Source organism: Papaver somniferum, chromosome 10 (genome assembly GCF_003573695.1).
Source record: "Papaver somniferum cultivar HN1 chromosome 10, ASM357369v1, whole genome shotgun sequence".
In the NCBI taxonomy this organism is placed as follows: Eukaryota; Viridiplantae; Streptophyta; class Magnoliopsida; order Ranunculales; family Papaveraceae; genus Papaver; species Papaver somniferum.
Genome location: NC_039367.1, coordinates 154,302,858 through 154,374,946, shown reverse-complemented (window position 1 = coordinate 154,374,946; position 72,089 = coordinate 154,302,858). Strand labels below are relative to the sequence as shown.

The 72,089-nt window shown below is 37.4% G+C and overlaps 1 protein-coding gene, 1 long non-coding RNA gene and 1 pseudogene across 2 annotated transcripts in view; all 3 read right to left on the bottom strand.

The window, feature by feature from the left end:
- LOC113317023 overlaps positions 1-562 on the bottom strand; it is a 1,441-nt gene extending 879 nt beyond the window's left edge. The window contains exons 1-2 of the long non-coding RNA XR_003343183.1: positions 289-562; positions 1-77 (exon numbers count right to left, since the gene is read on the bottom strand). The exon at positions 1-77 is cut by the window's left edge and continues 16 nt beyond it. This is a non-coding gene — a long non-coding RNA (uncharacterized LOC113317023). The remainder of the gene's footprint in view (positions 78-288) is intronic.
- Positions 563-47,448: 46,886 nt separating this feature from the next.
- LOC113316590 (probable E3 ubiquitin-protein ligase ARI8) lies at positions 47,449-48,453 on the bottom strand. The gene has a single exon (XM_026564752.1). The coding sequence runs from the start codon at positions 48,451-48,453 to the stop codon at positions 47,449-47,451; it is 1,005 nt and encodes a 334-aa protein (XP_026420537.1).
- Positions 48,454-55,288: 6,835 nt separating this feature from the next.
- On the bottom strand, positions 55,289-62,808 carry LOC113316589 (annotated as a pseudogene).
- Between the last annotated feature and the right edge of the window lie 9,281 nt (positions 62,809-72,089).

Sequence of the window (72,089 nt, the reverse complement as noted above, 5' to 3'; positions counted from 1 at the left end):
TCCTTCCCTTAACTCAAACTGAATGATAATAGCTTTCAGACTCCTTCTTGAGTTCCTCCCCTCAACTCAACCAAAACCTAAAATAAAAAACCCATGACTGTAATCAGAAAAATAAGATTTGACAAAAGAAATTGATTGATAAACACAAAACAACAAGCAAACCATTTCGAAGAAAGAAACTCTAAGTCCTAACAGAAGAATAATTAAAAAAAAAACCCTAGAAATTGAAAAACAAACAAATCAATCGAAACGAGAATGAGAAATAGAACAGGGGATCTATTTACTTACTAGATAGAGCCAAGGAGGTGGTGGTGCTCTTGATGGAGGTGGTTTAAAAGATCAAAGTGGTGGTTCTACTGGTGGTGGAGGCGACTGGGGTTTCAGACTGAAGAGCGAGAGCCGAGAAGAAGAGAAACGAGATGAAAACTTCTGAAAAAATTAGGGTTCCGAAATATATATGGTGTAGGCTTTAATCTAGACGGCTAGGATTAATCAAGATAAAAACTAATCGACGGTCCCTATTAATCGGTTTTTCGGTGCGGTTATCTTGCGGTTATGGGTAAAACCGTATGCCGAACCGTAAATCTAACGGTTATTAAAATGAAAACCGTCACCGACCGTTGGATTATCGGTGCGGTTACGGTTCGGTTATGCGGTTATCGGTGCGGTTACGGTTATCGGTTCGGTTTCTGTTCAGCACTACATACGAGTATTATTCGGATTTGTAAAAGGTACGGTATGTCCAAAATCTGGTTAGCTGTTCGGGATTCGGTAATAATTCGAAATTGTGTATCTACGTGTGTAATTCGTTTCAGTCATATAAATTTGGTATTGAAAACTCGCCACATATTAAACAATGAAAATAGATCTTTCTGTTATAAACGGAAATTTAATTGGTAAATGTCTATTTCAGTGGGACCCCGTTATTTGGGCATCAAGTACATAAACTCTTTAAATAAAGTCTCAAGCCTTTATAAACATACACACGTGAATGAGGAACCTCTCTGTTCTTCCCCTCTATTTTATGTCCCTTGTTCTTTGTCTTTCATATCACAACACGTTATCGGGACGATGCTCTACTAGCTGATAACAGAAGTATTAAAGTGGAAGCCAAAAGAATCCTAGCGACCTAAGATGTCGAATACAATAGGCAGGAAAAATCTAAACCTAAACAAATCTATAAATATACTTTCTGATCTTTTTTTAATTAAATATATATTTATATATGATTCATATACTGGTCGGTTCATATTGATTTCTATCTTAACTGTACGGCTATTCTGTTTTCTCTTTAAGGGTTAAGATGGACTAATGTCTCATGACACCCGCAGATTGATGGATTAAGATGCGTAAGCTTAGCACCGTCTCACGGAACTCCCAGTAAGTGAGTTACAGTAACAAGGAGTCTTTTAGTTTAATACAATCTTCAGTACTGTTGATGGAATTGTTATCCATTTTTTTTTCTATTAATTATTTTTCTTTTAATGGTATACCAAGTGATTCATCAGATATGGATCCTATCTCTAACTATTGTCCCAAGAATCGAAATCCATTGGGTTATCTTTAAAAGACCTAATCTATACGATGGGGTGCCCGTGATTAACTTTGTTGAATGTTTGATTTTTCTTTCTCTCTATTTTTTTTCATAGACTCTCTAAAAAAAAAAAAAATCCATCGAAGGATGATTTTATAGTTTCTATCTCTCTAATGAAATTGTAATCACTAAAAATTGATGTAGTCGCAAATATTATTATCTTTTACAGCAAAAATCACATGCATGGTTGAAAAACCTCTGACCAGTTAATATTGGTATCTTTGTCCATTTGACGAAGATCATGTGATTTATCATATCCTGCGGTTTCTATATTTTTTTTAGAAACCCATTGATGAGTGCCAAATATTGTATATATTTATCCCTTTTTGTTGGCATTTAACTCATCTTTTATGCATTAATTCTACATTTTATCCCATATTCTGTATTTTCATTGTTTTCAAGAATAAATATTTTTATTAATTAATTTTGCATTTTTAGGTAATAAATAAAGTCTGGATGACTTGCGGAGCAAAAAGAGCAGAAAAGTAGTGAAAAGCCGGGAGAAATCACGCAAGGAAGCCGCGAAGAATGGTGCGCACAACCTCATTTTCTACACACAAAAACGCATCCGTTCTCAGCCATCAGATCAGTTCTCAGAAGCATCCGATGGTCGCTCCTTCATAGAGCATCAAAATCTGAAGTCTCTGCCAAGCACCACAGCGCTGAAATTCCAAGCCTTCAGATTAGATGGTAGTTGAATCCAACGGTTGCTCCCTTGCTGTTCATCAAAGTTTGATATCTCCGCCTTACACTACAGCACCTAACCTAATCTAGCACCGTTCGTTTCGTTGTATCCCTTCGTCCGACGGTCGCTCCTCGCTTGCCTCCGCATCACCGTCCAATCTACCTACCAGCTCCACATCTCACGGCTTAGTCTCGCTGAACATCAAAAATCGATGAACTCGCCTCACACCAAAACAACCCTAGGGTATATTAGCAAAAATTGAAGAAACCCTAATCATCTTCATTCCCCTCTTCTCTTTCCTTCCACCCGCACCACCTTCTCCTTCACCTGCAACTGCCGAACCACCACCACCAACTCCACTGTCTGCAACCACCTCTTTCACCTGCAACTGTACCACCTTCTCCACCTACCCTAGACGATATTTTTCCTCTCCAACTTCTACCAACCCCTTTCTCTGACTTACCCTACTTTTAGGGTTCTAAGTTGAGAACGTGTTTGATAGATGTGGTAGAGAAACGGCATGGAGAAGAGCAAGGAAGCAAGGAAGAAGGCATGGGCTCGGATTGTCCAATCAAGTTAGGTAAAAACAAAAACCCTAATTTCGACTGTTTTTGGGGAAGAACCATGAACCCTGATTTGGGGATTTAGGGTATAAATAGGAGGGTTTGTAGAACTAGTGAGGGTGTTCTTGGGCTAGCCGAGATTCCCCCAAAATTGGGTTAGTTTAGGTTTAATTTCATTTCTTAAATTTCAATTAAATTTCAATTTAGGGTTTCAATTTTAATTTCAAGTTCTGTTAAATTCTGTCACTTTTTATTGCAATTTGTGTTTTAATTTTAATTTCCTGTTAGTATTAAATTTTAATTCCCTGTTAATGTTAAATTTTAATTCCCTGTTGTGTTTTAAATTTTAATTTTTTACCTCAATTTTTGTTTCCTGTTTAGCAATGATTCTTGTTTTTTTAATGTTTGTTCCTTGTTAATTTTTGTTCCCTGTTTTGATAAATTTTTGTTTCCTGTTTGATACATTATACATATTTAGTTTAATTTTTAGTAGCATGTTTAAGTGTCACTGTTAGTATTGTGTTAGTGTGACTGTTAATTCTCTAGGTTCATTGTTAATGTTAGTATTTTATCCCTCTTTAGTTCACTGTTAGTTGTTGTTCACTGTTGAGTAAGGGAATGATAAGTTAAAACCTTTGAAGCATAGTGTTGATTGAGTAGTGGGGAGAAACTAGTGCTCACTAGTGACTGTGAGCAAACTGGTTCTCTTCCCACTCTAGTGTATGCCTAGGTTCTCATCATTGTTTTATCTTATAACTGTATTGTCTTCACACTCTTGCCTTTGGCTCACAGCCATTGTTTAGCTCTAGTATCACTGTTTTTCTTCACATTTTCACACACTGTTTTCCACCATTTTTCTCACTGTCTTTCTTTTGCTGTTTAGTTTTTAGTCTGTTTAATCTTTGCTGTTTTTGCCATTCTTTTGTTCTCTGGTTTGCTTCCAATTTGGCCTAGAGCCACTGTTTACACTCCTCTTTTGCTACTAAGCCAGAAGCCCATAAGTCCAAAGCCTGGGTTTTTAATCATTGGCCCTTTACAAACCAAAGCCCAGGTCTAATCAAAAGCCCACAGTCCACTGTTAGCTCAATCCCATTGAGCCCAAAATCCCAGAGCACAACTTGAGCTCACCAGAAGACCAAAACAAACCCCCTAAGCCCAAAACCCAAAAAGGCTTCATAAGTTAACCAACAACAATTTAGAGCCCAAATAGCTAAACACTACAAAACACTCCCAATCTCTGTGGATCGACCCGTACTTGCACGAGCTACAACTGACGACCGTGCACTTGCGGTATTACTGTAGGCCCGCGTGTCATTTCGCTCAATTTTATACGCTTTCCCGGGCCTGCCAAGTTTTTGGCGCCGCTGCCGGGGATTGGTGCTGTGTTTTTCTTGTTGTTTTATTAGCTATTTTTGCATTTCACTGCATAGCATTTGCATCTGCATCTGCTTCACTTCATTTGCTGTTGGACCTGCTGTTTTGAACCTGTTTTTCCTCTGCTGGGACGCCACCAAGGAAAAGAACCAAAGCCCAACTGGGTTTTTGCAACAATATCAGAGCAGCTGGGCTGTGCTTAAAAGGTAACCCATTTAAGAGAACCCGAATTGTGGGCTTGTAATATTAAAGCCAATTTTTGGGCTTCTCTTATTTTCTGTTGGGTTTGTAATAATTTATTTGTGGGCTTGTTTGTTTAATTTGTGGGCTTGTTTGTTTAATTTGTGGGCTTGTTTGTTTAATTTGTGGGTTTGTAATTAATTTTTGTGAGCTTGTTTAATTTGGACTTGTATTTTGTATTCTGGGTTTTTAAACCCAGCTGAGCTTGTAACCGATCACGCTAGTTGAACTCGTTAGTGGGCCGAGTACCCAAATTCTAGGCCGAGATTTTGGACTCAGTTCCACCAAAAGTTTTCAACCAAGCGGAGCCAAAGCAAACGCAAAACAAACTGTGGGCTTGCTCCCATTCAAAAAACCAAATTTTATTTTCTTTTTCTAAAAAAAAAAAAAAAAAAAAAAATTACTTTTCTCCCATTTAAAAAAAAAAAAAAAAAAAAAAAAAAAAAAAAACAAATTTTCTTTTGCTCCTTATTTTAAAACCAAATTTTTACTTGCTCCCATTTTAAACCAAATTTTTTCTTCTTTATCCCATTTTAAACCAAAAGTTTTATTTTACTCCCATTTCAAAACCAAATTTTCAAATGTCTCCCACCAAAACCAAATTTTTCCCAAAAATCCAAACCCTTTAAAAAACCAAATTTTGGGCTTTGTAACATAGCTACTTAGCTTTTGAGCCAATCATGTCTGGATTTTGGTCTGCTCCTGGGATGGAAATAAACTCTTAGAGAACTTGCTTATGGGCATGTACCACGTTATGAACCTTCCACGAACCATGATGTCAATAGTCATAGGAATTATTATGGACAAAAGTGAGCCGCAATACATGAACCCTAATGACTATTCATACATGCATCATTCATCGCAACGTGAAAATGAACCTTTTGTTAGTGCCTCACTCACACAATCATCACTTATGGATCAAATAGAAGCTCGAATCAGCTTTAGAAATGCAATCACATGAGGAATCTGTCACATCTAATTTTCTTAGGAAACCTGAAATCTATGCATGTCCCGCATGTGGTAGTTTAGACCACCCTGTTGAGCATTGTCATATTTTGCATAATTTTAGGCAATCTAGAGAAAATCCAATGTATGAAATGCCCATAAATTGTGAGAATGGTAGTCATTGGGACCATAATCAATCCTTTGAGGGTTGCGATCAATATTTTGTAAACCCTAATGACCATGCACACATGTACCATTCACCACAATTTGAACATGAAGAATTTTGTACTCCCATGAATTTAGACTCCACCACAGAAGCTTTAAGACTTGTAAGCAAGACTCTGATAGATCTACATCACGAATTCAGCACATTTAGATCAGATTTTGCTTCACCGACAAAGGAGGAAATTCATGAGGAAATGTATGTTGTCCCTAATGAAGTGTCTAGTCCCATTCATGTAAATAATGTTGAATATGAACCTAATTTAGAGGAACATGAATCGACTAATGACACCACCACTGTTAATGAGGACCAATATGCATGCTACCATGATGATGATTATGATGATTATGATGATATGTTAGAAGAACATGAAAATATTGTGGAACCTGTTGGTTCAATAACATATGGCTTCTCGCCCTCGACCTTCATGAATGTTGTTCTTTCTAATACTCATTGTAATTAATATGATTTTGATAGTGACATGGGATTCGTACAATTATTCTGTGAAGATGAGCATGACATAGGAATAGTTGAATCTTCTGTAGACACTAATATGCATGAAAATATATTAGATGTGTCTGATTCTCTACCTAGATCACATTGTGATATTTCTCCTGATTTGCCGATGCATGAGAATAAATTTGTTGATGATGATTCTGAGTGTGAACTTGCTAAACTGATTGATGATTGTGAGCATGATGTGACATGTGTAGATGATTTAGGAGATTTTGATTTGACTAATAATGACGCACCTATTCTCCTACATGAGTCACAATCTGTTGGCCTTCCACTCAACCTAGATTTGGTTTGTACCAATATTGTAAAACCAATTTTTCTGAAAATTCCTAATCTAGGATTGGAACTGTATGCTTCCCAAGTCCTTTTGGACTATTTTGCTTCTAAGTATAATATCTTTGAGGAACCACAGTTGGAAATTGCATGTTTGCCCGTCCCTAGCACAGTTCATTTCGAGCTAGACCTTGTGCATGATGAACCCCCAAAACTGCGCGATTTTGTTTTCAAAACTATATCTTCTGTAAAATCCAGGTTTGGGGGTAGCTCATTTTGTTTCACAGTTTCACTTGCGTTTCTTTCCTATTATTATTGTGTGAAGCTGTTGAAACCTTTACACTTTGTCTTTTGGGTTGATCCTCAACTCTTTAGATTGTTAGTGTATGGTGAATTTTTGTATATAATCCAGTAGCTAAAATTTCTTAAAAACTCTTTTGTTGGTTTTGTATATATTTTGATAATCCAATATGATCTCGGCTGAAATATGTTGGATTTTTGCCTTGAATAACGGAGTTTTAATTCTGCTTTCGCCGAAATCGGGTATTCTCTCTCCTTTTACTCTACTCAGCATGTCCCTTTCCATATGTTGCATTTTAATTCTTTCCATATTTTGAAACATTGAGGACAATGTTTAGTTTAGGTTTGGGGGTATAGAGTAGATACCATGATAATTTTCCATAATTGAAAACAAACTCCATCTTTTTGAAAAAATTGAAAAATTCCAAAAAAAAATTGAAAAATCAAAATTCAAAAAAATTAAAAAAATTGAAAAAATCATAAAAATGGAGCTCATTTACCTTGAAATGTTGACTCTTGTGCAAATATGTATTTTTATTAGGAGTCTTAGTCTAGATATTTAGGCACCCTGATTCTAGCACAATTCACATAGTGATAAGAAATTTGCACGCGCACGATCTACCAATACATGTATGGCCTCGATCTTCAAGGTGTTTGATAGGAAGTTACGATTGCCAATCACTTTAGAATACTGAACGAAACTTGACTAGCTTGTTCTTTGGTTGGTTGGGATAGAAGGTGGAGGTTACATTAAGAAAGACAACCATCGAATTTAACTGGGTGCATCAAAAAGGGCTACCTCTTGCAAAGTGTCATGTAATTTTTTTGTTTCCTTTTGTATATGTATCAAAAGTGTTTCCTTAAAAAAAAAAAAAAAAAAAAAAAAAAAAAACGATGTATATATTAAAAAAAAAAAAAGAAAAAAATATCAGAAAAATACAAAAAAATCAAGTATTATCAATTCCATCTCTCTTGTTCCAAAAATAAAAGAGAGTAGTCAATGTAAATAAGAGTCATGTAAATAGTCATTTTGTTGTTTCATTGTAATAAGCAAGGAGGGTGTATGCCATTGATGTACAACGCGAGTAATTGTGAAATACCTCCAACTCATTCACAATTCTCGTAAAGTCCGGACAGCTAGCTAGATTTCGACCTCAGTTCTTAGCCTGAGAAACTATCTCTTGGTGATTAGTAGTCATAACTTCAGATCTTTCTTTACACATGTGTAGATACACTTTACACTCTTATCACATGTCTTTTTTTGTTATCAGTGCTAGGATTGTGCCTTCGATAGCTAGATTGACATCTCCATTTTGCTGTGAGCTTAACTGTTTTGCACATGTCACATTTGATGGAATCTGAGCTTATATTTTGACCTAGAACTTTGTAGGTACGTTCTAAGCAAACCTTCACGAGACTTCAACTCGTCCACTAGGGACACTTAGTGGTTTAAAAGGCTTAGTGCATACGCTAAATGCATTCGAGAGACCAGCGACAGTGGTATAGTTAGGATTTCCTTAGTTTTGTTTTACTTGAGGACAAGTAAAATTCAGGTTTGGGGGTATTTGATGAGTGCCAAATATTGTATATATTTATCCCTTTTTGTTGGCATTTAACTCATCTTTTATGCATTAATTCTACATTTTATCCCATATTCTGTATTTTCATTGTTTTCAAGAATAAATATTTTATTAATTAATTTTGCATTTTTAGGTAATAAATAAAGTTGGATGACTTGCGGAGCAAAAAGAGCAGAAAAGTAGTGAAAAGCCGGGAGAAATCACGCAAGGAAGCCGCGAAGAATGGTGCGCACAACCTCATTTTCTACACAAAAACGCCTCCGTTCTCAGCCATCAGATCAGTTCTCAGAAGCATCCGATGGTCGCTCCTTCATAGAGCATCAAAATCTGAAGTCTCTGCCAAGCACCACAGCGCTGAAATTCCAAGCCTTCAGATTAGATGGTAGTTGAATCCAACGGTTGCTCCCTTGCTGTTCATCAAAGTTTGATATCTCCGCCTTACACTACAGAACCTAACCTAATCTAGCACCGTTCGTTTCGTTGTATCCCTTCGTCCGACGGTCGCTCCTCGCTTGCCTCCGCATCACCGTCCGATCTACCTACCAGCTCCACATCTCACGGCTTAGTCTCGCTGAACATCAAAAATCGATGAACTCGCCTCACACCAAAACAACCCTAGGGTATATTAGCAAAAATTGAAGAAACCCTAATCATCTTCATTCCCCTTCTCTTTCCTTCCACCCGCACCACCTTCTCCTTCACCTGCAACTGCCGAACCACCACCACCAACTCCACTGTCTGCAACCACCTCTTTCACCTGCAACTGTACCACCTTCTCCACCTACCCTAGACGATATTTTTCCTCTCCAACTTCTACCAACCCCTTTCTCTGACTTACCCTACTTTTAGGGTTCTAAGTTGAGAACGTGTTTGATAGATGTGGTAGAGAAACGGCATGGAGAAGAGCAAGGAAGCAAGGAAGAAGGCATGGGCTCGGATTGTCCAATCAAGTTAGGTAAAAACAAAAACCCTAATTTCGACTGTTTTTGGGGAAGAACCATGAACCCTGATTTGGGGATTTAGGGTATAAATAGGAGGGTTTGTAGAACTAGTGAGGGTGTTCTTGGGCTAGCCGAGATTCCCCAAAATTGGGTTAGTTTAGGTTTAATTTCAGTTCTTAAATTTCAATTAAATTTCAATTTAGGGTTTCAATTTTAATTTCAAGTTCTGTTAAATTCTGTCACTTTTTATTGCAATTTGTGTTTTAATTTTAATTTCCTGTTAGTATTAAATTTTAATTCCCTGTTAATGTTAAATTTTAATTCCCTGTTGTGTTTTAAATTTTAATTTTTTTACCTCAATTTTTGTTTCCTGTTTAGCAATGATTCTTGTTTTGTTAATGTTTGTTCCTTGTTAATTTTTGTTCCCTGTTTTGATAAATTTTTGTTTCCTGTTTGATACATTATACATATTTAGTTTAATTTTTAGTAGCATGTTTAAGTGTCACTGTTAGTATTGTGTTAGTGTGACTGTTAATTCTCTAGGTTCATTGTTAATGTTAGTATTTTATCCCTCTTTAGTTCACTGTTAGTTGTTGTTCACTGTTGAGTAAGGGAATGATAAGTTAAAACCTTTGAAGCATAGTGTTGATTGAGTAGTGGGGAGAAACTAGTGCTCACTAGTGACTGTGAGCAAACTGGTTCTCTTCCCACTCTAGTGTATGCCTAGGTTCTCATCATTGTTTTATCTTATAACTGTATTGTTTTCACACTCTTGCCTTTGGCTCACAGCCATTGTTTAGCTCTAGTATCACTGTTTTTCTTCACATTTTCACACACTGTTTTCCACCATTTTTCTCACTGTCTTTCTTTTGCTGTTTAGTTTTTAGTCTGTTTAATCTTTGCTGTTTTTGCCATTCTTTTGTTCTCTGGTTTGCTTCCAATTTGGCCTAGAGCCACTGTTTACACTCCTCTTTTGCTACTAATCCAGAAGCCCATAAGTCCAAAGCCTGGGTTTTTAACCATTGGCCCTTTACAAACCAAAGCCCAGGTCTAATCAAAAGCCCACAGTCCACTGTTAGCTCAATCCCATTGAGCCCAAAATCCCAGAGCACAACTTGAGCTCACCAGAAGACCAAAACAAACCCCCTAAGCCCAAAACCCAAAAAGGCTTCATAAGTTAACCAACAACAATTTAGAGCCCAAATAGCTAAACACTACAAAACACTCCCAATCTCTGTGGATCGACCCGTACTTGCACGAGCTACAACTGACGACCGTGCACTTGCAGTATTACTGTAGGCCCACGCGTTTCATTTCGCTTAATTATTATACACATCTCCGGGCCTGCCACCCATCGACTACAAAGTTGCATGTGCGATGAAAACGACAATATCTTTTATTTGTCGATACAATTTTGTTAATCGTACAAACCAATTGATTTTGGTTTTTCTCCATTAGTTCTCTTTAATGAAATGTAAAAATTGGCATTCTAAAAACTTTTAGCCAATTTTGGTTATTGATTTCTATTCCTTTAAAGAAATCTTTATCAACCAAAAAGTTGATTTCTTTATTTTTCTCAAAAGAATCGTTTACACTAATTGGATTCGATACTGTTATTACGGTATAAGCCAATTGCAAACACCAATTGCTGAGTTCTCGAGGGATGTTGTGCAAATTTTCTTCTTCCTTACTAATCTCCTAACCGTTCAACTTGTTGTTGGAATGGCTGGACACTCAAGATTAATGGGTGCGCACTCGACTTGTTATGCCATATAATTAGTCCTTGTGTGACTATATCGATCTTGATACAATTTTCTTTGACAAAGAATGTGTCCAAAAATTTATTCTTAATAATTATCTCATTGTCCATAGAGGTGATGGTTATTTGGAGATTTATTTGCATATTTTATATGTTTTGGTTGTAACCAATAAAACCAACGTTTGATGTTAAATTTGTTTGTCAAAGACTACAATTTTATTTTATTTTAGTACATTTATGACTCTAGATATCATTATCTACAGTCCAACTAGTGATGTTAATATCCAGAAATTATATGTCCTCGAATTAATCGGATAATACACTACGAATTTTTTTTTCGCATACCAGATGAAATGTTTCCGCCATAATCGGGGGAGAATATACACTGTCGAACGTTAGTGTTCATTAACTTAAAAGTTATATTAATTTCTCTCCCAACACAATAAAATCGATCAAGGCTGTCATAAATGATTGGCGTGAAATTTGTCATTTTTCTTTTATATTAAGCTTTTGCCTCTTAAGAGGAAATCCAGTAACATCTAGTAAATACGTAGCGTTCTATAAAATGCTACAGGTAGTGCTCCAATTGAGTGTACCAAAAACACGATTCACATTCTCAAAGTTATTATCTCCTCGTTTGAAGAGAAGGAGATTATATTGCCTGCTGGCGCTGGTACCAGTAACTGATTAAATTTTTCAAAACATGCACAAATTTGAGAATCGTGTGGGATCGTAGTAAGCCAATTATTGTCGAAAATTCATTTATGCTAGCTACCGAAATAAATTATGTTGGTTGTGAACCCTTTGGTAGAGAAATATCGACATATGTGATTGGTTGGCATACAATCCAAGTTAGGTTGGATTAATTTCTCAATTAATGCAATTTTTTTTGGATCCAAAACATAACACTTTAAAAATGCCAAGCCAATTAATTACAGGCTAGTGTAGTCATAATGCGTTATACGAGAAATTTTTCGTTTTAAAAACGATTTAAGGGTTTCATTTTTTCTCAGACCCTAGGATTGGTTCATTAACATTTTGTTCTTCTTATATGATGCATTTGCGTGGTAGTATTGAAGGACTGTATTGCATTCACACGATATGTGGTTGGAGAACATTATCGAATTTGTAATCCTTGGTGGATTAAAGTTATATTCAGGCAGCCAACTGACTCGCTTACGTCAGATTTAACAATCCTTTGCGTTTTTTAGAAATTTGGTACACAACTAAAAATACAGATTAATTAGTTGATGATTTCAACGTTATAGGTCTCTTGAGGAGTCCTTAAAAACATAAAAATCCACGCTTTTGCAGCATAAATTCTATTTTCTTTTCTTTCTCAAATCTGCAGTTAGAATTATGCTAGCATAAACTCGACTTTGAGGTAGACTAGAGTTATAATTTTGATGCTCTTTTTGTGTAATACTCATATAGTTGAATTAGCATCCATAAAGTGTCAAAGTTGTACTCTTTTTCCTTCGTTTCAGGTTTTGTCCCATGTGGTTTTCCTGACAAGGTTTTAACGAGGCAACATTTTATTGACATTTACTTATTTTATAAACTGTTGATATTTGTGCTTTTTTCCTTCGTCCAATTTTTTTTCCTATTGGGTTTTATTGGCAAGATTTTAGTAAGGTAATTTAATTCAACATGATGGTCATCCAAGGGGGAGTTGTATCAATTTGGTTGTTTAGTGGATGTCCACATTTGATTAAACCAAATCAACTTAATCATCTCCTAAGAATTTGGATTTCCTTCTCAGAAATTCGATTTTTGTTCAAGTATGATAAGGTATTCATATCTTGGCACTTTATTGAAGAAACTACATCAACTATTTCTGCAAATCATCTCCAAGAAATTAGCAATCCAAGACACAAGTACTTAATGTATAGAAAGAAACATAAAGACTCGAGAACACTACTATTAGAAGACTAACACAAAAGAAGACTTCATCAACTGGCAGATTTCTCACGAAAGCATTGTTGTCTCCAGCATTCAAGAATTCCGTTTATCTAAATTGGGAAGTGTCGACTCGAAGATTTGCAAGCAAGATTTAAATGAAGTAATTATCAGGGGGAGCATCATAGTAAAAGGTATTTTACTAGACAATCACGTTGTACTCTTTTTCCTTCGTCAAGTTTTTGTCCCACTGGGTTTTCCCTGTCAAGGTTTTAACGAGGCAACATATGCATGTCCAACTCTGTCCTAAGTTTTCTCATAATTGTACTCTTTTCCCTTCAGTCAGATTTTGTCCCTTCGGATTTTCTTGATAAGGTTTTAATGAGGCAATTAGCTTAGATACCGCGGTCATGTAGGGGGAGTGTTATAAACGGAAGTTTAATTGGTAGACGCCCACTTTAGTGGGACCCCATTACTTGGACATCAAGTATGTAAACTCTATAAATAAAGTCTCAAGCCTTTGTAAACATACACACATGAATAAGGAATCTCTCTGTTCTTCCCCTCTATTTTGTGTCTCTTGTTCTTTGTCTTTCATATCACAACACTTTCAATATTGTCATTAGTATAAAACGAAGCTCGGATAAGTTTGCATTTGTTAGTTGTCAGGATTTGTCGTCACAAAGATAAATCAAGGGTTGTGGTTTTTCTGACCACCCCCTACATCTCGCATGTGTGGTGTCAATTCCAATATTATGAATGAAAAATGAATACTCAAGTTAAGATATAGATTTTCAAAAAATATAACAGGGAGGTTCGAACTCATGACCTATTGTGTCATAAGAGTGGCCTCTAACCAGTGTTCCACCTTGGTTGGAATTAATAGAAAAGGTATACAATGGTGGTGGTTTGTTCAACTTAAATATCATAATTGTTTTATTAATTAGTGTTTCACTAATTGCACATAATAAATAATCTATTCATTATAAAGTGTTTTATTAATTAGTGTTTCACTAATTTCTCATAATAAATGATTAATCATTTTTTAATTAATTTTTTTTCTATTAATAAGTAATTTTGATAAATAATATCAATTCAAATTTTTGGCGACAACGAGTAGTGGAAGGGGTGGAGGCCGAAATATTAGTGGTGGTTAAGGTCGGAGCCAAGCACAATTGTATTTATTTTTGTTCTTTTATCATAAAATGGGATAGAAAGTCCAATTTTCACATGTATCCAACTTGCCAAGAATTTTTTCTCCCTCTTTCCTCAAAATCCTACCTCCACCCCTGGTTTGTGATGGAAGAAGTAGTGACGATGAGTGCTGGTGAGTAGTGATGGAAAATATTAATTTTATGTTGTCGTTACAACATCGATAACATCGCAGTGTGGAAGATGTGGTTGGTTTTTTTTAACACTTTTAATAAATGAAGGTACCATATCAGGGATGATATCATACAAGACAACATTTTCATGATCGTAGTTGGATCACCCAAATGGTAACCCTTTTATCTTTGGTACTATATCGTATAAATCAAGATTTTTTAATGTTAAAATAAAATTGATTGCAACACAAAAGAGAATATATACACGGAAAAAAAACAATGAAACTAATCAATTGACGACATTTTGTTCAATCTAAACATCATACATGGCATTTGTGATTGAGAATTAAAATTGCGTCCAACAACCTACATGGGGTGGGCGGCGGTGATGGTGGCAGTGGTGGAGTCAAAAATCGATGTTGAGGAGGCCTTTTTTTTTTTTAAAAGAAACATGGAAACTTTGGTGGACTAAACCATAAATATATATTGACAAAGTACGATTTATAAAATAAACTAAAAAATTTATGTAGTTATTAAAAATTTAAGGGGTTAGAGCCAGGTTAGTCAACCCTTGGCTCTAACCCCCTTAAATTTATGTGGTGGTGGATAAAAAAAAAGGATTCATATGGTTTTATGGTGGTGACGGTTATTGGTGAACAAAAACATATTATGCTAATTTTGTAACACCATAAAATATATAACGTTATATTATAAAGTATAAAACGTGGTTGATCATTCTAATGTTAAAATAAACTCGATAAAACACATGTCCATTTTAAAAAAAATTGGCGCAATCAATTGCCATTTTATGTAATAACTAAGAGAACGACACAAATCAAGATCAGAAAATATGAAATTATTTATTATCTATTTGTCTATGTAAAGAGTGGTCAGGATTTGTCCTTGGCAAAGATAAATTTACCGCTGGGGTTCGTTCAACTTAACCATTTTTAAATGTTTTATTAATTTGTGTCTCATTGATTGTTCATAATGATTAATTAAATTTCTATTATAAATGTCCCTTTAATAATCTAACATAAATACATAATTTTATTAAGAAATAATTTTACTAAAACTATATTAATTCTAATGATGGCAGTGAAAGTATGGTTAGTACAAATGGAGCGGTGTTTATGAATGATGGAGGCGGTAACATTACTATTGATGGAAGAAATAGTGGCGGTGGATGGTTTTTATGGCGGTGGGTGTTGGTAATAGTAGTGGATAATAAAAGTTTTTGCTTTTTAGTGAGTTTCATTGACCAAGTAAAAAAATCTTCATAAAACATGCAACATTGTATTGTGAAACATGTAATTGGTTGTTTTTAGCACGATTGATAAGGACAAAAACCAAATATTTCGAGGATGATACCGGAACGTATAAGAAAATATGATTATGACTGTTGGATCACCGAAACGGTATCCGTATTATATATAGGAAATTGGTGTACCCGCGTAAGAGAACATTATCGCTCTCTCAAGTACTATTACATTCCTTTTTCTGAAAGACCATCAATGTCGAGTTGTTTCGCGACAACTACCTATAAAGACAACAACTTTCACTCAATTCCCGATATAAAACCTTATTAACCGGGAAAATGTATTTGCATTCTAAAATATTTGTTTGAAAATTATGTTTGTTCATCAAAATCATCATAAAAAACTTTAAATCATAAATCTAAATTTCGTCTCCGATGTTTATCGAATATTTTTTATATTTTACGTTCTCAAATCATGCGATCTCTTGATTACAAATCAACAATATCAAATTACGGATCAATATGTATAGGTTTCATTCACTGGGTTAGAAGGTATAGTAGATACAGATGGGTAGATCACATAAAGCAGAACATGACTGAGAATACTTCAATAATTTGATCAAGAAATAAGGTCAAAAATTTAAGATTAACTTCTTATAGGACTAAGCAGATAGGCTTTGATACGAGCCGACTAAAATATGGATTAATAATAATTTCCACGTAAGGCAATTAAAAAACATAGTTTGGCTAACTCTTCCTATGTAAAGAGTGGTCAAGATTTGTCCTCCCTAAATTTTTGTGTTATGTGAGAAGAAGGTGATATATGAGATTGAGGTAAAATTCAAATCTATTAATTCATACCATTTACAACTGGACGCCTTGAAAAAAATTGACGTATTGTTGTTATTATTACAGGTAAGGGATAAATTGACCACACTTGCGCAAATAGCTCACTTCGAAAATGATTGGTGTTGCATGTACTGTCTAGAACACAACGAGGAATTTGAGGAAACAAGACACCAAAAGCAGTATACGGAGTATTTTGGATATAGTAACTTAGACCCGATGTAATACTTATGTTCTTTTTTTTTTAGTTTTTCCACAATCTATGTATTTAAGAAAGATGAACATGGCAAATACATAACATCAACAAAATTTAGACAGATTGTGTTTGGCAATAATGGCTACTGATGGTCCGGAAACGACAAAACAAAGGAATTTCTGTAGAAGAATTGTTGGGATATACAACGGATTACTTGATACGAATGAAAGAGGTATAACTATATTGATTCTGAAATCACATAAAGTTCACAGTAGAAGATGACATCAAGTTTAAAGTTAGTAACAAACATAATATGGCTAACTAAAATGTTAGAAACAAACAGGATGTATAAACTTAGAAAGTCGTGGGACTTGAAGAGGTCAATTTTGAAAAATAAAATCTTAGAAAGGAACGATCCACAATACCATTTTTTTTATAAATATTCAACGTAAAAGATGTAAACTTTTGGTAAAGGATCTATTGACAACCTATTAATTAGAAATAGGATCGGGGAGTACAATATGTGTTCAAGGTTTTTTATGAGGTAATGTGTCGCCAGATTGTATTTCAAGTGAAGGTAGAAACATATGGAAGTGAAAAAATTTCCAAGACATTTGAAGTTACCAAAGCCTTCGTTAAGACGAACTGCTGGGCACAATACTTTGTTGAAGATTTAATGGCAGAGGTTCGCATATATACAATCCATTCGAAAATGTAAGGGGTACACATTTTAAACATTGTCATCTAATGGGTGTTGAAAAATTACAGGAAAATCATGTCACATTCGAGAGTTTGTAGCATCCGTTCGATGCAAAGAAATAGTATTCTCTGCCTATTTGGAGGATCGACAACATGACCATGATAGATGAGTCAGCTAGAGCGAAATAGGAGCATGGGGAGACTTTTATGGACGATATTGATTAGTTGATTTCTATGTTATAAGCGCTGCTGACGACATATTTCCAAAAAATATTTAAACTTCCATGTTGATGTAGAGCATTATCTCATTATAAGCAATGAACCTAAATAAAAAAGTGTCTGGAAGTTAAGATTATATTTCTTTCGTTTGAGCAAATCTCCGACGGTAAATTATTAAAGGGAAAAAAACAAAAAATGAAGAGAGGAAAATCTCAACTATTTTTATGACAAACCCATATTAAATCATAAGGAGTTGATAAGTATTATTGACACAAATTATACGATATATTAAAAATGAACCGACATCATAAGGTCTAGTCTTATATAAAAAAGCCTTGATTTTACAACGTAATTGCGGTTATATCTATAACATACTAGTTGCACGCCCGTGCGCTGCAGGGGCTCAAATTGGTTGTCCCAAAATTTAGGTTATTTTTTTTTTGTTCTTATTTTGGGCCCCAGATCCCACCCTGGTAAGCATCCCAGGCCACGCAAGTCGAACCGGTTCAGGTTTTGGTACTCTCGAAGTTATGTAAGAATTGATTTAAAGTTATGTTTAGAATTTGGAGACCGAATAAACTTTAGTTTAAAACAATCTTAAGTAATAAATGTTAGAAATGGATAATGGAAATGAAAGTAAGTATTTTAGTCATATAACCAAAACAAACAACAATTTATTTTAATGTGGAACTAAAAATCTTGAGGAAGTTCAAATAGATACCAGGACGGATTGTTTTTAGGTAGTGAAAACTACAGGGAGACCCATTTTAAAGATTCTTCCCACTATGAAACCCACGCTCAGAAATTCTCAGGCGCGCGCCCATTTTCTAGGGTAAAATATCTCTCACACCCAGAATTTCTAAAATTAGGTTTCGGTCTTTTCTGTTCTTCTAACCTGCAATCTCTCGTATCCCATTATCACTGCCCCCCCCCCCCCCCTTCCTCTCCTCTGAACTATTTTTTCTGACTTCGTATGGTAATGGTGGTGGTGGTAATGGAGATTGGGTGGTAGTGATTGAGATTGAGGAGGAAAAGATGAAGAATCAGATGGGAAAATCATTACGGTGGTGTCTTGATTGGGTCTGAATTTTGAGAACAAATCAATTAGGTGAAGAATGGTGTTGCGTTGATGCTATGGAATTGAATCATGGGTTGTTGATTGTTTGAATCATGGGTTTTAGTGTGAATCTGTATTTTGAAGTTTGGTCAAGGAAGTGGAGATTTATACTGGCTGAATTGGTTAGTCGTTTAGTTATGGTCTTAAATTGGGATTCGCTGGTATTAGCTCCGTGAGCGTTACAACTAATTGAAGAAGAAATTCGAATGTGTTGGTTCAATTGGTTTCACCTATGACCAGCAAAATTGGTGAAATTAATTATGCTAAACAAGGGAGTTTTCACGGGTTTTGACAGTGGAATGTATCAAGTCCATACAAGATGTAGTCGTAATTGGAGGTTTAGGGGGAACTTTTTAGACAATAAGAGAAGAAGATTGTTGCTGTGATGATTTTGATGCGTCTATATATTTCGGTTTTTGTTGGAATTGATGTGCAGTTCCTCTCCATTGCAGTGACGTACATCAAGTGTTCGAGAAAAAGCATGACCGACCAATTATTGAAGAATGGGGGTCAGCAATAACACAAGGTAAGGTCGTAGGAACACTATGCATACGTATATTGAAGAATGGTTTATTGGCTTGTGTTCTCATGACATAATTATGTTTTCTAAAATGAAACCAACCAATCTTTATGTTGTGTATGTTAATTAAACGGGATGGCAGAGGCCCCATTACATAACATGTTTGTTTAATTCTTTATTTGCTTACCGAATGTTGTAATTGTTTATATGGATAAAATGTTGCTTATGTTTAAATCTTGTATGAACGTACTTAGAATTTGGATTAGAGGGAGTTTTGATTAATTTGATTGAATTGGTTAGTCGGTTAGTTATGGTCTTAATGCTGGAAGATGTTGGGAAGGAAGTTGACATGTTGTTAACAGTGGTTGGAGATCGACAAAAAGTTGTGCTGCAGGTGTTATGCATCTAAAAGAATATGTTGCATAATTTGTTATGCAGTCCCGAAAATGGTTGCATAACACGTAATGCAGCTATTATTGTAGGTGGATGACAAGTTATGCAACCTTTTTTTTTTTGCATAACTTGTTATGCAGTACATAGAATGGTTGCATAACACGTTATGCAGCTACTTTTTGTTAGTATTGAAACCAACAAAAAAAAAGGTTGCATAACACGTTATGCACTTATAATAATACCTGCATAACATGTTATGCATTCGAGAAAATGGATGCATAACCTGTTGTGCATCCGAAAATATGATTGTATAATGCGTTAGGCATCGAGAAAATTGTTGTACAATCTTTTATGCATCGAGAAAATAGATGCATAACCTGATATGCATTCGTAAATATGGATGCATACTGCATTATGCATCAATCTTTTTTATGTACGCACTAAAATCAACCAAAACAATGGTTAGATAACTTGTTATAGATGCATAACTTTGTTATCCAAATGCATAATTTGTTATGCAGTGGAGAAAATGGTTGCGTAATTCGTTATGCGTCTGCAGAATGTGTTATGCATCTTTTTTTGTGGCTGCATAATGTTTATGTATCAAGTTTTCGAAAATTTTGCATAAAATAATGATCACCTCCGATTTTTTCGTGAAAAACAAAAATTTTATACTCTTGTTTGTACTCGTTGCGTAGCTCTCTTAAAAAGATTTCCAACGATATAAAATTTGTAAAATTCCAAGGCGCGAATTTTTAGATATGTTATATCCAAGTTACGTTTCCAATTATACCCCCGATGCATAACCTGTCATGCGCATGCATAATCCGTCGTGCATACATTTTTAATGATTTCATATAATTATGAGTGTCACGGAAATAATTATGGGTATCATGGTACCTAAAATTAATTGTGGGCTTGACAATGAGAATATTATTGTTTTTGGGTCTCCCCCTAATTCTCCCTTTTAGGTACCAAGCTAGGCAATTTAATTTTAGAGAAAGCTCGAACCCTTCCATGTAAGATCCAGTCCAGGTCAAACGCCCCATAAAAAGCTATCACAAGCTTTGGGCTCATACACATACATACAAGTCTGGGCAGGTACTGTAGATGGAGTATTTTCGGGTGTTATTTACGGTCCTACTAGCCACCATTGTAAAGTAAACTCTGATGTTTTTTTTTTAAAGATGCGAACACAAAGTTGTATCTGTAGTGGTTAATTGGTAGGAGAATTGTGTCAAAACAATTATGGGACTCACTTTTTCTTTTTTTATTTTCTAAGAAATTTTCATTTAATAATATGCGTATATATAGAGAGAAAACGATTTCAACAGTAACCTAAATGCACTGGTAAAAACAAATGCCTCAAACCATTTTACCAAATAGCTAATGGTTAGTTGAGTTTAATTGATCGACGCGGATACCACAATGCTTTTCAGAACTTTATTTTCTTAACTTGATTTTTTTTGTGCAAAAAATTGATCGATAGTTTATAGATATTTTTGTTCAAGGTCGTTTCTGACGTTAACTTGATTTTTTCTTGTGGAAAAGAACGATCAATAGTTTATAGATATTTTTATTCATGTTCGTTTTTGACCTTGTGCGTAAGAGTTCGGAACGCCTTTTTATCCAAATTTTTATCACCCATATAAGTCATATGTTTTCCCAATAAAATCTATTGTAACAACTTCAGAAGATTGTACGCTAAACAAATATTAAGAAGTGGTTAACTTTCCATCAGAAATGAAGTCAAGCACATTCTAATAATTATTTGAGGATTAAACTACATCGATTAGTAGATTGAAGTAGAAATAAAATTTGAAGACTAAATTGCGTACGTCCAAAAACAGATTGAATGAGATAGCTACTAGGCAATTACTCTTTTACTTTAGAATCTGCAATGTTGTGTTCTCATTCTAAGTAGTTCTAGACATACCCGCATTAAAGAATAAAAAAGCAATATTCTAATCGATAAGTTAACTACTACCTTCGTCCCTAATTAGATGACCTATATCATAAATAAGTAGAGTAATAGATTAGTATTATTATAAAAAATATGTAAAATTTGATAGCCATATTTATATTCATTAGGCAGGTGTTTTAAAATGCTTTCCAACGATACAAAATTTACGAAAATCCGTTGTATAGTTTGAGAAATAAATCATTTCTAAATTTATTAGAAATTTTTAATTAGGTCATCTAATTAGGGACGGAGGTAGGGAGTATAACTTAGTGGAAGTCTCGTAAAGATGTAATGTAATCGGTCTATTAACTGTAAACAAAATTAAAATTTGTATGAAATGAACTACATATATATACACTCGAAGTATAAAGATCAAACAAACGTCTCCAACAACAGTGATTAGGTGCAGCAGGGGACATACATATGAATGGATGTAAAAGTTCCCCTTTCACCGTCTGATACATCACAATCATTTGTCATTACAATTACAACTAGTTAGCTAATAAAACATGTGGGCTCTTTTTTTTAACTAAATATATAAACCGCCTAGTGCCCAAATTTCTTTAAAGTGAAGTGCGTTAAACGTCCCATGAAAAAGTAACGAATTAGTTGAGTGCAATATGTACTACATAAAAAATGTTGGGCCACTAAAACAATAGCCTACCACAACTCAACCAAGAAAATAAACACCCATACAGAAAATAAAACACCCATACACCCACAGTAAAAAAAGGTATAGTGAACATGCATAAAAAAACTTGACGTAGATCCAAACTGTCAATCCCAAAACAACAACAGCTCTGACTTGAAATGCGTGCAGAGTAACAAAAAACTGTTTCTCCTCAAGCTCCCTGAGCTAGCAGCACCGGATCTAAGGTAACCACTTTCTCGTCTCTTTGTGCTAATACTTTTGCTTTTCTTGCAGGGTATTCAACTGAAGTGGCCATTGCTTCTCCAGTCTTTATCAAAAAAGAAAAAAAAAAAACATAAACATCAGTGAAAAAGCCCTTAACCCTTTTCCATAACCCCCTCTCCTTCTTTGATCTCTACAGTAGTTGTAGTGTATTTATGAATCGTACCTTCTATACACTATTCAACTCAACTGCTTTGATGCCTGCGGAGTTAAAACCGAATCCTACAGATTTTGTACCTCTCTCCCCCCTCAGACCTGTCCCCTGCCCTCACCCTTTCGAGATCCTAAACCCCACCAGCATTGAATTATTGTCATTCAACATTCTAATTCCCTCCCCCGGATTATTAGTAACCCCCAACCACCTGCCCTCTTTAGACTTCTCTATCTGCTTTTTGAACTGCAGTTATTGAGCTCTGTCTTCGACAGTTCCTAATGAATTCAGCTTGGAAATTGGGAGACTCCCTGCAGGTCTCTAAGTTGGTATCAGCCAACTCTGAAACTCATTGGCTCAGCTGGCTTTACTGGGTCTGGTTCTTCTCTCTAGTAACAATGCTAGCTGTATCATGGTGTAAAAAGGTTAAAACATTCATATCAAATTTACCCTCTCAGTGCCTGAATTTCCCTGCAATTTTTCTCATCATGAACCAATCAGAATCAACAGAGATAATGCTCAAAAACCATGACATAAATAAACCGTTCCAGATGAATGAAGAACAAGTTGAAGAAAGCATGAATCAAGCCCAACTACAAATCATAGCCAAAATTAACTGTGAGTTCAAAATGCACAAAGATAAAGCTGCTGAAATTGTTCAACAAGTATGGCATCTTGACTACCCTCCAGAGTCTACTCTAGTTTTCAAAGGAAAAGAAAAAAACATCTTTGTTTTCAAACTACAATCAAGATCTGATGTGTTGTATGCCTTTATCAAGAAACATCTGGGGTTTTGGTCCCTTCCTGTTGGTGGTCCAACAATATCTCTTTGGAGTTCCTCCTGCCTCAATCAACATGGACATCATTACAATGTGGGCTAAGCTCATTGACCTGCCACCAGAATGTGAGAGTGGAGAGATTCCTTTTGAAATAGCAAACTCCATGGCCCCAGGTTTTATGGTGGAAAAACCTTCCAGAAGCCTTCAAACTCTCTCTTGCCCCAGAGTACTAGTTGAGATCAATGTGAATGAGAAACTATGGGATCACATACCAGTTAATATGGGGAAAAAAGAGCCGGTAATAGTGAAAGTCTTTTTTGAAAAGCTACCAAAAGGTTTCTGCAAACATTGTAGAACCTTAAACCATCCAAAAAAGAAATGTGTACCTACAAAAATCAACAACTATCCAGTAAAAGACACTATTATCATGGAAGAATTGGAGGAAAAAGAAGAAAATGAATCTTTTGTAGAAGATCAGTTGCAAGCAATCTCAAATGCAGTGTATAAAGCTACAACATCACACATGCTAACAGCTGACAGATCTCTACAGCAAGGAGAATCAAGTGATAGTCATCAGGACAAGGAGCAGGAGGAGATACAAACTGATGCAGAAAAGGAGAGGTTACAAGAAGCCACAAGACCAAGCTTCCAGCTAGGAGTCTCGCCTCAAGAGATTTACATGGAACAGGAATATGTCCACTCAAAAAGGAATCTCTCTGAGGGAGAAGAGATGTCCCCTGTACACAAAATACAGAGAACTGGAAATGGAAATGGCAGAAATTTCAAAAAAAGAGCATGGAAAGCAAACAGTTTCAGATTTGAGACTAGGCCAACTGAAGAGGTTAACTTCACAGCACACCCACAATCTGCTTTCCAGCTAGTAGACCCAGCAGTTTTTGTTGAACCACCTCCAAGATTTGAAAGATTCAGAAAATACACAACACCAACAAGAAGGATCAAACTGGACAGGGTGCAGGGGAAAAGTTCTAATGCTAAAGAAGAAAAAGCGGAGGATACCAATAAGGTTCATGAAGGTGACATAATACTGGCTACTTGTAAAGGCATGAAAGGGAGCACAACCATGACTGTTGATGTTGAAACTGGAAAGAAACACTATCAATTTGAAGCGTACAAGACTACTAGGACAAATGTTGGAACATCAAAGTTATCATCCACAGAAGTCCACAACAATGGTACTTCAGGAGGGGGTGCTGAACAGACTTTAGCAGAGAAAGCAACTACAACATCCACTAGTAAGGTAACAACTAGAAGCACTAAAAAGAGGGTCAGTAGGAGGAAGAAAAGAGCAAATGTAAAACTAGCCACAAGAATGTTCAAAACAAATTATGAAAAATCTCTTATGAAGGCAATGCTCCACATCACAGCACAAAGGCAGAAGCAGCAACAAGAAGAAATCACAAAGATGGACTTTAACCTGAGTCCCACCATCAGCCTTCCACATCAGTTATACAACACACTCAAAACCAAAAACACAAATGCTCAGATGGATCCAATTCACTTAGCACCCCTAGCCATCACCACAAATCAAGCCACCAATCACTCACCTGATAATGCTGGGAAAATCATAAGAAACCTATCAAAAAAAAAAAACCTTCCCACCATCCTCAAAGCATTTCATTAGCCCTCAGAAAAATGGTCTGGAAGCTGCCATACCTCCAAAGTTTTCAGACCTTGATCCTTATGATAGAGACTTGGAGCCAAGCAAAGAGCCAACTCAGATGCATGCCCTCAAGACCTGCAACAAAGCCAGAGATGAGAAATGGATTGGAACTGTGGATTCTCTCACAGTGCATTGTGCTGCTAGCTCAACAACTAAGGGACTCAGCTTGGTGGAGACTCAAATACAATCTCAATTAAAATTAAATTCAATTTCAAATTCTATTTCAGGCTCAATTTCACAAAGTGCAAAACCATTGTTTCTGTCACACTTAGGCTATCAATTATGGATGTGGATTAGGAAAAAGTTAAAAATGTCTCTTAACATTCTAGCATGGAATTGCCAAGGGCTCAACAAAAATTCAATATTGCATCTTCAAAACCTGATAAAAACACAAAACCCAGACATCCTATTTCTCCAAGAAACAAAACACAATTCATCCTATATTAAACCTTTCATCAAAAAACTTCAATACCTGGATATGATTGTTGTTGAACCAACAGGAGTGATTGCAACTGCAGGAGGATTAGTGTTAGCTTGGTCTTCTAAAATTTCTATTCAATTAATCAATAGTACTGATAATCAGATTGATGTAGTTGTGACTGATAGAACCAGAAATTTCGAATGGCTGATGTCGGCTGTGTATGGATGCCCCTACAAAATTAAAAAACACCTTAGCTGGAACTATTTCAAAAACCTAGCAACCTCTGTAGATCTGCCATGGATGGTTATAGGAGATATGAATTTTGTTCCCGCTGAAAGTGAGAAGAGAGGAGGAAAAAAGAAGAACGATATTTTAGGGACCATGTTTTTTTTTTTTGGGACCATGGTCTTATTAGGCCAACCTCCATATGCTTATTATAAGGAATGTCCCAAAGTTAGGTAAATATCGATTTACTCTTTACTTTAATTTAAATTAAAACTAACTTAATAATTATATAAATATAATCATATACATTTAATCGAAATGAATTTATTAACCAAAATCAAAATCAAATCAAAATCAAAAGAACAATCGAAAAATTTTAGTTTTGAAAAAAAGTTTATTCTCTTCTTCTTATCTCTTTCCTTGACGTTGCTCGTTCGATTGAAAAACCCATCAGTCTTTTTAATTCGTTTTTGGATAGGAAAATTGAGTAGAAATCATTAAAATATGGTTTAAATGGATGTTAAAGTGGCATGTTCGGTTAGGAATAATTTAAAAAAAAAACTAGTTTTATAACCGAACATTCTGAAACCAAGAACACGAAGAACACTTCGGTTATCAGGAATTTAATTTTTGATAACCGAACTCCGAGTTCGCTTGGTTCGCAAAAGATTCTAAAACTAGTTAGTAACCGAACTCTACCCATAATACAAAAAAAATGTAACCGAACTGTGTTATTTTTCCTACTATGTTGAGTTATGATATAACCGAACTTTACCTACCTTGAATTTCTAAAAATATCTAGTAACCGAACTCTACTTATATCCCAAAAAGATTTTTTTTTCCAATGTAACCGAACTGTGTTATTTTTCCTACTATGTTGAGTTTCAATTTAACCGAACTTGTTCCACTACGTTCGGCTTGTTCGCAAAAAATCTTGACAAACCGAACTCTTCACTAGTTGCATACATGTGGAGTTCGGTTAGATATGTTGTTGGGTGAAAGTTTGCGAACCAACCGAACATTACTCTGTAACTCCTATAAACAAAGTTCGGTAACCTGCGTGTATGGAAAAGGTAACCGAACAACTAAAAACCTCCATTAAAGAACGAGTTCGGGAACCTGCGTATATGGAAAAGGTAACCGAACTACACTTTCAGATGAGTTCGGTAACCTGTTCTTCACATAAGGTAACCGAACAAGCCCAAATCTACCCTAAAAATTTACACTTTTTTGAAAATTTGGAGCAATTCAACCAACATTATCTAAGTTTAAACATACCTGGGTACCCAAATACTCTTCCTTCGGTTGTGGTTGGTAAAATCATTTGTTTTTCGTGTTTTCCTTCTTCATTTCTCCAACTTTACTCTCTCAATAATTCTGCTTCTTTTTAAAAAAAAAACCATCTGAGTTTTTAATCTCATTAATTATCTTTAACTTAATCGTTTTACTAATCACTACGCTAACTACTATTAACACTAACTAATCATTACCAAAAATTAATCAAGAGGGTAATTTAGGTATTAATATAAATATCTAGATAAGGGGTGACCTAGATTTACTTCTAACATCTTTACCCAAAATAAAACCATGGTCCCTCAAAATAACCATGGTCCTCAAAAAATCGTTCAAAAAGAAGAGCCCTGAGGAAATAAGATTCTTCACCCAGTTAATACATGAGGTAGGATTGTTGGATATGGGCTTTGTGGGGTATGAGTACACTTGGTCCAACGGGAGGAGTGGGCCAGAGTTCATTGAAGCTAGACTAGATAGAGTTTTCTCAAACACAGAGTGGTTTGATCTAGAATGATTTTTTAGGGACCATGGTTTTTTTGAGGGGACCATGGTTTTATTAGGTCACCTTCCCTATAGTGATAAGGGGTGTCCTAAAACGTTGAAATGACTAACCTAGCCTTAACCTAATTTAATTTAAAACCAACCTAATAACCACCTATATATATATAACCACCACCTCCTCCCACCACCACCGCCTACCACCGCCGATTACCACCACCACCACCACCGATTATCACCACCACCAACCACCTATTACCACCACCACCGCCCACCACTGCCGATTACCACCACCACCACCTCCGATATCACCACCACCAACCACCGATTACCACCACCACCTCCTCCCAGCACCACCACCACCGCCTATTTGAGAAATGTAACAACATCAATGCAATCACAATTAAGTTCTGTTACATGATAATTTTATCGAGTATAAAAGACGCCAGCCGCAGCCTGATTCTGCCATGGGACCACTCCGGAGGTATTTTCCAGCAAACCGTTCACTTTAATTATATTTTGATTGCTTCGATCGAATAAAAATCATAAAAAGGGTTTTAGTAGGAGTTACAGAGTCATGTTCGATTAGGCCGATTTTCCAAAAAATCCTATTTTACTAACCGAACTTCTTGAAAATGAAGAACACGAAGACCAGTTCGGTTCTATTAGATTTAAAACTAAGTCACCGAACTCTCTGTTCGGTTGTTTCGCAAAAAATTTTAAAACTACAAAGTAACCGAACTCCACCCTTAGAACCGAAAAAAAAACAAATCCAGTCTAACCGAACTGTGTTGTTGTGGCCACTATGTTGAGTTCCAAAATAACCGAACTTAACCAATAGTGTTCGGTTTTTTCGCAAAAAATTTTAAACCTACAAAGTAACCGAACTTAGCCAATAGACGTTGGAACTTCACATTTTTTTTGTTTGTTAAGTTCGGTAACTTCACAATTTTATCGCAGAAACCGAACTCAAAGTTCGGTTGGTTGGCTGTTAGGTTCAAGTTTGCGAAAGAACCGAACTTGGTAAACTTATATACTCTTATATTACGTAAAGTTCTGTTAGATCAAAAGTGCATGCAGTTTGCGAACAAACCGAACTTTGTACACCAAAGTTCGGTTAGTTGAGAACCAACCGAACATAACGCTGTAACTCCTAGAAATTCTATTATTAGAGAGTTCGGTAACCTGCGTGTTTGGAACAACTAACCGAACTACACTTTCAGATGAGTTTGGTTACTTGTTCATCTCACGGGGCAACCGAACTACAGCTTCAGATGAGCTCGGTTACTTGTTTTTCATATAAAGTAACCTAACTACAGCTTCAGATGAGTTCAGTTACTTGTTCTTCATATAAAGTAACCGAACTGTTCAAAATCCAGTTCAAATCCGTATCATTTTGAAGATTAACAAATATTCTAGGAGAGGATGGAGATGAAGAATCATATGAGTTTTCATCATTTGAATACTCAAACTTAGTGAATTGCAAAAAAAAATCTATTTTCCATGTTTTTCTCCTTCATCTTCTCTAACTCTACTCTCTCAATGATTATAATCAACTAATAATAAACACATCTTTTAATTTAATCTCACCAATTGTTTTTAACTAAATCATTCACTAATCATCACCCAAAATTAATCAGGATGGTAATTTAGGTATTAATATAAATATCTAGATAAGGGGTGACCTAGATTTACTTCTAATGTCTTTACCCAAAATAAAACCATGGTCCCAAAAAAAAACCATGGTCCCCAAAAATCGTTTTTGATTTATTCCCACGAGCCATGGTATATCATTTACCAGCGGTTGGTTCCGACCAAATCCCAATTCTTTTAAGAACTTCCCCATGCTGGAAAGATGGTGCTAAACCATTCAAATTTTTTGGGATTTATTTACAAGAGCCTTCTTGCTTTAAAATCATTGAAGAAGCTTGGGCTCTGGAAATAGATGGCTCGCAAGATTTTCGCTTTGTAGATAGGCTAAAGAATGTCAAAAAACTCATAAAATTTGGAACAGAGAGTACTTTGGAAATATACAAAATAACATTAAAAATATAACAAAAACTCTAGCTCATGCCAAAAACACCCTAAAATTGCCTGAAAACAGTCCTATGATTGCAATGATACAAGATGATCTAGAAAGATGGTACATTTTTGAGGAAGCTTTCTGGAAAAATAAAGCTACGGATAATAACCTCGTCCTAGGAGATAAAAATACCGAGTATTTCCATTCCTCGGCGAAATATAGAGCCCAAAAATTAAGAATTGAGGCTATCAATACGACCAATGGAGAATGGTGCCACACTATAGGAGAGATTGAAAATTCTTTCTTTAACCACTTTAGAAATATGGCCTCAACCACCAACCCAGTGATCCAAGAACGAATCTAGAGCTTATCCCTGTAAGTATCTCGGAAAGTGATAATATCAAACTTCTAGCCCTTCCAACGGAGTTAGAGATTAAATTAGTGGTTTTCGATATGCACCCGGATAAATCGCCGGGACCGGATGGATTCCCGGCAGGATTCTATCAAAAAAATTGGTATCTCATAGGAGAGGATGTAACAAAACTGATCCACCAATTCTATCAGTCAAAACATCTCCTAAAGGAATTAAATGCTACTTTCATAACTCTTATCCCTAAAAAGGATGCCCCAGAAACCCCGGCCGACTTCCGACCAATTTCTTTATGCAACACTATCTACAAACTTATCTCTAAAATTCTAGCAAACAGAATAAATCCTTTTCTTGATAAATTCATTTCTCCCTATCAATCGGCTTTTGTCCCTGGCAGACAAATAACGGATAATATTGTAATAGCGCATGAAGTAATTCACACAATGAGAACAAAAAAACCAAGAAAGGGTATATGGTCCTGAAAATAGACATGTCAAAGGATTTTGAAAGAGTCGAGTGGGCCTTCTTGAAAGCGGTCTTGACCAAACTAGGCTTTTGTGAAGAATGGGTCGGCCTGCTAATGCAATGTATAAGTACCACCTCTAGTGCTGTGTTAATTAATGGCTCCCCTACCAGTTTCTTTAAACCTTCGCGTGGTATCTGTCAAGGAGACCCTCTGTCACCCTACCTTTTCATAATTTGTATGAAAAGTATGTCTAGAGTTTTGATGGAAGCGGAAAATAAAAAATGGATAAAAGGGGTAAACTTTTCGAAGCATTCGATTACCATTTCCCATCTCCTCTTTGTTGACGACTTCCTCATTTTTACTAGAGCTAGTAAAAAAGATGGCAGACGACTTCTTCAAATCCTTGGTACCTTTAGTGCCGGCTCTGGTCAGTTAATCAATTCTGCCAAATCTGGGATTTTCTTTAGTAAGTAGGTAACCAATAGGAAAGCTAGGGAGATAATTGATATCCTCAAGGTGGGAAGAATCAAGTTGGATGACAAATATCTAGGGGTACCCTTATTCACCCATAAATCCAAAATCCAATGTTTTGCTCTACTAACTGAAAAACACAGATGTAGGTTGGCAAGTTGGTCTGGTAATCTGCTCTCTGGAGCGGGAAAAGGGGTTATGATAAAACATGTGGCGGACTCGTTAGCCACGTACCAAATGTCATGTTTTATCATCCCAAAAGCAATTTCAAAAAAGATGGATAGACGTAATAGGGCGTACTGGTGGGGACATACAAGAAAGGATGGGAAAGGTTTATGCCTCAAAAAATGGATCAAATTCTGTATCAACAAAGAAGAAGGAGGATTGGGTTTCAAAAATTACGACATCTTCAACAAAGGTCTCATTTCGAAAACTGTCTGGCGCATGATTCAAAATCGTGATCAACTATGGGCAAAGGTTATGGAGGCAAAATACTTTAGAGGAATCTCCCCATTAAGCATAGAAAAAATAAGTCCCAATTCCTCCTGGTTATGGAAGGGCTTCAACATTGGTTTAGAAATAGTCAAAAAAATGGAGCATATGGAACATAGGAACTGGAGACGCTATCAATCTATGGAAACACCATTGGTATCCTTTGGATACTCCTAATCAGCTCACTAAGGAGCAAACTTTTCCTATCATAACTAACACTCTTAGACTGAGTGAAGTTATAGAAAAAGACACTAAGACTTGGAATATGGACTATCTAAACCAATTGTTCCACCCTCAGGCAATCCAAAACATTCCAACTGTAAACTGTTGAGATTATTAGTCCCACATGGTTGGGTTATTTAAGATCCTGCAGTTTATAATCTATTAGGGCCTCTCCACTCATTTCCAATTGGTTTTGAGTTGGATGCCTGCAGACTTTAATATGGTATCAGAGCAGGCTATTTGTGTCGAGTCAATTGACCACATATTTATTCCGCGTCACCCGATTTAATTGTCCACGTGTTTGTAAGACCCGCCGACTACACGTGAGTGGTCGTGTTGAGATTATTAGTCCCACATGGTTGGGTTATTTAAGATCCTGCAGTTTATAATCTATTAGGGCCTCTCCACTCATTGCCAATTGGTTTTGAGTAGGATGCTCACAGAATTTAATATAAACCTTAGCTCCACTGGTACCCAGCAGGACAAACTCATTTGGCCTCACAACCAAAATGGAATCCTCACGGTAAAGTCTATGTACAACCTGCTCATCAAGGAAGAGATTGGAAACCCGACAAACCAAGTACACAACACTACCTGGTCCAAAATTTGGAAAATAGAAGTTCTCCCCCATATACAAGTCTTTATATGGAAATGTTATGCTGATATTCTGCCAGTTATGTCTAAATTGTACACTAGAATGCCCCATCTGTCCCCTCTATGTACTTCTGCGCTTCCGAGGATGAAACCATCTCCCATCTTCTCCTCCACTGTACGTATAGTAAGGCTGTAAGGTTTGGACTAGGATGCAGAGGGCCGAGTAATAACCATACAACTATCACGGAATGGGTAGATCACTGGATAACTCTTATAGTTAGAGCTGCACAAGACCCGGTCCATTTTACCTGTACCGGTCCGGAACCGAAAGAACCGGAGTTGTACCGTACCGGACCCGGAGTTACCGGTACATGTACCGATTCTGAAAGATGATACCCGGAGTAGGCCGGTACAGGTATTGGTTCTTGGGGTAGTCCCGGCCTGTACCGGACCCAAAGTCCCGGTAAATTGTAGTCGTAGATTTTTTTGGGAATCTTACATCCTGACCGTCCCTCTCCCTCATAGGTATAACACTATCTATAATTTCTATCGACTTTCATTTCAGTTTTCTTTTTTTCTTCTTCTCTGAAGAGCAGCAGTCGTTCACTACCATTCACCAGTCACCAGTCACCATACTCACCACCATCATCGATTCGTTAAGGAATAAACTAGGATACTTGCTCTTCTTCTTCTTCTTCTTAGATTTGTAAGTTACTTGTAACTCTCATGGGATTTGAAATCCATTATGGAATAAACTAGGGTTTGAAACTTTGAATCGTGTGATATTGGGATTTGAAATCGATTTAAACTAGGAGTAACAATTGTTTTGTTACTATTAAGAATCTAAGATTGAATTAGGGTTTGATTTGAAAATGAATTAGGGTTTGATTTGAGATTGAATTAGGGTTTTTATTTTGTGTTGTGTTGGTTGAGTTAAATGCGTAGTTGTTGCATGTTGGTTGAATTAGGATCTGACTTGTTTTTCGTTTATGGTAAAAATTAGGGAAAGTATTACTCCTGGAACAGTTTTGATTATCTTAGCTGGAAGGTTCAAGGGTAAAAGGGTTGTATTCTTGAAGCAGCTCCCATATGGATTGCTCTCGTTACTGGTGAGGCTTCTTCACCCATTTTAATTTATCTATAGGCAATTTTCTATTTTCAATTTCATACATACAGTTTCTAGATGTTGATTGGTTCATATTTTAAAACTGTATTGAATTACATTGCAGTTCAACCCTCAATTTTGATAGAGGTTTTGAACATTGTTTTTTAATTACTTTCATTGAATATGCAATTCCTTTGTATTTAGTATGCAATTGTGTGTTGTACATAGAGCATTGTCACTGAAACTCTCCACAACACTGTGTTAGTCTTATTTCTCTACCATATATATATAGGCACTTTAAGTTTGATTTTGTTGATGTTTGTATTGAGTAAATCCATGTGTTTCAGTTCATGAATCATGAATATATGAATGGAAAGTCAGATATGATGTTTTGATGTAGTTGTATGTGGAATTGTCGTAGTAAGAACTAAGGTCACTAATGCTAAGGTCACTACTACTACTGATGATGTTCTGCTCATGAATGAATTTAACTGAATTTGTGGTTAATTTTGTTAGTTCTGTTTATTTAACTTGCATTGCATCTTTGATTAATTTTGTTAGTCAGATATGATGTTTTGAAGTCTATAAGGCTAATATACTACATAAAATGTTCTTTACTTCTCTTGCAGGCCTTTGAGGTGCTAAATGGGGAAGCGCAAAGCACCAGATGATTCCAGTAATAGCATTGCTGTTAGTGTAAGACCAAAAGAATCTGTTCCTACACCAAGTTCAACTCAAACTCCAAATACAACTGAAGTTGGATCATCCTCTCAAGCTGCATCTAACACAGATGATGGAACTGAACCTACGCCAACAAGTACAACTGAAGTTGGTGACATCAAAATGAAGCATTATAAAGTGAGATCTAAAGTTTGGTTGGAGATGACCAGGATAAGTGACGTTCAAGCTGAATGTCATCATTGCAAGGGATTGTATGCTGCTGACAATGACGTACATGGAACTTCTGGATTACATAAGCATTTGAAGAGATGCCTTAAAAATCCAAACAGGAAGGTAGAGAAAGACAAGGGACAACAAACTCTGTTGATGCAACCCCCAAAACCAGGTGAAGATGGTAAAATTGTTGCTCATTCTTACAGCTATGAAAAGTTAAGAAGGTCTCTTGTTGAGTGGATAATCAGGGATGAAATAGCTTTTAGAGCAGTAGAAGGGTCAGGTTTTGTGGCAATGATGCAGGTGGCAGAGCCTAGATTCAAGGTTCCAGGGCGTATGACAATTTATAGGGATGTATTGAAGATGTATGTACAAGAGAAGAATATCCTAAAAACTTATTTCTTCACATCTAAGCAAAGGGTATCTTTGACAACGGACACATGGACTTCACAAATAATTATAACTATATTTGTGTAACCGTTCATTATGTTGATCAGAACTGGAAGCTACAAAAGATAATACTCATGTTCTGCCAAGTTGAAGGTCATAGTGGTAATGCAATTGGTGAGAAGCTGGTGAATTGTTTGAAGGATTGGGGTCTACAAGATGTATTTGGTGTCACTCTAGACAATGTCAGCGCAAACAAAGTGGCTATTGAGCATTTGAAGAATGTTGTCATTAAATGGACAGGATCACCAATTAGAGCCAAATATTTACATGTAAGTCCATGTTACGTTCTATCATGTTCTGCATTCCATGTTACATTCTTATCATGTTCTGCACTTGTTATTCATGTAATGTCTTGCTTTAGATAAAATGCACTGAAATCATGTTTAGTTTGAGTTTCTCAGTTTTAGTTTGTTGTCAACTGAGCTACTGAAATATAGATATAAATGCTGACAGTTTCATGAACATAGCTTCTCTGAGTATCTTTTTGTGCTGCATTTTTAAGCATTGAATTTGACAGTGTCCTTTTTGTTTTGTTCTTTCTCTAGGTGAGGTGTGCATCCCATGTTCTTGCTCTTGTCATAAAAGATGCAATAAGGCTTTTTAATGTATCAGTTAGAAAAATAAGGTCAGTTGTAAAATACGTTCTTAGTTCTCCTTCTAGGAACGAAAAATTTAAACAATGTGCTTCTCTAGCAAAGGTAGATTGTAAGAAATCTCTGATTTTAGATGTGTATACTAGATGGAATAACACTTACTTGATGTTAGATGCTGCTGAAAAATATGAAAAAGGTTTTGCAATGTTAGCACAGATTGATAAGGACTTTCAACAGAGGTTTATCTTTGAGCAAGAAAAAGAATCTGTTTTACCTACTGATGCTGATATTGAAGAAGATATAGCTAGTAATGTTGTCATAGAAGACGTGTTTGAGGATATGGAAGAAGAGGAAGAGGTTGAGGATATGGAAGAAGAGGTTGAGGAGTTGGATCCAACAAGCAAGAACAAGGCAAAGCAGAATAAGAAGAAAAAGATTCCTCGTCAACATGCTCCTTATCAAGAAGATTGGAAATATGTTAGAGGTCTTTGAAGTGTCTAAAGGTATTCTTCGATGCTACTGTCAACTTTTCTGCATCTATACAAGTCACTACTCATATGTTCTTATGGCAATTTTTACTCATCAATGAACAATTAGTATAATTTATAAACAATGTAGCATCAGATCCTTTTATTGCTCGTATATCTCTTCTAATGTGTGCTAAGTACCATAAGTATTGGGGTGTGTATGAATCAATGAATTCTGTAATGTTTATTGCTCATCTGTTAGATCCAAGAGAGAAACAAAAGGGTTTAAAATTTACTCTTAATTGTTTGTATGAGAATAATACATGGGAGGTTCAAAGAGTTATGAGAAAGGTGAAATTAGAATTTGAGGAACTCTTTGAAGATTATAAGTCTTTGTATTCATTTCATGAGGAGGGGTCAAGTAGTGATGCTCATACTGTTGCTTATCCAGTTAGTGTGCAATCTGTTGGTCTGTTTGCTAGAATTAAATCAAGGAGGAAACAACATTGGGACACCCCAAGTTGTGTTGAAGAGGCAAGAACAACTGAGCTCGACAGGTATTTGACAGATGTGATTGAAGGTGGAATGCGTGAAATAGGTCAACCTGACCATTTTGACATATTGGCGTGGTGGCAGGCTAATGCAAGCAGGTATAAGATACTTTCATACATGGCAAGAGATATATTAGCCATGCCCGTGTGTTCAGTGGTCTCTGAATCATCTTTTAGCACCGGGAAGCGCGTGCTGACTCCATGGAGAGATTTACAAGGACAGTCGAAGCATTGCTCTGTACGCAAAGCTTTCTTCAAAAGCCCATTGCTCTTGATCTTCTATGTGACTATATACCTGATGATGCTGTTGAGATGAGGCAGATAATATATTAGGTTTTCTTCTATTTAATAGAACTTACTTTTCAAGTTTTCTTGTATTGCTTGCTTACTTTCTTGTTTTACTTTTTTGTTCCATGTTGCAGTCATATGGGATTCTCTGCTAAAAGAAGCTTGATGTGAACTCCGTGTCAGTGCAGCCAGTGCCATTGTTCGAGAAGTCCCCCATCCTTTGCAAAGATTTCATTTTATTTCTTGTCGCAGACTTATGGAAATGTTGTTTTTAGTACTATGTTTTAATGTTGAACTTTGAACTTAAAGTGTGATACACTGATACTGTGATGTGTTAAACCTTTGTTATTTTGAACTTTGTAATGTTGAACTTAGTCTTAGACTCTTAGGTTGTTATTTTACTGTCATACATACTATATTACTGTGTGTTTCAAAATTCAGGTAAAAAACCGGTACCGGAGTGGAACCTGACCGGTCTTACCGGGACAGGTACAAGTCCAGGTACAGGTACATGTCCTCAAATTGAAGAACCGGTCAACTCCGTGTACAGGTACCGGTTCAAACAGAAAACCGGACTGTACCGGTTCATGTGCAGCTCTACCTATAGTGGGAACGGAATTAAAAAGGATAACAATTCGCAGGATGGAAGCAACCATATGCTGGTTTATTTGGAAACATAGATGCGATAAGAGGTTTAGGGAGGTGCAGATCAAACCTGAAACAACAATCCACCTTATTAATCACCATCTCAATCATGCATACCCAACCACCAATCAATACATCCTAAACAGGAATCCAACTGATACCGAGCTCCAGAATATGCTAATAAAATTGGAAAAGCCGACCAAAACCACTATAATACACTGTTTTTACAACTGTCACCAAAATTATTCTCTTGTAATTGTAATCTTTGCAGATGAAGAACAACAAGCCACAGACACCAGACTCATCACCTGTCGAGTAGCATCTGAGGAGGACGGAAGCTTCTTGGGGGTTCTAGCAAGTATGAAGTGGGCCCAACAACAAAATGAACGAACATGTACTATCCAATTGTCGAACAAGCGGCTGATGAAAGACCTCAAGAAGAAATGGAGAAACCATCAATCTAGAAGCAACACTGCAATGGTGGATGAATATGTGGATTATATTACCTATTTTCGTGTGTTTGAATGTAATTACTTAAGGCAGGTTTGGTTGCCAAAATTACATGAAATAGCCTCAAACTTCTCCACCCTGAACTTTGCTTGGAGAGAGCTATTTCATGAAGTTCATGCTTTTGTAAGTCACAATGGTCAACAGGCTACCAACCTAGTTGACTAATTTTAATCCTAGTAGTACTTTTCAAAAAAAAAAAAAAAAAGAAAAAAAAAAACACCAAATTATACACCTTAACCAAATGGTATGCCTAGTGCACCGCCTTTCTAAACTAGCCATGTTCTTGTTCATATTTTTCCTAAAGTACGTTAAACATTGATTGTCAAGTTTTCTCAAACATCCCAAGATTTTAGTTGAAAATGCGTATGATTTCTAGAGCATTCTTTTATTCCTTGAGATAACTATTGAAAGTAATATATCCACCTTCACTCCTACTTGTCTCCAAATTCTCCACTACTATAAATGTTTTTGAAAGCTACTTATATAAGCATAATTTTTCAAGTTGATCACAAACTTCTCCAATCCTATGGCACGTCTGCAGGACAGATAATTAATACTTATAAATCAATAATAATTAATCACCCAATATTAGATCCGATCAAGATACCAACAACACCAAAACCTCCAACCTATCTAGGCATCCAATTCAAACAAGGAATAACATCCAATCAGACCTTCGCATCCTTCTTACAAAGATTAATTAGCCCGGAAAGCTAAGGGATGGATGCCAAAATGCCTAACCCCAGCTGGCAGACTCACTCTCATCAAAACCTACCTTACCCCCACCTCAAACCACATCGTGCAAACACAAAACATAGTCGGTATTGTTCACAAACAAATAGATCGTATCACAAGGAATTTCTTCTGGGGACATGACTCAACAACTAAAAAGCTTTACCCCATGCATAGGCTGGGATAAAGTAACAAAACCATTAACCGAAGGAGGGTTGGGCATAAGGAAAAGCAGGGATCATAACAAGGCTCTCCTCATGAAAAGAATTTGGAAATTGCGTGAACAACCGAACTCCATCTGCGGAAGTCTCTTCAGTGCAAATATCTTGATCAAGAACCTATTATACAAGGCATCCATACCTTACCTTCCTCTTCGAGTCCTCAATGGAAAAAACTGGCCTCAATTGTCCCTGCCATGCAACAACTGATCTTCCATCGTATTGGAAATGAGATTTCAACTCCAATAGAAGCCAATTAGATTCCCATTCACCACCTCTAGACCCAACACAATCTTATCCAATGTGAATGGTAGCAGATATCATCGAATCATTCTCTCATACTTGGAATCAACAAAAATTAGGCACCATTCCCAATCCTATAACCCAAAAAATCATAAACATCCATCTTCCCAAAAATAAACCTCTAGATAAAATTATCTGGCCACACTCAAAATCTGGAAAATACACTACCTCTTCGGGACACAAATGTCTAACTCATGGTCAACCAACTCATACCCCTCTTACACCTACAAAATTCCTGTGTACTTTACATTCCACAAAAAAATCGGCTTTTCTTGTGGAATGAAATCAATGAAGGATTACCAACCTTCTCTCTCTTTCACCGTATCCATTTGACCAACTCTGACATATGCCACATATGCAATGCTGACACAGAATTAGCGAGTCACCTTCTAATTCATTTTCCGACGGCGACTACATCCTGGAACACCTTGCTCACTCAATTTACAAACATACCAAGCTCCAACACCCCCCCCCCCCCCCCCCACACACACACACACACACACACACCACCACCACCTCACTCTTTCCTCAACTCGTTAGACAACTATCTCTCAAGTCCTACAACAATCTGCACCAACAAATATAATATCCTCCTTTTGATTTATTTTTTGGACCATATGGTTAGCTAGGAATGACATAATATATGGCCAAAAACAAACAAATTCAGCTGAAATCTTAATACGGGCTCAAAAACTTCAACAAGAATTCAATCCAAGACCAGATTTCTTAACACCGGTCCTAACAGGAGATGCAGCAACGTATAAACACCCAAGAGGAAACAAAAGGATATTAACAATATTGGTTGGATGGTCAATTCCAAACATCAATTGGATTAAGATTAACACAAATGGAGCGGAAAGAGGCCACCCAGTTTTGCAGGAGCATGATTCATATGCAGAGATTTTGATGCACGATCTTTGATGGCTCTAGCTCAACCTTTAGGAATTACGACTTCCTTTACCGCAGAAACTTGGGATCTACTATTGTCTTCAAGAACAATAACAGAAAGACAATGGCCAAAAGTCCTCTTTAAACTGACTCGGAAAAACCTTTGGAGATTCATCACATCATCTACCCCCCTCCTTGGCACATCTCAGGAATGATTGAGAAAATAAATAATTGATTCAGACAGATCCTACAGGTTGTTATTTAACACAACTACAGGGAAGGAAACCAAGCAGCATATGGTTTGGCCAATCATGCGACAAATGGAAATCAATTTAGAAACTTATTATACGAAATATGGGACCAGGAAAAAAATACATTTTTAGACATGAAAACTAGTTCATTCATATTTAATTAAAGGGTTATTTATTTCATTCAATAGTAATAATATGCTATTCCCACTTTTTTTATCATCTATTATCATGTTCAACCTTACACACTCTACGAACACATAAAATTATATTCTCCATGCTTCTTTTAAGTACTTTATTTTATCTTTTTCTTTTACTTTCACTACAACCAGAGTTACCAAACAACTTAATTATATGGCTCCAAATTTGGCCATGATTAGTAGTAGCTTAGATTGGAGCTACTCATGGTATGGTGATAAACTCTTAGACTTACTGCCAAATATCGTAGGAATTTCTAATGTAATACGGAGTGGCATAAGAGCGCATGAACTTGACATAAGTTCCTATTCAAATAATTTGATACTAGGCAGTACCGTGTAATTTTCTGGATGTTGTTTTTTGTATAAACAAAATATTATCATGCCTTACACGCTGCACGAACTCATAAAATTCAACTCCCCCGGGCTTTTTTTAAGTTCTTTATTTTATCTTTTTTCAATTTCACTAATTTAATTATTAATAGTTTCTCACAGTTAAGTAGAAGGATAATTCATGGTAAACAACATCCAAGATTTCAGATTTTAGACTAACAATGGTTATTAGGAATAGTTGGTTAATTAAGATAAGGCGTTCTTTGGTAGATGTGCAACGTTCTTAGTAATTCCATTTTGATGAAATTGATTTGTATCATCAATCTCTTCAAAATGCAAGCCTACAACTGGTATAAGAACTTGAAAGATTTAAAAAGGGGTACCTTTAGATACGTAACTGGGATCATCATGTCATATTATTATTTTGTTGTTTCTGGGGAATTTTGTTGAAATATTGGTTCGTGTATATTCGTGTAGTGAGCAGCGGTGACCGTGAAGATGAATAAAAAATTAAGTGACCGTGCACGTACACATAAGTGAAAATAAACCCAAAGACATAATTATGTAACCAATTTGCTAGATATTATTACCTAGTTAAGCAAGATATTGAGATTTTGTATTATCTCCTAGGTTTAGTTAACTCTATAAATAAGAGTTCTATAAGAAGTGTAAAATCATCTCAGTATCTACTGATAATCAATATAATTTCACCCTAAACGGTTTCTTAGTGGATGTAGGCGTTAGTGCCGAACCACTTAAATCTTTTTCTTTATTATTTGTGTTCGATTCTTTCTGTTCAATCGACGATCGGTCTCAGCGCTACCGATAATTTATTATGGTATAAGAGCGTTTCTTTCAGTTTTGCTTCGATCAACACCAAAAGCAGGCCGGGGTTTTTTCATTTTTTTCGTTTATCTTATTCGACAAGATCTTGTTGTCAATCAAATATAAGTTTATCGAATTATCCGCGTTCTTGATTTTTCCTTAAGGAAAATCTTTACCTTCCATTCTTGGATTTCAAACATTTTCAAATGAACCTTATCGATATGCTTAATACTCTCCGTTAATTATTTTATTTTTACATCCAAAAATATTTCCATTTTCGCGTATATCCTCCTGTTTCGCAAACTGATTTTCTTTACAAAACAGTTTCCTTATCATATCATTATATTTATGTGATTGTATGTCATCATTTTTAACTGCAAGTATATTCCATAATGTTGTGGTATGTCACTGAAATAAGTTTAGTTTTGGATGCTAAACTTGTGGATCTCTTCTACTAAACCATTTTAAATCATAATCAGATTTTATTCATTAAGATTTAAGTTCAATCGAATAAATTATTTTCAGACAGATTCCTTAGATATAATTGTGAAGCTTGATATGTAGCGAGCCTCAAGCTCGTCAACGCTATTAGACCAGTCAAGAGATGACTAAGTCGCTAATGACTCAATTAATTAGAAACAAACGTTAATTAGTAGAAATTAATCTAATAACGATATAGATATGAAACTAGTCTCATTAAATAAGTCTCAAAAAATATGTGAAATAGACTACTAAAGCATGAGTATCAGACATCGGACGAAAAGTTATCGCACACAGACGTCGGAACGTCGAACGTTTGACCAACATTGACGGTTGATTTTAGTTGACCGGACATTCATCATTTCTTTGGACCTTTGGTTAGTAAAAGGTCATCCCTTAATAATTTAAAAGAGTACTAACAGTAAACTGCTCTAATTATAGTTAGTTTGAATTAGTGTAGTTAATTATGTTTAGATTGTATTACCTGCAAATTATTTAACTAATTAGTATGATTACGTAAATAAATATTTTGGACGTGAAACTTATCTCTTGTAAAGTTAAGTAGGAGCTGTTGTGCTAGGAAAAAGAGAAAAACATGAGTCATTTGAAGAGATAGTTTTAAGTGCGAGCTATGAGAGAAAGAACAGGAAATGGATTGATTATGAGAGAAGGTTAAATGAGAGGTGAAAATATGTGTTGTAAAGATAGTTAAGTATAGATGGAGATGGTGATTGTTAAATGAATATAGTGATAATTAGTAGTTGATTAGGGATAGAGTGATTATTAGAGAGATTTGACATCATAATTATAATGAGGAATCAGTAGGGTGAGTTAGTAGTGATGGAAGCTATGGATATTGATCAAGTAGAAAATGTTAGCAAAGCTTTTCTAGATATTTAATTAATGATGATGATGGAGATGGAGTTGAAGTGATTTCAATGATATAAACCCAAGGTAACATTATAAATCAATTCTTGTTTGTTTAAGTTGATTTGGGTTGTGATTAGATAATAAAAATAGTTAAAATCAATTAAGTTTACAATTATTGAAGTTCAAGATTTTATGTGAAGTTTAATGTATCACTGCCCTATATATATGCAATTGTTTAGGTATGTTAATGAGTGAATTGGAAGTACCTCTATAAACGTTAATTGTAGTCCTTTGTCTTGTGGATCCGTAGATATAAAGTTTGCTCGGTTTGGGTGAGAATCGAGTGAGTTATAGTGCCTAGAAAATAGCCATTGAAACTGTAATTTTGTGTATTCAGTCGTGAGGGTTAATATGTTTGAGCTTAGAAAGATAGGTTAGAGTGCAATCTAGAAATTATTCAGTACGGAAAAGTTGTATAGGATGATTTCGTGATTCTAAACAGCCGTCGTTTGTTGAATTCAAATTTGTAATGAGTTGACCCATTATGCTGTTTTTAGAAATTATAGAGGCCTTTGAATTTGACCCATTATGCTGTTTTTAGAGTTCCAACACTTGGAAGAATGAGTTGAGTTTTGGGGAAGAAGATGAGTGAGTCAGCCGAGTTATCTTCTGACACAGATGAGTCGGTACGACTCAGACAAGTTCGGGTCTTGGCGGGTTATCGGGTCTGGTCGTGGGTTGACCCGATGGGTCAGGCAGAAAGGTAGCGGTCGGGACTAATGGGCCGTGCCGGATCAGGCACATGGGCTTGGGCTTAAGGCCAGAAATCTTATTTTGTAGTTTTGGACCACTTATGGTTTGAATTAGCTTTCGCTTCCTTCTGCAAAGTTGTAGGGTTTTTTGAGGGCTTTCCGATGATACCTAGTTTGACCCTATTTTGATTTGTATATATTCGTTTATCCCAAAATTACTTATTACCAGAAACTAGTAATAGAGTTAGAGCCACTAATTATTTCACTTAGTCTATAACTAGAGGCTTGTATGATATTGTTATGAGACTTGTATGAGCCTTTTGTATAATTTCTTAGAATGCTTGTGTGATTAACAGTTAGTCTATATTAACAACGATCGATTCAAAGGACGAATCTGTGGAATCGTGGATCTCGAGGTAGGCATGACCTGTCATCAAATCAGGTGGGAACTATGTAACCTTCTTGTAATCATTAAGTGTCCTTTAATATGCGAGCATGATGTGCCATTACTTCTTACGAGTATATGTGTGTGTAAATGATTGAGTATGTTGTGTAATATGCATTGTAAGGATTCTCCAAATGTTATATCTATATTTATGTTTATTATAGCCTAGATGAGGCAATATCGTTATATAGGGGAATATTACCTTTTAAAATTTCTTGTGAGAATCCAATCGTTTGCATATTATGCTTGATTGTAAAACCTTCGGGACTTATGATGGTAGTTCTTGAATCATGGTTTTTATGGGCACTCCGTGTGGATGGGCTATTTTTAGAGTCTAGAGTTATTCTGCTTTCGCTTTCTCCAATGAGTTTGGCGAGGTCTGAGTAACATATTTTAGTTGTTCTTGCTTCACTTTTGTGGATTCATCCGGTGGTGGTTTTTTACGGATATTGTTATTATGGTACACAATATCTGAGGAAGTGAAACTAGAATAACATTCTTTCATGAATAATATAGATATATAACGATGCTTGCTGATTGTTGAGTGAACAATTTGATGTGTGTTTGAGTGAAATCCCCGCGAGGAGTGACTGTGGTTTCCGCATAGCTCCTTGCTAAGTCTTATAGCCCAGATGAGGCAGTAGTATAGCACGGGAAGTGCATAATAGCTATCTAACGCGTAAAGCGTACTAAATATTACTTTTTATTTTACAACCTAATTTATGTCGCTAAGACCCAGATGAGGAAATATTATATCGAGGTATTTGGGGAAATTACTCTTACACATGTTATGCACGATGATATGTTTAAATTACTGCATTTATAGAAATGTGAAGCATGTTGGTGATTACTTGAGAGTTACATGTTTCGTTGAGCCCCTTTTTGGGATGATGTGCTCATTCGTTCCCACTTCAGTTTCAGTATTCATAAGAAAAGGCACATGTGAAGATATTCGTCTCCGTAGCGTAAAGTTTCAGCGAATTGAAGATGTTTATTTACATTTTATATATGTATACTTTCTTTGTAAACAACACACCTTTTTATTCATATCACTTGAGAGATCTTCATTTCTACTGTATCAGAGTGTATGGGTTTGCTTTTGGGATTAACTTATGTAGTTTAGATTCTTAAGATCGTTAATCTAGATTTTATGCTTCAATTAGTTATAATCCTATTAGCTAAGCAGGTTTAGGATTTGGGACATCACAATTAGGTTTAGGATTTTATGCTTCAATTAGTTGTAATCCTATTAGATTTTCTACCGTATCAGGTTTAGCATGAATGATATATATGGGGCGTCACATGATATTCCATGAATATTTTGTTGCCATTGTTCACGACAAAATTATTGTCTTTAATATCATGGAACCATAATATCCAAGGATTAACTAATCTAATTTTTCAGCATAATCTTGTTGTATACCAGTCTCAACAAATATGCTTTTAAACTTATCTAAGAATTTTTATTATGCTCGAAGTACTCATGAGCATAGCATACGGTCTTTAATAATTAGTAGTTGATCATATTAGTTTTTTTTTTTCTAATCCTCTTGTGGTCTGTCATGTTAGTAAAGTAAGACATGATATTATTTTCATATCACAAATTAAAAATTCAAATGATATTCTTTATTTTTGCATTGAAAATTTAATCTTTGTATTCCGTCGGCAAAATTCGTATGTTTCCAAAAATGATCATATTTCAGTTCGGAAAAATATCCATCACTTCCGGATTCAATTTCACAATTAGTTTTCACCTGTGGAAACTCTCATAGAGTCCATTATCCGTTTCAAGTTGATTATATGCTGTCCATCTCTTGTCATGTTCTGTAATCAACAAAGCAAGACTATTAAAACCAATTCACTAGTTTGAGACAACAACTTCCTTGACCATTCAAGACAATTCTCAGTGCCAGATCTACTTATGGTTTCTAGTCATAAATATAGTTACAAATATCCTTTTACTGCTTCTGCTGCTGTGGTTACCTTTATTTGACTATCGTGGTTTGTCATGGAAAATCAAATGCAATAGTCGATAATATAAGTTCGAGTTACCAAATTATTTTTCAAGAAGTTCAAGTTGAACACTTCAAAATTCTATGAGGGGGGATGTTGAATATGGTGTTCGTGTATATTCGTGCTGTGAGCAGTGGTGACTGTGAAGATAAATAGAAGGCGAAGCGACTGTGCATGTACACGTAAGTGAAAATAAAGTTAAAGATAATTATGTAATCAATGTTCTAGATGTTATTACCTAGTCAAGCAAGATATTGAGATTTTGTATTATCTCCTATGTTTAGTTAATTCTATAATAAGAGTTCTATTAGAAGTGTAAAATCATCTCAATATCTATTGATAATCACTATAATTTTATCCTAAGGGGTTTCTCAGTGGATGTAGGCGTTAGTGTCGAACCACTTAATTCTTTATCTTCTTTAGTTGTTTTTTATTCTTTTTGTTCAATCGGTGATCCGTGCTAGATGGTAGGCTCGGAAACCTACAATAAAATACTGCAAGTGCACAGCGTCTAATTAGTAGACAATGACAAGTACAGGTCGTTCCCACGAGGAGTGTGAAGTACTACTACTGGTTAATACCAAAAATTAATTAGCCAAATAAGATGATGTTTAACGAACTTTTCAGAAATTCGGGGCAAAATAAAATAATAAATAATTGTAACAAAATAGGTAACAGGTTATTAGGATTTTCGATTTCCACCAATTCAATCATATAAAACTCTACTAATCTCTATTTATTACCCAAGATAAATATCGAATTCAATCTCATGTCTCGGAAGATGGGATGTTAAATTCTAAAATATTGTTTTTCCGCTGTAACCTCCTTCGCTTCATGGTAGTGATTCTAAAGCATTACTTATCTATCCTTGCATACCACGTTAAGGGATTTAACAGGAGCACGCAATATCAATTCAAAAGAATAAATAATCATGAAAATCACATAAACGATTAAATACCAAACTATATGAAGAGAAATTACTAATCAATCAAATCATTATTTAGAAATATCATCATAGAGTTTATAAAATTAAAATTGGTTTCCATCTCAACCGTAACAAACAATTTTAGCAAATCATGAAGAAACGAAAATGGAAATCAGCAAAACCGTATTCTCCAAACGGCGTCTGCCGCCTCCGCCCCCCTCTGTATTTCTGTCTCATCTCTATATATGTCTTGCGACAAGAGTGATTAGACCTAACAGATCATTTTCCAAGAGCCCAAAATGGACCGTACAATAATTTCCCAAAGGCCCATTCAAAACACTGACACCAACTTCCGAAATTAGACCCAGCAGCACTTTTTACTTTCGGTCAGTTTCTACCAGTAGCTTGCTTTCCATCTCCACTAATGTAAACACGATCTGCAATTAGGCCCACAGTCACCACCAGCATCAATTAAAATACGCAGTAAGAAGACATTCCAGTTCGTCTTCATTCGAACCAACACCCCTATGGAAATCCAATTCAGCTGGCATATACATCTCTTCTTCCTTCATCGAGCTAACAGTGATCAGCTAATACCCTCCAGCATAACCACCTACTCCACATTCTACTTCCTGATTCGAAGCTTCCTTTTCAGGCATCTCGCATTCGAAATAATCTCTCGAGCACAATCACAGCAACCATGGCAACGATACCAGCTCCTTGCCATTAAATGTAAGAACGAAACTCCAAACCCATCTCAAACCTAAGCCACTGAATAACCGAGTCTCACTCAAATCCAGTACCAAAAACCCTTGTCTCGCCGCTACCAAAAACCCTTGTTTCCCCGCTGCATAACCGGCCTCACTGTTGTTCTTGATATTCCATTTTTCCACGGTGCTGCATTCAACAGGATGATGAGCTTCCTGCGTACAATTCCAGCAAAAGCTAAAAGTACATTCACAAGTAACATCATAATTTTCAGTATCATGCACCAATTGAATAGCCGAACCACATCCTGGACCAGGACACCACTTCATACTCCTATTGTCTTCAATGTAAGATATAAGAAGGTAATCAGAATATTTCTTCTTATCATCGTTAGAAACCAACTTATACACCATGTCTTGACAGACAGCAGCATTACAATCTGGATCTGGACAACGCAACGACAAACACCCGGGTCCATCATTAACTGATGTGCCAATGTATCCTTTCCAACATGACTCACAAAAGACATGACCACAACCAGCATCATACATTTCATCCTGATGATAATTATCAAAACATATCCCACAAGTAAGCTTTGGTTTCTTCCTGATTTCCTGATCAACATCAATGGGTTTCTTCTCAATTAAGCCAATGGCTATACGAACTTTTCCTTCATCAGCGAACCATTCAGATTTCACGGCAGTGGCACACCAACGATAGTGGCGAAGCAACATGATAGCTGAACTCCTTGGGACAGAAAGCACGTCAACTACTGCTGTTATATCTTCATCCTGATGGCTACGTATATGCTCCTCGTTCATGATGGCATAACTTTTCAGACGTGGCTGCGGATCAGATGACTCAAGATCGGCATCCGATTCACCGTCATCTTCATCAAGAGAATCAACATCAATATAATCATATTTGTCATCTTCATCAGAAGAATCAACATAAATATATTCATGAATGTCATATTTTGAATCCATATTACCCCTTAACAAGAGTCTAAAACCCTAAATCCAGAATAGGTTAAACATGAAGGTGAAGTCTGGATCTAGATAAAGCAGAATCTCTTACACCATGTTTGTTTACTCCTGACTCATCTGAGTCGTCTGGATATGAATCATCTGGATCTGAGTGAAATCACCTGACTCATCTGGATCTGAGTCGATATGTTTGTTTTGAGTCAGATCTGACTCATCTGACTCGGAAATAAGTGAGTCAGTGGTTTGGTCCCATGAGTCAGGGGTATTTTGTTACCTGACTCAAATGAGTCCGAGTCAGGGGTTATGTCTAAGTCAGAGGTCGAGTCAGATCTGACTCAAAATGGAAAACAAACGGTCTGACTGCTGACTCGGTCCGAATCAGGGGTTGACTCAGATTCAAACGCCGAGTCAGTTGCAAACAAACAAGTTCTCAGTTATTTCACATATGAAGAGCCTTAGTTTTTTGGCTTTAGGGTTATTTAGCATTTGAGGTTAGGACCTAGACTAGGAGGAGTATATATTCATGTTTGGCCCCTCAGGCACATTAATGAAATGAATTAGGGTTTCAGCCGTACTCATGTAGGGCCCCTCGAGGCACTAATGGATTAATGGAATGCGTATCTAGATGGGTCAATGGTGGATATAAGTGCAATGCACGCGCACCCAGTGAAATGCCGTGCATTCTATCTGCTATTGTATAGTCAGTGTATATATTTACCGCATTTAGGGGGGAAGCCACCCTTTTGCATGGGGAGGTAGTTGCACCACCGTGCCTATAACTGGCTAAGTGGGGATTTGGCAGCTTTTTCTGATTATGCCGCAATTTGCACCCAAAATATATTATATAGTATGTACAAAAAACTATACGCATCAGAATAACATTTCTCTTTGTAAGTTTGTTTGTTTTATCATGCAGCCCCAAATATGCGAGGATTATTTGTACCAATTCTGCATTTACAGTTAAGCGTTCAGCTGTATGTTGGAGTTGTTAATTCAATTATATTCCTGAGGTAATTGACAAGAAAGGCACTGATCACTTGGCTCTTTGGCTAACGCGCGCAACAATAACCAGATAAAAGTTTAGCTAAAGTGATGGTCATGAAGTACTTAAAAAGCATGGATCAAAGCAAAGAAAACTTTGTTTCTAGTGATGTGGCCGTGTGGCACATGCGACTGAAACAATCAACAATTCGACGAAACTACTTCGGAGGATGGCAATACAAACCAAATACCACTTTCCAACTAAGAATGCGAGGACCAGAACAAGCATGATAACTATCGGAAACAATCAACAGTCACAAACACAATAGCTTCGTATGCATAATCCATGGAGCAATATGACTTAACTAAAGCTGAACTAAAGTTATTAGCATCCTAATAATAATATTACTAATAAATATTGTAATCTGATAAATTATTCTGCCAAATCATATAAAACAAATTTAAAAAAAAACAAAAGATTAATGAAACTTCTAGTATCCAAATCATCTGCCTCGCCAAATGCTACCATGGTCAGTGCCTCTGGTTGAGCTCCTTTTTTTTTTTTTACCGGATGAAGTCATTACGTGTGTACTTGAATGCCCATCTAATATACCGTTTTCATGGGCGCGGAACCTAATCTAGCTCCTTTAAAATCCTAAGCTCCTTAGGCTCCACGTTGAACGGTGACCGTCACCCTCTCACAGAATTACTCCATTTCACCTTTCCTCAAAAAAAGAGAAAAAAGAGGAATTCCACACAAATTTCCGGCACAAAACATAAAACCCAAGAAAAAACATACAAAACCCTTTTCTGTTTCGGCTCATAAAACCTAAAAAAAAAGAAAAAACAACAAACCCTAAAAACAAACCCTAGGATATGCTTTCTTCATGGAGATGATGATACAAAGAAAAGAAAAGCAACTAGCCATGAGACAAAGGATTTATCTTTTACAGAAGAAGGCGTTCTCTCTTAACTCAAGTTTTATTTTACAGGTACAATCTTCGCTCTTGGTAAACCCTAATTTGTTTTTTTTTCTGTCTCTTTTCATTTATCTGAATCGATAAACCTTAACCCATATTTTGCTTTGCAGGTAAAATCAATAAACCCTAACCCTTATTTTATTTTGCAGGTCCAATCTTTGCTCTAGGTAAACCCTAACCCCTTTTTTTTTTCTTTTCTGTCTTTTCGTTTCTATGAATCAATAAACCTTAACCCATGTTTTGTTTTGCAGATAAAATCAATAAACCCTAACCCATGTTTTATTTTGCAGGTACAATATTTGCTCTTGGTTATCCCTAACCCTTTTATTTTTATCTTTTCGTTTCTCTGAACCCATAATAGGTATAATCAATAAACCCTACCCCATATTTTATTTTGCAGGTATGATCTTTGCTCTTGATAAACAACTGAATGTTGTTTGTTGGACAGGATTGAGAAGTATTACAAGCTGCATGTAAGTATAGCCATTGTTTCTTATACATCCAACATGGATTATTCGATATTGATAGTTTCTAGCGTACCTTTTGATTGATTTAGTTAATGCTACAGTTGATTTTGATCGTTCACTACGAAGACGGAAAAATAGAGCCTCTAACGAGAGTAGAAGCACTCCATAACTAAGTGATTCACTACGAAGAAGAAAAATAAGATGAAACACAATAGACCCTAATGGTGGGGGACCTAGGTAAAGCCTAAGTCTAACCCTTTGCTTTTCTTCCTGAATGTTTCCCATTCTCAACTCTAGAGGTTAGGATTAATTCTTCTTTGAATCCTTAGATATGGGTTTTTATAATTTTTTATTCATAATATATTTTTTTTTATTTTGATTTCGTATTTGTATAAACATGATTTTTGGTTTTTGATTGTATAGTTATGGGTTATCAAATCCGATCATACAGAGAAAGAATAGGGTTTGCTCCTTTTATGTTTTATTTTGATTTTGCATACGTATCTTCCTCTGTAGCGAATCAATCTCATTACATGTTATACTACCTTTATACCTTAGTGGGTAACTAACAGATTTCCGAAGGTTTGTTGATCAATTTCCATATCTAATGATTTCTTGATTGTCTTATCGTATGCGAATCTAAAGCATTGGTGTTACATGTTCTTACATTCTATTTCGATGCAGATTTTGATTCGCATACTGAACTCAATCAAATTTCCGACCCTCTTTTCTGATTATACGCATCAAAAAATTTTTTTTTTTATCATAAGTGGAAAGTGTAATTGAGACTTAGCTCAGTGATGCGAAAAGAAGGATTGCAGACATCCAACAGATCTTATGTCATACTTCACCATAGAGACTCCTAATGCAGCATCCAACAGATCTTATGTCATACTTCACCATAGAGACTCCTAATGCAGGTCACTCTTTCACACACCATATTCCCTTCATTAAAATTAACAGATTTTAAGGTTTTCAATCTTTTCACTTTGCGTATGCATGTGATTAGGAAATAAATTAAGGTGAAGCACCTGCAAATCTGTTTCAATATGTTTTAAACGTTCTTGGACCACTGAACATATTACGACAGCAGGTAAAGGACTTCTACAGAAGAAAACATAAAGACTGTACCTAATTTTTATACCCTCATGTCCAAGTGATAAAACATATAACTACAAGATAAAAATGAGTTTGTTCATGAGTTTGTTCATACTAAAAGAGTTAGGAAATACTAGATTTGTACTAATGTAGCTATGTGTTTACTAAAACTATCTTTCGTAAATTCTTATGTTAAAATTAATTTCCCTCAGTATTTTGATGTGCCAGGTATGAATTCTTGGACTAAATTGTTTTTTGGAGCTTGGTTTTTTTTTTTTTAAACTTCCTTGACTTGGTGCTCACTGATTATTTGGGATGAAACATGCATGGGTATAAGTTAAATTGCGAATTAATATTCATAATTAAATTGTAGATCGTACAAGGCTTTTCTTCATATGTAACTTTCATTTCTATTATTTTTAGGTGTGCACAGGTGGAAACGAATCCATAACCAAAAATAGAAGTACCCCAGATGATGTATAAGTGAGCCAATCTTAGCGACCTCATAACAAAAATCTATCCAGGTATAGAGGGATATAACATTCCTACGTAGAATTCTTTGACAGTGAGAACTATCCTTTCGTCGAGGAATGAGGACATCGCTGCAAAAATGATGTAAATCTAAAGATGTACCGAGGATCCCATCGCTCTTACATAGTCGCAGTCGCAGATAAGGTGGCCTAGAATTTGGAGAATGGATCGACGGGGAATATGAGATGAAAGGTTAAATGCATTGAATCCAATGGATTTGCCACCATTTAACTTGCAAGTAAAGGTGAGATTTCCAGTTTTGATGCCACGCAATATAGCAACACGTGATGGACTCTGTGGAGGAAATTTAAATGATGCAATAATACCGGCGACAAACAGGGACAATTGCAGTTCTCATCCCAAGAATATCACTCACAAAAATGATCTCAATGACAATACACAAGTCACAGGCGCAATCAGTGAAATTCGTCGGAGTAAATTTGAGAACTCCGTACTTCATCCATAGAAAACCAGATGTGGCACTCCAAAGATGCACAACATCCAGAAAACAATTGAAGCAACAATACGGATAATATGGTTCATTTTCAGAAATACTTTCGTAGTATACTATTAATTGTTCAGAATCTTTAGAAGTTTAGTTGATTTTGTATCTGCATTTTGTGGTACTCTGAATTACTATGCACCTTTTGAATATTTTTTTTGGGATATTTAATCATTTTTTTCTTTTTTTATTTGATTGTTAAGCTTATCATTTAATTGTTTCCTTAGTGTGTTTGCTTTCTTTCCTTCCGGTTACTAACATAAAGAAAATGCGTATCTTAACAGTAATATCCTTCCCGTTACTAACATAAACAAAATGCATATCTTAACGTAGGGAGATGAAAAGAGACAAGACCACAACTTCAATAGGAATGAGTGTTTGGTTGGGTACTGAATTGAGGGTTAAATGATGACTTAGTTTATTCTTCCAGATGGAGACGACATCATTTACTTTTGAGTTAGGTAGTTTAAGTTGAATCTAAATGAAGACGTGTTCTCATGGAAAAGTGGAGTTGATAAATAAAGTCAAGAGAAAACCAGGTTATTAATCTTGATCTATTGTTATTTCTATAAGTTGCACTTATATTGCATGAAACTATATTGGATGCGTAGGAGTCTAGCCATCAGTGCAAGCTATTTTTGATGAAATTGAAGTCTTTTTGAAAGACATTTCAGGTAAAGTTAATTTGTTATCACTGAGCGAGGCGAAGCCGAGCTTTACCGAATCAAATCGGGACTGGGGCGAGGTAAAGCCGAGCTTTACCAAAACAAATCATAATGGGGCGAGGTGAAGCCGAGCTTTACCAAATCAAATTGGGACTGGGCGAGACGAAGCCGAGCTTTACCGAATCAAATTGGGAGGGGAGAGGTGAAGCGCCGAGCTTTACCAAATAAAAAAATAAAGAAAGAGGCAGTGATGAAAGAGGCAATGATGAATTGAATTGGTGGACCAAATTTGAGAAGCTGCCCACGGGCACAAAATCTAATACCCATTGACAATAGTACTCTCTTTTAGTCCTATAAAAACCATCGGAAAGTTGGATCTTAATTTCGATACATAGTTTTAATTCTTTCTCTGAACAATGATGAATTCTTTCTTTGCAGATCCGGCCACACTTTTCACAAGTTCATGTCCAGGAAAGTAATGTCCACATGCGTAGGTCCACTATAACATCTACTTTCAATTAATTATTTGTAGGTTATAGCCACGCATCACTAATGAAGTCGAGCTCTGTCTCGGGCATGACCAACTTGGCACTGAACTCCTTAATTCATCGGTCAAGGAGTTCAGTTATCATCGGTTTGGATATTCCATTTTCCGGGTATCTAATATCACGTTGGAGAGTTTCCAAGTGCAACAATTCATCTATTGTTCTTTGTTCGTGTTACTTCAAGATAAACTTATCGAAAATCTGGATACGAACTGGTGTTTATCGGTAGGCTTATTTTGATGGGTATTTCAGTTGTTATTACAGGTGCTATACATCTCTCAACAGATGGTAAGTATTGAACTCAATTTGAGCTTTGGGTTTTTTCTTGATTTTTACTGACGGAAGTGAGAGTTCATAATCACTCGCTGCAGGGACTTTTTTTACTCTCTCCTTTTCTCTCCTTTCTCGATTTGGTCTCTTTTCAGGCCAAATCACGCACATATACATCCAGCATAGTTCATCCGCAACAGTGGTCGCCAAGGAAGTCACATTGGCAAAGAATGATGCTGCGACTAACATGGAAAGAATGCAAAAACCAATCCATTGCTTTCACTTGAGGTCTTATTTTTGTCTCGTTATTTTCCCTTCACCATAACCATTTGAAGAATTTGTATACGTTTTATTAGTATTAAAGAGAAACGAACATTGGAAAGGTCTATTATATACGTGTTTTTATAAAGAAAATATAGATGCAAGAAACATTAGTGGAGATCCTACTAATATATATACATCTATGATCATTTTTTTTTAATCGGCAAACTTATGAGTTGTATTAATGGACTGCCAGTCCAGCAGTAATAAAGAGCATCTCAAAGAACATAGACCGCAGAAAAGACTACAAGACGACGCAAACAGGACCCTCTCAAACAACCCAGAGCTTTAAAACCTAAGAAACAAAGCTAGATTACAAAGAAATTGTCCCCATGCACTTGCCATTATATAGACTAACCCCACTTATTCCACTGAGTGTCTCTTCTGAGATAAGTCACTTAGCTTTCTAAAGAGTACGGAAATCATTAAAATCTTTTTTAGAATTTATCTTTCCTCCTCCCTCCCTTTCCTAGGTTTACCAAATGTACTGATTTGTGGGGCGTGTGGGGCGGATAGTTCGTGCTTCATCCTCATCATCTGAATGATAGAACCCGTACTTCCGGCCCTCAATCTTATACTCTTCTATTGCTCTTTCCGTTTTGCAATCCACCTCTGACAAACCGTTTTCCAAGCCACGAACCAGGTTTTCAAAGAAATCCTTGGTCGCATTAGTGAATACAATTAGCTTCACACGGAAAACATTGAAATCTTTTAATGGACTTACCCCATAGAGGTACGGTTGTAATTCCTTTTCCGCACATTCATGAAGTCTTTCTAATCCATGCTCAGCCTCACCTTGCAGGAACTCAAACAACCGTTTCTTGGTCTTCTCATATTCGGGCAAGTAATATCCATATGCATAGGTCCATTTTAAAACACGTCTACATTCGATGATCTGTTTACAGGAATCTGCAATGAACTCAAGACTTGACTTAGTCTCAGAACCCATGCTACTAAGTTTTTCAATATGCACCGATTGCACTTTCTTCAAGTCTTCAATTGCTTTGGCTCTTGATGAATGGTTGCCTGCCCATCTTTCGTAGTAATGAGTATATTTCGCTATAGATTCTTTAGCCATTTTTCTTCTTTTACCCACATCGGTGTTTTCATCATCTTGATCATCATAACCATTACAAGCATAATGATCTGCTGATGATTTAAGACATATCCAGCAAAAGCGAAGTCTGCACATTGAGCAAGTCATACTGTTACAGCCTTGATTCTTCTCAATCGGCCGTTTGCAATTTGGACAAGGCTTGGAATGAGCCAATATCCACGTTACGTTTTCACCCTCGTTAGTATTCTTGATATGCCACCTTTTCACTGTGCTGCATTCAACAGGATGATGAGCTTCCTCAGTACAATTCCAGCAAAAGCTATGGGTACATTCACAATTAACATCACAGTTTTCACTATCAAACTTAAATTCAGCATTATGCTCAAACTGAATGGCCGAACCACATCCCGGACCTGGACACCACTTCCGCTTGCTACTTCTATTATCTTCAATGTAAGATCTAAGAAGGTAACCAGAATATTTCTTCTTACCTTCTTCACAAACCAACTTATACACCATGTCCTTGACAAACAGCAGCATTACAAGGTGGATCTGGGCAACGCAACCTCAAACAACTGGGTCCATCATTAACTGATGTGTTAACGTATCCTTTCCAACATGATTCACAAAAGAGATGACCGCAACCAGCGGAAACATCATACATCTCATCGTGATTATAGTCATCAAAGCATATCCCACAAGCAGCCTTTGCTTTCTTGTTCTGTGTGTGTACATATTTCATCATCAAACACGTGTATGTAGGAAGACACGTGGAGAGCATGCGGACCAAGTCATCAAAACATGATGATACACGCCCACAGCCAAGAAGCCCATCCCGTCGACGTCGGATCTTTGCCCGAACAAATCCAAGGGCAGAGGTTAAAAGATGTACCAAAAGCACGGTATACTGCGGAGCACCAAATAACTCCCGAAGAGTCACTTTATCTCATCCCCAAAAGAAGCCAAGATCAACGGTGAAGAGAAGGTTGACTGACATGGATGTGACAAGGGCAGAAGACACTTGTCTGACACGAGCATGCGTCTCAACTACCCGCATTAAACACTCTGAGCAGTGTACGTGTTGATCAACCCGTGGAACGAACGAGGATGACTCTGCGTGATCAAGCAATGAACGAACGAGTTGTCATTCATGGATGAATATTCTGGCTACAACTAAATAGCCCTGGCAGAAGAAGATCAACTACACACAGCATTTTACACCCCACATGGCCTTTATTGCTACACTAGAATGCCCTTTGGACTTCGAAACGCAGGGGAAACATACCAAAGAATGGTCGATGCTATCTTCAGGCCATGGATTGGTAGTACCTTAGAAGTATACGTTGATGACATGCTCGTCAACAGTAAGCTGCGCAAAGATCACCACCGGGATCTGAGAAATATCTTCGAAGCAATGAGGAAACATCACATGAAAGTAAATCCAGAGAAATGCACTTTCGGTGTCACCTCAGGGAAATTCCTCGGATATCTGGTAACAAAAAGAGGCATTGAGGTAGACCCAGCGAAGATTCAGGCCATAGTAGAAATGCCATCCCCGAAGAATTTAAAAGAAGTGCAGAAGCTCAATGAGTCCATAGCAGCCTTGGGCAGATTTATTGCCCGATCCTCGGACAAATGCAAACATTTTTTCAATATTCTCAAAAAAGGGAGTAAGTTTGAATGGACCGCAGAATGCGAAGAAGCCTTCCAAAAAATCAAAGAACACCTGGCTTCAATTACAATCCTACAGAAGCCTGATCCTGATGAGGTTAGCGCAGTGTTGGTCAAAACCAATACGAAGATAGAACAACCTATCTATTATGTCAGTAAGACCCTCAATTCTGCGGAAAGGAACTACACGAAGATCGAACAACTTATCCTGGCATTGGTATGGGCTACTCAAAAGCTGAGAACCTATTTCCTAACTCACTTCATCCGCGTCCCATGCAAAGCACCACCGGAAGCAGTCCTCAAAAGCGCGGGAAAAGTAGGCAGAATAGCCAAGTGGAACACCCACCTGGACCAATTCAACATCATTCATGAAATTCAACATTCCCAAAAATCCCAAGTTTTGGCGGATTTCTTTGCATACCTCCCCCTGGACAAAGACGAAGAGATTAAGGGAATACCAGAAGCCGAGGAAGAAAGCAAGGATCCAATGGATATCCTCGAACCTGCGAGTCAAAGACAATGGGAAGTCTTCGTCGATGGTTCCAAAAATAAAGAAGGAGCAGGAATAGGCATTGTCATCACCACCCCAACTGGAGAAAGGATCGTACAGGCACTCAGGTTAGAGTTCAAAGAGCATACTAACAACATCGTCGAATACGAGGCAGTCGTACACGCCCTCCGCTTAATAATAGAGATGGGGTTAACCGATGTAAGACTGACAAGTGATTCGCAGTTTGTCATACGACAAATAGGGATCGAGTACAATGTGTGCGACGACACCCTCTCAGCTTACATGGCCTTGGTCCAAACATTGGCATCACAAATTCCGAACATCAAGTTCCGGCACTTATGCAGAAGGGATCTCAGGCACGAGGATGCCCTAGCATATATATCATCCATGCTGAAGGACAAAAGCATCGAGGCTATTAAAATAACAAGGGTATACGAGCCTTCAATTGCATCGCAATTCTCCTTTGCTACCAATCAAAATACAATGGAAGAAAATATCGAAGGCCAGGTAGGAGAAGACATCCATAACGATTTTGATGAAGAAGATATCCTGTCAAGAGCAAATCAAGACGAAGATTTCATCAACGAAGATGATTGGAGAAGGGTGATCCATGTGTTTCTCGAAGAGGGAACCTTACCCGCGGATCATAAACAAGCCAGGAAAATACTCTCCAAAGTAGGAAGATATGATCTTCAGGATGGGGTCCTGTACAAGAAATCCTTCCTCGGACCGTTACTACGTTGCTTGTCCAGAAAAGAGGGGCATCGAATTCTAAACGACATCCATTATGGTGACGCAGGGAATCATAGCGACATGATATCACTAGCCGATAAAGCAAAAGTGCAAGGATATTAATGGCCCACAATGATACATGATGCCGCAAGAATGTCCCGACGATGTGAAGAATGTCAGCGTTTCGCCAAAAAGATACACGCGCCAACAACAACATTAAATTATGTAGATAGCCCGTGGCCATTTTCAAAATGGGGCATAGATATCGTAGGGCCTTTCATCGAAGGATCAGGGAAAAAACGATTTTTGATAGTAGCCACGGACTACTTCAGTAAATGGGTGGAATCTAAATCCTTAGACAGGATCAGAGACGTGGATGTGTTTACTTTCATATTCCAGAACATCATTTACAGGTTCGGCATACCAGCGGAAATCGTGTCCGATAATGGTAAGAAATTACAGGGGAAAAATATAGACATGCTCTTCGATACTTTTAAAATAAGGAAGAACAAATCCACCCCCATATACCCTCAAAGCAACGAACAAGCGGAAGCCACTAACAAGACCCTCGCCCTTATCCTCAAAAAATAATTGGACGAACATAAGGGGCTATGGTGTGAACAGCTTCACAATGTGTTATGGGCATACAGGAAAACACGAAGATCTGCCACTGGGGAATCCCCGTTTCTCCTCACTTATGGAGCTGAAACAGTCATCCCAACAGAGATCCTCATGCCAACCACAAAGACCGAAGCATGGGAGAAAAATCTCACGACAGACATGATGTTAGAGAGATTGGACGACCTGGAAGGAAGAAGGGAAGCAACATTACAGAACATGGAAAATTATCAACGAAGACTAGCAAGGGAGTAAAACAAAAAGGTAAAGCTTCGAAATTCTTTACAGGGGAAGTATGTGCTAAGAACAATCCCACAGTATCAACGAGAAAAGAAATGGGGAAAGTTAGCACCTACATGGGGAGGACCTTTTATAATACACGACATTGCGGGAAACTGTTCCTACTATCTTCGCAATCTGAAAGGCAAGGTCCTCCGGCATCCTTGGAATGCTAAGTGGCTCAAACCGTACTACATATAGGAGCAACACAGCTTTGCATCTGCGTGAAGAATACCAGAAGAAGAAGGCAGCGTAACCGCTTTACATGTTTCTATCTCTGGACGAGGAGTAGCAGGCCTCAACCTATCAATCAAACAAGCTTTTTGAAACCTTCAAGTAAAAAAAACTTATCAACAATATTGGGGAAAGTAGTTAATCTACAATCTCTCAGGGCTCCCCCATCAGTGTCCATGAGTGTAAGACCAGGGGAAGACACCCAGCAGAAAGAGATACCCAACCAATCTTAAGGAAACGGGTCGACGGAATGGGTGTATGTAAATATTTTAACCCATATCCTAGAATGATTTCCTCGGCCCCCACCGTCTGGGAATCCTCTGGCCCTGGGTTCGCCAGCGGGGTGACAGGTCTCAAGACGATCACGAAGGTACCTCCCTTCGGTGTCGCACCCAAACACTTAAAACATTCTTCTTTTGTTTTTAATGTCCTTCCTCACAATGCTTAAAATAAAAAACAAACTGATACTGCAGGTATATCAAAAGAATGATCCATTTCATAAGGGTTGGTTACAAGGAGGAGAAAGGCCAATTCAAAGAAAAAAAGACATCAAAAACATTTTCTTTACAAAATATTAGCAAAATATAACTGAAGGCCAATGCCGTGGTTTCTACTTGGAATATGCCGTCCCATCAGCAGGGTTGTTCCGAAGAGTTGAAGGGACGCTCCCACCAGAAGAGGGTCCCGAGGAGCCAGGTATAGGACGACGCGGATAGCTCTTGACGAGGCCATGCTCGGTCTTAAGGCCAAGCTCAATCTTCTCCAGCATCTTGTTTGTCTCCTCCGCCAATTGACACCGAGCCTTATGCATAATAACTGTCGTTCGCTGGTGGGCTTGAGATAACAACGAGGATAGACGATTCACTTCTTTAGAAGCAGCATCAACGACCTCCTCGTGGGATGCCGCCAGACTCTTAAAATAATTAGTCTGTCCTTCCTGCTGCGCTAAGAATGATTGAGCCTTTCCAAATTTTTCACTGGCAGAGCGGAGTTTTCCCTCGATCTCTGAAAAAGACAATACAAGGGAGTTAGCACAAAAAAGACACAATCACACTCGACGAAATGAGGTTATACCTTCGACACGAGCCGAATCCTCTTCATACTCATTAACAACCACGTCTCGCGCTTCATCAAGATAGTCATATTCCTCGGATAATTTATTATAATCTAGTTGAAGGTTGGTGAGAGTAAATTGACTTTCATCTAATTCTACCTGCCTCATCGAATCCATGTGACGAAGGTGGTTGACTTCGTTGTTTATCTCTGTTACCCCTTTGCTAAGTCTATACATACATACTTCGAGATTTCTCTCAGACTCAGCCTGGCGGGCTATTTCAGCGCGAGACGCAGCAAGGGCTTTGCTGAGAGCCCCAACCTCGGCTCTGGCATCGTCCCTTTCTCTGGTAAGACACAACATACTCTCCTTAATTCCCGGAAAAGGAAGGGAGCGAGCCTTTCGTAATTCCTCTTCCAGAAGATGTATTCTAGCCTCTAACAACGAAGTACGCTCACGGGATTCCCGCAGATTCTCACGTGTCCACAGCAGCGTACCATTGAATAAAATACGGTCATGGTTATACAGATTCTGCATATCAACCATCTGAACATGCCTTGCGCGCCATCCCTCAGCCCGAGCGTCCCACTTTTTGGCTTCGCTCTTAATTTTTTCGACCAACTCTTTGATACGAGATTTTTGCCGTGCCCTTTCATTCCGAAGCCATATCAGCTCGGGGACTCCACCCACTGAAGATAGGGTGGGGAGACTCAGACAGAACAACAAAGTAGTAGAAAGGAATTACGAGGGATAAAAATGGAGAGAACTAAACCTGTGAAAGCTGAAACTTTTCCGCGAGTTTGCTCTAACTCAGCGCGAACGGTGGCAAGCTCTGAACGAAGACCAGCCTCCGCTTCACCCAGCCTTTTTTCTCTTTAAGGCTATCTTCAGTTCTTCTATCTCCACCTCAGCCGCAGATAATGTTTCCCTGTGACGAAGCTTAGCCTCCAGCTTCAAAGATTTCGCTTTAAAGAATTGATACAACACATGGTTACAATGCTCACTCCTCATCATCTACACATCAAACGGCAAACATTATTACACCGAAGGATTCGAGTGTCACGAAGAGATATGTACGAGGACTTACCTCCAAGACACGCTGCTGGGGAAAACCATATTGGTACCCATCGGCTATGGCCATCATTTCAGCAACAGAAAAGATGGAGGGTCCGCTACGAGGGTAGCCTCTGGAACACTCAAGCTTTTCCCCCACATCTCGGCAACACGCGCCTCGGAAGATAGCTCCATCATCCGACGAGTATAAGCATCAGAATTTCTCGCCAGCAACCACCGGGCAGGATAGGGAACAAACAACAGACTCTTTTTGTTGATCCAATCCATTATAGCATCCTCACCCTCAAACATCAGCGAGTGAGGGAAATCCTCGGAAGGTGATTCAACCACAGACTTCTCCTTTGCTGTCATCTCCCCATCAACACAAGTCTCAGCACCACCACGCGCAATAGGATCATCAGCGCCCCCACTCTGAACAACATCATTTTCCTTACCAAAATCCCCGAGCACGTCTCAATTATCATTGGGGGAAAGTAAAGAAAAATCTTCGGGAAAACCGAGGGCATCATCAAAGAGTTCCCTTGCGGAATATACCCTGTCAAAGGAGAACCCTTGAAAAATGGTGGGAAGAGTTTCCGCAGCCTCACCTCCTCCGATAAATTCCGGATCACCAGGGTTATCACCAGCAGGAGCAGACATTTCCGCGGAAACACCTCCCTCGGCCACCGCGACATTATTTTCCCCATCAATACCATCACAACCCGCACCAACCTCTTCCTCGACAACAGGAAGGGAAGTATCAGTGAGTTCTTCCCCATCAGACATTTCCACATCCTCGGCAAACTCTTCGTTCACCGGACTGGTAACTTCTCCATGAACCTCAGCCTCACCCGTCACAATGGTAGAAGACTGCTTGGGCCCAATCTTTTTCTTTTTCGACACCTGCAAACCAATACACGTCCCACAAAAAGAGTTAGCTCCTCGTACACAGTTTGATTTTTGGTGGACCCAGGAAAGCGTATAAAATTGAAGCGAAATGAAACGCGGGCCTACAGTAATACCGCAAGTGCACGGTCGTCGGTTGTAGCTCGTGCAAGTACGGGTCGATCCACAGAGACTGGGGGTGTTTTGTAGTGTTTAGCTATTTTGGGCTCTAATTTGCTATTGGGCTTTGGTAACTTCTAGGCACAGTGGGCTTGGCTTTGGTTTTGGAATGGTCTTGGATTCAGTTGGCTTTGTGAATTACTTTGGGCCTTTGAGTTCTTTGGGAATGAACTGGGCCTTTGGCTTTTGAACCTTAAGAGTGAACTGGGTTTAGTTGGCTGGGCCTTAGGCTTGAACAGAAGAACAGTGGGCTTTTGTAATGACTGGACTGGGCTTGTGCTGTGAGCCAAGCTCAGTTGCAGCAGCAGCAGTGGCTGTAGCACATGGCAAGAGAAGTGGAGTGGCAGCAACAGCTGCAGAAACTCAGATGCAGGAGGCAGCAGCAAGGGAGAACTGGCAGCACCAGGTAGCAGGCCTAGGAGCACCAACAGATAGCAGTAGGGCAAGGGAAATAAGAAGATGGTAGGGGAGGTGGAGAAAACAAAATGTAGCAGTGGCACTAGGCCAAGGTGGAAGCAAGTGAACAAGTGGAAACAAGTAAGAAAAAGAATGAACTAACAAAGTAACAGTGAACAGCAAGCGATAAGAAAGGCACAAAACAGCAAACAACAATGGAGATAAACAGTGAAGTAAAGACAATAAAATGACAGTGTAATAAACCAAGGCCTAAGCCAAGGGCAATGGCAGTGAGCAAATAAGAATAACAGAACAGAGAAACAACACAAATGGGTTATGAATCCACCCTGTGACCTAGCCAGATAGTATAGTTCTAGGTTGAATCCTTAATGGAACTAAGTGACAGTTAAGGCCAAATTAAGATCCTAAGTATACAAAAAGGGAATAGCAAGATAAACAGCTTGCTCAACTGATGTGCTCCTAGTATTGACTGTCTTTTGACAGTACAATCAATCACAAGCACTAGTGAGCACTGAATTCTCCCATTGCTCAATCAAATCAGTGCACTAAGGATTCTAACCTAACATTCCACTACCTAACAATCCACTAAAGCTTAATCTGAGCCTCAGCTAATGATAACATGAGAGAACAGATGGAAAAACACAAAAACATCACATTAACAACAACAACAGGATATTAAAACAGGGAACATTACACAAAAACAGGGAACATCACATTAACAACAGGGAACATTACACAAAACAGAACATGAATATATGCAGAACATCAAAGTTCTGGACACTGGCTATTCCAGCATAACCTTTACATCACACCCACAGTCCCCTTTTTATACCCAGACACCCAATTTGGGTTTTCCCCCAAATTACAGAATTAGGGTTCTTCCCCAAAAATATCCAAAATCAAACAGTACATAATTAGGGTTTCTCACCTAATTCACTTAATTCAACCATACCCCTATCATCTCTGTTCTTCTCCATGTTTTAATTTTCAATTGAAAATTGGGGACAATTTCCCAAATACCTAATTTGGCAGAGAAATTAGGGTTTCAGATTTTACCTTCTTTGATGCGATTTCTCTTCAATTAGCATCGACCCATGTCTTCTCTGCTTCCCTTGCGTAATTCCCATGCTTCAATTTCATCTCTAGGTCACCTACTTCATCAACCTCTCACGCTTAGGGTTTCAGGGAAGAAACGTGAGAGATTGAGGGAATATGGGGCTAGATAGTTAGGGGGCGATGATGGGTTGGTAGTTTAGGGATGGTGTGAGACAGGTAGAGGTGGTGATGGAGTCAGAGCAGGTGGAGAAGGTGGTGGTGGCTATGCAACAGTCGGGGTAGGGGAGAAAGAGGGAGAAGAAGAAAGAGAAGAGAATGGTCGATGTTTTTAGGTTAATAGGTATAGGTTGCTAGTGTGTGAGGCGGGATATCAAATTTCGATGTTGGCGAATCTGAGTCACTGGATGCGAAGCTGGTAGGTGAATCGGATGGCTACCCCTGAAGAGGATGGTAGCGACCGTCGGATGCTTTGATACAACAAAGTCAACGACGAAGATCGAGGTTAGGTGTTGTAGTGTTAAGCGGAAGTATCGATATTTGATGCACAGGCAAAGAAGCGACCGTAGGATCTAAATGTGATCTAATCTGAAGGATTGGAATTTAGGCACTATGGTGTTTTGCAGGGACTTCAGATTTTGATGAACGATGAAGAAGCGACCATTGGATGATGAGATGGATCCGATCTAACGGCCGAGAATGGAGGCGGGTATGGATATAGAAAATGGGTTTGGGTAAGGGTTTTGGGCCTTGGGTATGCCAAGCCCATATCTTCTTTAAGAACAATTCTTTCTTCTTGAGCCCATTCCTAGCTTTTTGGTCTTGTGCGCACCATTCTTTGCGGCTTCCTTGCGTAATTTCTTCCGGCTTTTCACTACTCTTCAGCTCTTTTCTGCTCCGCAAGTCATCCAGACTTTATTTATTACCTAAAAATGCAAAATTAAGTAAGAAAAATATTTATTCTTGAAAACAATGAAAATACAGAATATGGGATATAATGTAGAATTACTGCACAAAAGATGAGTTAAATGCCAACAAAAAGGGATAAATATATACAATATTAGGCACTCATCAAATACCCCCAAACCTGAATTTTACTTGTCCTCAAGTAAAACAAAACTAAGGAAATCCTAACTATACCACTGTCGCTGGTCTCTCGAATGCATTTAGCGTATGCACTAAGCCTTTTAAACCACTAAGTGTCCCTAGTGGACGAGTTGAAGTCTCGTGAAGGTTTGCTTAGAACGTACCTACAAAGTTCTAGTCAAAATATAAGCTCAGATTCCATCAAATGTGACATGTGCAAGTCAGTTAAGCTCACAGCAAAATGGAGATGTCAATCTAGCTATCGAAGGCACAATCCTAGCACTGATAACAAATAAAGACATTTGATAAGAGTGTAAAGTGTATCTACACATGTGTAAAGAAAGATATGAAGTTATGACTACTAATCACCAAGAGATAGTTTCTCAGGCTAAGAACCAAGGTCGAAATCTAGCTAGATGTCCGGACTTTACGAGAATTGTGAATGAGTTGGAGGTATTTCACAATTACTCGCGTTGTACATCAATGGCATACACCCTTCCTTGCTTATTACAATAAAACACAAAAGATGACTCTTTACATGACTCTTATTTACATTGACTACTCTCTTTTTATTTTTGGAACAAGAGATGATGGAATTGATAAATACTTGATTTTTTTTTTTTTTGTATTTTTCTGATTTTTTTTTTTTTCTGAATATATACATCGTTTTTCTTTCTTTTTTTTTTTTTTTTTAAGAAGGAAACACTTTTGATACATATACAAAAGGAAACAAAAGATTACATGACACTTTGCAAGAGGTAGCCCTTTTTGATGCACCCAGTTAAATTCGATGGTTGTCTTTCTTAATGTAACCTCCACCTTCTATCCCAACCAACCAAAGAACAAGCTAGTCAAGTTTCGTTCAGTATTCTAAAGTGATTGGCAATCGTAACTTCCTATCAAACACCTTGAAGATCGAGGCCATACATGTATTGGTAGATCGTGCGCGTGCAAATTTCTTATCACTATGTGAATTGTGCTATAATCAGGGTGCCTAAATATCTAGACTAAGACTCCTAATAATTACATATTTGCACAAGAGTCAACATTTCAAGGTAAATGAGCTCCATTTTTATGATTTTTTAATTTTTTATTTTGATTTTTCAATTTTTTTGGAATTTTTCAATTTTTTCAAAAAAAAAGAAGAAGGAGTTCGTTTTTAATTATGGCAAATTATCAAAGTATCTACTTTTCACCCCCAAACCTAAACTAAACATTGTCCTCAATGTTTCAAAATATAAACAAAATTATAATACAACATATGAAGAGGATCATGTTGAGTAGAGAGAAAGGAAAGAGAATACCCGATTTCGGCGAAAGCAAGATTAGACTCCGTTATTCAAGGAAAAAAAATTCAACATATTTCAGCCGAGATCATATTGGATTAGCAAAATATATACAAAAGGAACAAAAAGGTTTTTAAGAAATTTTATCTACTGGATTATATACAAAAATTCACCATACACTAACAATCTAAAGAGTTGAGGATGAACCCAAAAGACAAAGTGTAAAGGTTTCAACAGCTTCACACAATAATAATATGGTAGGCATGCGAGTGAAGCTGTGAAACAAAATGAGCTACCCCCAAACCTGGATTTTTCAACGGATAAAATTTTGGAAACAAAATCTCGCAGTTGTGGGGGTTCATCATGCACAAGGTCTAGCTCAAAGTGAACTGTGCTAGGGATGGGCAAACATGCTAATTCCAACTGTGGTTCCTCAAATGTATTATACTTAGAAGCGAAATAGTCCAAAAGGACTTGGGAAGCATACAGTTCCAATCCTAGATTAGGAATTTTTCAGAAAAACCGGTTTGACAATATGGGTACAAACCAAATCTAGGTTGGGTGGAAGGCCATCAGATTGTGACTTATATAGGAAGATAGGCACATCATTACTAATCACATCAACATCTCCTAAGTCTTCTACACGTGTCACAACATGCTCACAATCATCAAACAAATTGGCACGATCACAATCAGAGTCATCAACATCATCAACAAATTTATTCTCATGCATCGGCAAATCAGGAGAAATATCACAATGTGACCTAGGTAGAGAATCAGACACATCAAATATATTTTCATGCATATTAGCATTAGTGTCTACAGAAGATTCAACTATTCCTATGTCATGCTCATCTTCACAGAATAATTGTACGAATCCCATGTCAATATCAAAATCATATGAATTACAATGAGTATTAGAAAAAACAACATTCATGAAGGTCGAGGGCGAGAAGCCATATGTTATTGAGCCAACAGGTTCCACAATATTTTCATGTTCTTCTAACATATCATCATAATCATCATAATCATCATCATGGTAGCATGCATATTGGTCCTCATTAACAGTGGTGGTGTCATTAGTCGATTCATGTTCCTCTAAATTAGGTTCATATTCAACATTATTTACATGAATGGGACTAAACACTTCATTAGGGACAACATACATTTCCTCATGAATTTCCTCCTTTTGTAGGTGAAGCAACATCTGATCTAAATATGCATGAATTCGTGATGTAGATCTATCATAGTCTTGCTTACAGAGTCTTAAAGCTTCTGTGGTGGAGTCTAAATTCATGGGAGTACAAAATTCTTCATGTTCAAATTGTGGTGAATGGTACATGTGTGCATGGTCATTAGGGTTTACAAAATATTGATCGCAACCCTCAAAGGATTGATTATGGTCCCAATGACTACCATTCTCACAATTTATGGGCATTTCATACCTTGAATTTTCTCTACATTGCCTAAAATTATGCAAAATATGACAATTCTCAACAGGGTGGTCTAGACTACCACATGCGGGACATGCATAGATTTCAGGTTGCCTAAGAAAATTAGATGTGACAGATTCCTCATGTGATTGCATTTCTAAAGCTGTGATTCGAGCTTCTATTTGATCCATAAGTGATGATTGTGTGAGTGAGGCACTAGCAAAATGTTCATTTTCATGTTGCGATGAATGATGCATGTATGAATAGTCATTAGGGTTCATGTATTGAGGCTCAGGACTTTGAAAATGTCCATTATAATTCCTATAACTATTGACATCATGGAATGGGGGAGGATCACAATGTGAATTTGGCCCGTAAGCAAGTTCTCTAAGTGTTTTGTTTCCATTCCCCGAAGCAGGCCAAAATCTAGACATGATTGGCTCAAAAGCTAAGTAACTATGTACAAAGTTCAGAATTTGGTTTTTAAAGGGTTTGGATTTTTGGGAAAAATTTGGTTTTGGTGGGAGACATTTTTTTTGGTTTTTTAAAATTTTGGGAGCAAGTTTGGTTTTAATGGGTTAAAGAAGAAAAAATTTGGTTGTTAAAATGGGAGCAAGAAAAATTTGGTTTTTGAATGGGAGAAAAGTAAATTTTTTTTTTTTTTTAAAAGAAAATAAAATTTGGTTTTTGAATGGGAGCAAGCCCACTGTTGGTTTTGTGTTTGCTTTGGCTCAGCTGGATTGAAAACGTTTGGTGAAACTGAGTCCAAAATCTCGGCCTAGAATTTGGGTACTCGGCCCACTAACGAGTTAACCTAGCGTGATCGGTTACAAGCTCAGCTGGGTTTAAAAACCCAGAATACAAAATACAAGTCCAAATTAAACAAGCTCACAAAAATTAAACAAACAAGCCCACAAAAATTAATTACAAACCCAACAGAAAATAAAAAGCCCAAAAATTGGCTTTAATATTACAAGCCCACAATTAAAAATGGAAGCCCACAGGTTGGGTTCTCTTACATGGGTTACCTTTTTAATTAGCACAGCCCAGCTGCTCTGAGATTGTTGCAAAAACCCAGTTGGGCTTTGGTTCTTTTCCTTGGTGGCGTCCCAGCAGAGGAAAAACAGGTTCAGAACAGCAGGTCCAACAGCAAATGAAGTGAAGCAGATGCAGATGCAAATGCTATGCAGTGAAATGCAAAAATAGCTAATAAAACTACAAGAAAAACACAGCACCAATCCCCGGCAGCGGCGCCAAAAACTTGGTGGACCCGGGAAAGCGCGTTTCATTTCGCTTCAATTTTATACGCTTTCCCGGGTCCAAATTAAACAAGCTCACAAAAATTAAATACAAGCCCACAAATTAAACAAACAAGCCCACAAAAATTAATTACAAACCCAACAGAAAATAAAAAGCCCAAAAATTGGCTTTAATATTACAAGCCCACAATTAAAAATGGAAGCCCACAGGTTGGGTTCTCTTAAATGGGTTACCTTTTTAGCACAGCCCAGCTGCTCTGAGATTGTTGCAAAAACCAAGTTGGGCTTTGGTTCTTTTCCTTGGTGGCGTCCCAGCAGAGGAAAAACAGGTTCAGAACAGCAGGTCCAACAGCAAATGAAGTGAAGCAGATGCAGATGCAAATGCTATGCAGTGAAATGCAAAAATAGCTAATAAAACTACAAGAAAAACACAGCACCAATCCCCGACAACGGCGCCAAAAACTTGGTGGACCCGGGAAAGCGTATAAAATTGAAGCGAAATGAAACGCGGGCCTACAGTAATACCGCAAGTGCACGGTCGTCGGTTGTAGCTCGTGCAAGTACGGGTCGATCCACAGAGACTGGGGGTGTTTTGTAGTGTTTAGCTATTTTGGGCTCTAATTTGCTATTGGGCTTTGGTAACTTCTAGGCACAGTGGGCTTGGCTTTGGTTTTGGAATGGTCTTGGATTCAGTTGGCTTTGATGAATTGCTTTGGGCCTTTGAGTTCTTTGGGAATGAACTGGGCCTTTGGATTTTGAACCTTAAGAGTGAACTGGGTTTAGTTGGCTGGGCCTTAGGCTTGAACAGAAGAACAGTGGGCTTTTGTAATGACTGGACTGGGCTTGTGCTGTGAGCCAAGCTCAGTTGCAGCAGCAGCAGTGGCTGTAGCACATGGCAAGAGAAGTGGAGTGGCAGCAACAGCTGCAGAAACTCAGATGCAGGAGGCAGCAGCAAGGGAGAACTGGCAGCACCAGGTAGCAGGCCTAGGAGCACCAGCAGATAGCAGTAGGGCAAGGGAAATAAGAAGATGGTAGGGGAGGTGGAGAAAACCAAATGTAGCAGTGGCACTAGGCCAAGGTGGAAGCAAGTGAACAAGTGGAAACAAGTAAGAAAAAGAATGAACTAACAAAGTAACAGTGAACAGCAAGCGATAAGAAAGGCACAAAACAGCAAACAACAATGGAGATAAACAGTGAAGCAAAGACAATAAAATGACAGTGTAATAAACCAATGCCTAAGACAAGGGCAATGGCATTGAGCAAATAAGAATAACAGAACAGAGAAACAACACAACTGGGTTATGAATCCACCCTGTGACCTAGCCAGATAGTATAGTTCTAGGTTGAATCCTTAATGGAACTAAGTGACAGTTAAGGCCAACTTAAGATCCTAAGCATACAAAAAGGGAATAACAAGATAAACAACTTGCTCAACTGATGTGCTCCTAGTATTGACTGTCTTTTGACAGTACAATCAATCACAAGCACTAGTGAGCACTGAATTCTCCCATTGCTCAATCAAATCAGTGCACTAAGGCTTCTAACCTAACATTCCACTACCTAACAGTCCACTAAAGCTTCATCTGAGCCTCAGCTAATGAGAACATGAGAGAACAGATGGAACAACACAAAAACATCACATTAACAACAACAACAGGATATTAAAACAGGGAACATTACACAAAAACAAGGAACATCACATTAACAACAGGGAACATTACACAAAACAGAACATGAATATATGCAGAACATCAAAGTTCTGGACACTGGCTATTCCAGCATAACCTTTACATCACACCCACAATCCCCTTTTTATACCCAGACACCCAATTTGGGTTTCCCCCAAATTACAGAATTAGGGTTCTTCCCCAAAAATATCCAAAATCAAACAGTACATAATTAGGGTTTCTCACCTAATTCACTTAATTCAACCATACCCCTATCATCTCTGTTCTTCTCCATGTTTTAATTTTCAATTGAAAATTGGGGACAATTTCCCAAATACCTAATTTGGCAGAGAAATTAGGGTTTCAGATTTTACCTTCTTTGATGCGATTTCTCTTCAATTAGCATCGACCCATGTCTTCTCTGCTTCCCTTGCGTAATTCCCATGCTTCAATTTCATCTCTAGGTCACCTACTTCATCAACCTCTCACGCTTAGGGTTTCAGGGAAGAAACGTGAGAGATTGAGGGAATAGGGGGCTAGATAGTTAGGGGGTGATGATGGGTTGGTAGTTTAGGGATGGTGTGAGACAGGTAGAGGTGGTGATGGAGTCAGAGCAGGTGGAGAAGGTGGTGGTGGCTCTGCAACAGTCGGGGTAGGGGAGAAAGAGGGAGAAGAAGAAAGAGAAGAGAATGGTCGATGTTTTTAGGTTAATAGGTATAGGTTGCTAGTGTGTGAGGCGGGATATCAAATTTCGATGTTGGCGAATCTGAGTCACTGGATGCGAAGCTGGTAGGTGAATCG

What these genes read in the sequence shown, in the direction of transcription:
- LOC113316590 (XM_026564752.1), bottom strand. Translation starts at nt 48,453, where the DNA reads ATGGATTCAAAATATGACATTCATGAATATATTTATGTTGATTCTTCT.